The sequence below is a fragment of the Sciurus carolinensis genome, chromosome 8, assembly GCF_902686445.1.
Source record: "Sciurus carolinensis chromosome 8, mSciCar1.2, whole genome shotgun sequence".
In the NCBI taxonomy this organism is placed as follows: Eukaryota; Metazoa; Chordata; class Mammalia; order Rodentia; family Sciuridae; genus Sciurus; species Sciurus carolinensis.
Window position 1 is genome coordinate 45,016,530 of NC_062220.1, and position 72,089 is coordinate 45,088,618.

Sequence of the window (72,089 nt, forward strand, 5' to 3'; positions counted from 1 at the left end):
CATAGAAAAATAGATGAAGGAAGAGTAGAGTTATAAAGTCAAGAAGGTGTGTGTGTATGTTGTTGTTGTAACAGTGGGAGAAATAATAGCATGATCACACACTGAAGGGAAAGCTCCTAGAGAGAGCTACTTCAGATCTGTTAATGCTAATTCATCTCTTCCTGGTTTTTTTTTTTTTGTTAGCTAGATTACATTCCCCCTCTCTCTCTCTCTCTCTCTCTCTCTCTCTCTCTCTCAGAATTATATCTATTTTTAATAATTAAGCTTTCAGACTTCCAGGAAAGCTAAATGTTATCTCCAAGTCCTGCCTCTACCCATCTTTCTTCAAACTACTATTCAGTGGAACAAAGAGATCCTCACTGGCAGAGCTAATGGTTAATTTTCTCCATTATCTCTGCTTAATGGGATGATTTCTGACCCACACTTTTACTTCTTGAAACTCTTTCAGTTGGTTTCCAGGCCATCACCCTATCCTGAGTCTCCTTTTCCTGAGCCTTCTCAGTCTGTTTTGCCTGCTCCTGCTCTGCCTGCCCCTTAGGTCTTGGCAATCCCTCGGCCCTGTCTTGGTTCCTCTCTGTGTACTTCAGGGTTATCAATCTCCAGTCCTGTGGCTGCAATTTCTATGCTATTCATGGCTCAATAACTTATGGGAAGATGATGACATCTGCATCGACACGCAGATGCCTACTGCATGCAAGACACTTTGCTACCTTTGTATCTGCCTTGTCTCACTCAATCCTTACTGCTCTTCTGAGTATTACTGTCTTCATTTTCAAATAAGGAAGTTTATGCTCAGTAAGTCTCCAAATCTCGCCCAATCCCACAAGTTAGTAAAAAGCGAACTTTGAATGAACCCATTGTCTATTTGACTCTAAAGCCATTGTTATAACTACTGTACTTTATTCTTCTCTAAGCCTCTCAGATCACCTTAGTTTCAGATGGGGACATTCAACTACCTAATGTATGTAGCTTAGCATTTGTGCCTTAGTGGATGTTAAATAACACTCATATTGCTTTCCCCTTACTCCAATCCCCTTCCCTACCAGCCAAATGTCCCTATATCAATACCTCCTCCTCTGATATTCCTTATTTATTATCATGGTGTCTCTTTCAGTCCATTTCTTAAGTCCAGAACATTCTGGATTTTTCTTCTCCCTCACCCTTGAATTTGTTGGTTTCCAAGTCACCAGAGAGGTGCCTCTGCATGGCAGTGCAGGTGACATTTTCCTCTGCTTCCTAACTGACCTCTTGCCACCTGACTCCTCACCACAGTTGATTTGCCTCACAGTTATCAGGATTAGCTTTTGAGAAAGTCAATCTGATCATTCCTCTTCACTTAAAAATCTCTCATGGCCCTTGGTACCAACAGAAGCATTTCCATTCTCCTTAGGATATTAATCTAAAAATGGCTTTGCCCTCCTTTTCTATCAGAGACATCACGAACACATGCAAAAGCTTATATTTTCAATACTACATAAATACCTCTTTTGCTAAGGAAACAAAATTAATTTCAAAATCTTTACTAAAGTTTAAATAAATTTAGCAATTAAAAATAAATTACCACTTACTTTTCTCAATGGGTAACTAAATGCCCAACTACTGTCATGTGAGTCTGCTCAACTTTTATGTCAAAAAGACACTTTTATCCAAAATTACATACCAATAATAATTTCATGTAAAAACTCTCATTTTAAATAATATTCTCAAGTAGGTTTGTTCTCTGACTGTGGATCTTAAAACTAGGACTTACTAATTTTGCATAAAAATCTTTGGGAACATATAAGTGATAAAGTGGGAATGTTGAAGGTGGGGATACTGACACAAGCAATATGAATTTTTTTTTAATGTGCTTATTCACCTGAGAAATATTTACTCTAATTTGGATATATGCACAAATTTAAAAGATACAATTTTAACTTGATAATTAACGAAATATTGATTGTAGGATATTTCAAAATTCTTTTTTCATTAATATTCTTTTTTGGCTTTTATTGGTACATTATAGTTGTACATAATAGTTGGGTTCATTTTAACATAATCATACATTCATAGAATTTAATTTACTCCACTTTAAATTCATTCTTAATAACCTAATTAAGTTCCCCCTAAAAACTGGAACAAGACAGGGATGCCCTCTTCCACCACTTCTATTCAACATCGTCCTTGAGACTCTAGTCAGAGCAATTAGACAAACCAAAGAAATTAAAGGGATACGAATTGGAAAAGAAGAACTCAAACTATCCCTGTTCGCTGATGACATGATTATATATTTAGAGGAACTTGGAAATTCCACCAGAAAACTTTTAGATCTCATAAGTGAATTCAGTAAAGTAGCAGGTTACAAGATCAATGCTCATAAATCCAATGCATTTTTATACATAAGTGATGAATCTTCAGAAAGAGAAATTAGGAAAACTACCCCATTCACAATAGCATTGAAAAAAATAAAATACTTGGGAATCAATCTCACAAAAGAGGTGAAAGACCTCTACAATGAGAACTACAGAACACTAAAGAAAGAAATTCAAGAAAACCTTAGAAGATGGAAAGATCTCCCATGTTCTTGGATAGGAAGAATTAATATTGTCAAAATGGCCATACTACCTAAAGTGCTATACAGATTCAATGCAATTCCAATTAAAATCCCAATGATGTACCTTACAGAAATAGAGCAAGCAATTATGAAATTCATCTGGAAGAATAAAAAACCTAGAATAGCTAAAGCACTCCTCAGTAGCAAGAGCGAAGCAGGGGGTATTGCAATACCAGATCTTCAACTGTACTACAAAGCAATAGTAACAAAAATGGCATGGTATTGGTACCAAAATAGACTGGTAGATCAATGGTAAAGAATAGAGGACATGGACACAAACCCAAATAAATACAATTTTCTCATACTAGACAAAGGTTCCAAAAATATGCAATGGAGAAAAGATAGCCTCTTCAACAAATGGTGCTGGGAAAACTGGAAAACCACATGCAACAGAATGAAATTAAACCCCTATCTCTCACCCTACACAAAACTCAACTCAAAATGGATCAAGGACCTCGGAATCAGACCAGAGACCCTGCATCTTATAGAAGAAAAAGTAGGTCCAAATCTTCACCTTGTTGGCTTAGGATCAGACTTCCTTAACAGGACTCCCATAGTACAAGAAACAAAAGCAAGAATCAAGAACTGGGATAGATTCAAACTAAAAAGCTTTCTCTCAGCAAAGGAAACTATCAGCAATGTGAAGAGAGAGAGCCTACAGAGTGGGAGAATATCTTTGCCAACCATACTTCAGATAGAGCGCTAATTTCCAGAATCTATAAAGAACTCAAAAAACTCTACACCAAGAATATAAATAATCCAATCAACAAATGGGCTGAGGAAATGAACAGACACTTCACAGAAGAAGATGTACAAGCAATCAACAGATATATGAAAAAATGTTCAACATCCCTAGTAATAAGAGAAATGCAAATCAAAACTACCCTAAGATTTCGCCCAATTAGAATGGCGATTATCAAGAACACAAGCAACAATAGGTGTTGGCGAGGATGTGGTGAAAAAGGAACACTCATACATTGCTGGTGGGATTGCAAATTAGTGCAGCCACTCTGGAAAGCAGTATGGAGATTCCTCAGAAAGCTTGGAATGGAAACACCATTTGACCCAGCTATCCCACTCCTCAGCTATACCCAAAGGACTTAAAATCAGCATACTACAGAGATACAGCCACATCAATGTTCATTGCTGCTCAATTCACCATAGCCAGATTGTGGAACCAACCTAGATGTCCTTCAGTTGATGAATGGATAAAGAAACTGTGGCATATATATACAATGGAATATTACTCCTCCATGAAGAATGATAAAATTATGGCATTTGCAGGCAAATGGATGAAATTGGAGAATATCATGCTAAGTGAGATAAGGCAATCTCAAAAAACTAAAGGACGAATGATCTCGCTGATAAGCAGATGAGGACATATAATGGGGGGTAGGAGGGGTTAGCATTAGGTTTAGGGTTAGGTTTAGGGTTAGGGATAAGGAGTGTTTTAAGAATGAAGGAAAGAAGGACTGTATAGAGGGAAAAGAGGGGTGGGAGGGGTTGGGGGGAAGGGAAATAAAATAATGAATCAAACATCATTGCCCTATGTAAACGCATGATTACACAAATGGTATGCCTTGACTCCATGTACAAATAGAGAAACAACATGTATTCCATTTGTATACAATAATAATAATAAAAAAATAACCTAATTAAACTAACAAAGAATTCTTTATGGTCTTTTGTTAGGTCCCAAGAAAGGGATTCAGATAAAGCCTGAAAATAAAAGATTGTATCTGGTAACATACTAAACATATCTGGGACCAGACTTCAATATTCTAGTTTGCTGACCTAACATTACTAATGTGTTTTGATGAGGCTAGTAGGAGTTTAAAGTCTGATAGAAAATTTTTGTCTCAACTTAATTTCCAGTCATATAAGGCTGGGACATCAGCTGTATGAAGTGGGAGCCGGAGAAAGGAAAAATTCATTTTCTTAGGGACCACAAGAAAGCTTTGTCAAATCTGCTACAGTGAAAGGAAAACCTTCCATTCATTCTATTCTGTGTTAGTCAACTTTTCATTGCCATGACTAAAATACCTGACAAGAACAACTTGAGGAAAAGCTTATTTTGGTCAACTCCATTGCTCTGAGCCAAAGGTGAGAAAGAATATCATGGCAGAAGAGTGTGGCAGAGGTAAACATCTCAGCTTACGGCAGCCAGGAAGTAAAAGAGCATGAGCAGCCAGGGACAAGATATATAATAGCCAAATCATGCCCCAAGTGATCTTCCTTCAGCCACGTTCTACCTGCCTTACAGTTACCACCCAGAAATCCATTCAAACTATTAATAACCAAATGGATTAATCCACTGACGAGGTTACAGTTCTCATAATCTAATCATTTCACCTCTGAACACTCCTGCATTGTCTCACACATGAGCTTTTAGGGGATACCTTGTATCCAAACCATAGCATACTCCAACTCACTTATCCTGCTCCAACTCAATAGTTGGTAATTCAACAAGTTTTTATGCACAATAATCCTGCTAGGTAGTGTTAAAATTAATCTGAAAAGTTAAAGAATGTACAAATAAATGATGGTTGGGGTATAAAATATAGAAGAGAATAGTAATAACAAATAGTCAAGTACTATCCAAATGATGGAGTCACATCCCTAAAAAAAGTGCAAACAAAAGAAGCACATCTGTTACACAGCAGCATACCAGGCATCCTCCAAATAGCTAGGAATGAAGTTCTTTCCCTGACCCTGTGGAAAAAATTGAGTCCTGCTATAGTTGGGATCTGAATGTCCATGTGTTGACGACTTTTTCACTAGAGGTGCTATTAAGGAGGTGGTGGAGCCTTTACAATGTGGGGCCTAGTGAAAGGAAGTTAGGTCATGGGGGTATGCCCTTAATAGAAATATAAGGGCACTGGTCCCTTCCTGTGTCTCTCTGCTTCCTAGCCACCTTGAGGTGAATAGGTTTCCTCTGCCATGCCCTTCTTTCACAATGTACTGCCTTCCCATAGGCCCAAAAGCAACAAGGTCAAGTAACCATGGACTGAAAGGTCTCAAACCATGAGCCAAAATAAACCTTTTCTCCTTTTAAGCTGTTTATCTCAGGTATTTTGTCACAGTGATGGAGAGCTGACTAACGTAAACTTCATCAGTCTATAGTCTTTTGTCTAAGGCAAAATCTTCCTGGCAGCAGCAAATTATTTCAGAAATGAGGTCCTATACAGTCTGCATTCACATTCCAGACAAGCAGATAGAGAGAGAGAGAGAGAGAGAGAAAAGAAGAAGGAGGAGTAGGAGGAGGAGGAGAAGGAGAGAGCTAGATGAGGAAGGCTGATTGAGGAGAGATTAGAGGGAAAGGTGAGGACAGTCGTGGACAGCCAGCCCAGCATGGCCTGCAGGACCCTGGCTGCACCTCTGTACCCATTACTCCTCTAGACCTCATAGCACTCTGGTAAACTGAAGAAGCTCAATCACCTCAGAAATCACGTCTCTCCCATCCACCTCCCACAGGACATGTTTGACTGCTGGACTATACTTGATATTTTTTTGATAGATCCAGATGAAATCTAAAGGGTTTTATGGGGATCATGTTTTGAGTTTTTTTTTTTTTTTTTTTTTGCCTCTATCCTTGCTTCCTCCAAGATCACTAAGCAGACACTTCTTCCTAAAAATGAAATGAATGAAATCTCACAGAATTATGTGATCACATATTTAAGTGTATTATTCAAACTTTATTGTAACCCCAATATTAGAAAAAATAAAGAGATAAGAATGCCCTCAGAATCTCACCATCTGAGTCTGTTAACTGCCTTGTTTTTAAAGTGCATTTTCTAGTCTATTCATATTCATTGCCCAATTTTGAGGTATGTTTAAGTCATGAATTAACAGTTCTCACCTCTGGGTCATCTGAATCATGAGGGGAATTTTCAAAACTTGAGGATAACGTTGCTATACTATGACCTATAGAATCAGAATATTAGAAATCCGTGTTTATGAAATGATCCCGGGTCAACATTCCAATGCTGAATACAATAGCAGTTTCTGCATTAAAATAATACATAGGGCCAGGCATGATGGTGCACATCTGTCATCCCAGCTACCTGGGGATCTGAGGCAGGAGGATCACAGGTCAAGACCGGCCTGGGTAGCTGAGTGAGATCCTGTCTCAAAATAAAAAATGTAAGGGGCTGGTGAGGTAGTTTAGTGGTATTGCACCTCTGAGTTCAATTCCCATATTTCAGTCAGTAATTTTTAACCCTTATTTTATTAATTTATTTTATTTTGTGAAGTGCTGTGAACCCAGTGCCTCACATGTGCTAGGCAAGTGCTCTACCACTGAGCTATACCCTCAGCCCTTTAGTCAGCTTTTTGTCACTGGGACCAATGACCCAAAAGAACTAGGGGAGGAAAAGCTTATTTTGGTATATGGTTTCAGTTTCTAGTTCATGGTGGTCCTACTCCATAGTCTGGGCCTGAGATGATGCAGAACATCATGGTAGAGGGCACGTTAGAGGAAAGTCACTCAGTTCATGACAGTCATGAAGCAGAGAGAGAGAGGGAGAAAGAGAGAGAGAGAGAGATCTGTTCATCAGAAACAAAATATAAACCGCCAAAGCACACCTCCAGTGACCTACTTCTAGTCACATCCTACTTGCCTACAGTTACTGCCCAGTTAATCTTATGGATTAACTAATAACCTAACTTATTAGGTTATGACTCTCATAATCTAAACATTTCACCTCTGAAAATTCAGGCATTATCAGATACATAAGCTTTGGGGGTACACCTCATATCTAAACCATAGCAGGGGTACACTATTATTCTTTCACCTTCCATCTTCCCTCACTTGACTAGTTCCAGGTACTTCTGACCTACAGCTCAGAATATTCTCACTAACCTTTCCCAGTATGCTTTCATTCAGCCACACCGCCCATTTACTCCCTATCAGTGGATTAATCTACCAATTAGGTTATAGCTCTCATAACACAATCATTTCACCTCTGAATATTCTTGCATTGTCTCACACATGAACTTTTAGAGAGAGAAAGAGGAGAACTCATACAAGACGAAATTCTCCATTTTAATTATTTTCTAGCATACGATTCAGTGATATTTAGTATATTCACAGTGTTATGCTACTGATGTATTTTTGTAAAGCATATTGAATTATATTTGTTGATGCTGTGGAAAACTAGAAAGTTACATTTGCAAGAGACAAAATTAAAAGTCAAGAAAGTTATTTTTAAGTAGTAAATATTTTCGTATGGGCTGGGGTTGTGGCTCAGTGGTAGAGAGCTTGCCTAGCATGTGTGAGGCACTGAGTTCAATTCTCAGCACCACATAAAAATAAATGAATGAAATAAAGGTTCATCAACATCTAAAAAAATTATAAAAAATATTTTCTTATGGTTTTCATTATTTTTACCCCCAGTCCAGTGAGATAAAAATGTAGGAACATCTGGAAATAATTTAGAATATCCTGTTCACCTCTCCAGGTCTGAAAGGATGAGGAAACCTACCTAGGGTTCTGTAAGAACTCCATTCTGCAGAATGTGACATGAATCTGTGGGCCAAATATCAAGGTAGTTCAATAATGAGAATAGCTGACACATTGTGTTCCATCTACTCTGTTAATTTGCTAATCCTATCCTTATTTCTAAACCTCCCAAGAAATCTTCCAAGAAGGAACCAAGAATCTGAGGGTACTTGCTCAAGGTCACACATCTTGAAGATCATATAGCTGGGATACTACATTTGATCTGTGCCTAGTCTGGATTCTCTTTCCCTGAACTGCTTTTACTCACAACCTCAAATGTCTGGGGGTTTCCTCACATCAACCAGGTCTCCAACTGTTGGCCATCACCTGGTATCCTACAGCTCAATTCAATTCTGACACTTCTACCAGAGTTAGCATCAGACTCACAGCTCAAGGGCTCATTCCCACAAGACTACCCCCACTTCGGATGCCAATCATAAGTCCAGGATACCTGTTCCTCTGGCTGGCTGGGTATAAAGTAGGGGTCTCAGGACTCAGTCCTCATTTTTGTTCATTTCCTATTCTGCCCAAAGAATATTGGAATGCACTTTACTTATGGTTACCAATTTATTAAAAAGGATACAACTCAAGAATAGCTAATGAAATGAAGCCTGGGGCAAGGTATGAGGGAATAAGGAGCTTCCATTCCCTCTCTAGGAGTGCCATCCTATCAGAACCTTGGTGTGCTCACAAACATGGAAAAGAGTTCTGAATGCCATTGTCTGCGGGTTTTATGGTGGCTTCATTACAGAAGCATGATTGATTAAATCATTGGCCATTGCCAATTAACTAAATCTTTAGTCCCTCTTCTTCCCAGGAGTTCAGGGATAAGGGTGAGGTGGAATAGAAAGTTCCAATTCTCTAATCAGAAGGTTGGTTCCTTTGGCAACCATCTCCCGTCCTGTAGGAGTCACTCATTAGCATAATCTTGGATATAACTGCAAGGTACTTATCATAAAGAACTTAAAAATGCTTCTCTCATCCCTATCAGGAAATTCCAAGAGGTTTAGAAGCTCTGTATCAGGCACTGGAGACAAAGACCAAGTGTATATTGCTTTTTATCACACTCCTAAAACACTACATGAGAATTTGCGGGGGTAATGTTAGATGGAGAAGCTGGACCAAACCTTAAATAAAAACCAAAGGTTCCGAGTGTCTGAACCCAAGATAGGAAATTAGGAAGAAGAGGCAGGAGGCAGAATGCTGGCTAGAAGATAAGGGCTAAGCTTGAAGTTTTGCTTGTGCACTTCATAGAATTCTCTCCCCTGGGCAGGAAAGATTTGCTAGAAGTACTAATGTGCTCCTGTGCATCCACTGGGGAGGGTCAGGACAGGCTTCTGCAGTCATTAGGTGACAGGCATGGAGGTTAGGGCTGAGCTGAGGTTTATCAGGTCAAGTTTATCAGGAGGTCAGTAGCAGCAGAACCAGTGGGGAAATGTTTAGAGCACTCTTCGCCGCATCAGTGGATTTCTAGAACTCCTCCAAAGTGTTCCTCGGTTGACTGGCCTACATGTGGCCTCTCTCATGTAATTTTCATTCTTGGTCCTGGGTTGGTGGAGTTGCTCCAATCTGGAATGTTGGCAGAAGGAAAGGAAGAGGTGGTGAACCACTCAAGGGCTGCTCATAAGTAAAACCTGTCACTTCCCTCACATGCCATTGGCAAATCACATGGCTATACCAGGCCAGAAACAGGATACTTCTTCCCCAGGGAGGAGCACTGAATGTTTTGAGCAATTATAAAGTTTACTAAAAACTCTCCTGAGGTAAGCTTGCTGCACATTTGCTACAGAACCCTCTTATCTGCAGCCATACATGCTCTGCCAAACCAGAGCCTGGCTCTTTTTCTTCTGTCTTCTTGACTCCAGCGGTTAGATTGCCCCATGTGCCCCTCACATTCATGCTTGTGTTCTTCTCCTTTGCTGCACCACCATGCTGTCCAACCTCTTTTCCTTTTTCCCCATCAACTCTCTTTGACTTTTTTCTGCTGTTTCAAATTTCACCCTCACAATATCCCCATCCTTTTAGTACCTGCAGATGATGTACCTCCTGTTTTTCTTTTTTTTTTTTTTCAGCAGGAAATGGGCGTAATAAGTACAAATTCTTCTAAACATCCCTCTCCTCCATCCCTTTTCTGCCTTTTTTTTTTTTTTGCAGTGCTGGGAATTGAACCCAGGACCTTGTGCTTGTAAGGCAAGCACTCTACCAACTAAGCTACAGCCCCCTTTTCTCTCTGTGTAGTTTTTTGTTGTTGTTGTTTTTGTTTTTAACTATAGCACATAATCATTGGTAAAGTTAATACATTATATCTCCTGTTTATTTTCTCTCTGCTTCTCTTTACTTTTCTTTAGGTTAACCTATGCCCAAAACATTCCTTCCTCCCTCTTCTGTCTTAAAAAGTAGATGTTTTTTCCTCCAAATGCGTTCTTCCCATTTCCTCTAGTTTCCCCTCAGCCAAGCTCCATTTATTCTTCTTGCACTCTTAAAAGGGAATCTCTTCCTGGGCCCTTCCCACTTGCTCTGTGTACTGGCTCCAGCTGTCCTCAGGGATAGGTCAAGACCTTTTATGTCTCACTGACCTTTCTTGGAAGGGTTCTTTACCTGCTAAACCTGTCGTGCAGTTTCCTGGTGAGACATTACATTTGGGAGTCACTACTTGAGGTTTGAAACACTTGGCTCAGTTATTTAGTAGTTGTTTGGCATTGGTATTTTAATAAATATTCTTGAACAACTTATCACATCCTTAATTGTTAAAAGAGAAGAGTAATTATTATTTTCCATGCTTGATGTAACATAGAGATAACTTATACAAAATGTACTGCAGTCAGGAGGCCCTGGATAAATGGCTGTTAATGTTATTAATGTTATTATAACGGTCACTGCTCCAATATCATCAGTTCTGTGAGCTCTGCTCTGAACCATACATAATTGTTCTCTGTGTTCTTGGTGCTCTGGTCTTAAGTCCTCTAAAGCAATAATTACTCTGATTCTAATTAATGGTTCTTACTGGTAAATTTTCGATCTTTCAGAACAGACTATTTTTTCTGTTCCCCTCTTGCCCTCATCCAGCTCTATCAGCATTTTCTTATCTATGCCTCACTTCAGGCTCAGTCACCAGTCTTCTTTTATTTGGGACTAAATAGATATTTCGTTGAGAGAGTAAGTAGTTCCTAGTTCCATGAAATCTAGAGTTCCACAAAATGAATATGTACACCATCTATGTTAATAGTTCAACTTTTGTTCTACCAAGGCCAAACATCTGACTCTGGAGTGACAAAGCAAGTAGCATCATGATAATCTTTCTGGAATTCAAGGCTTCCTGAATTTTCCATATGATTGTTTAACCTGCTGATATGAACATAGGCATCAGGGAGAATTTCTATGAAAATTGGAAGAGAAGTATGGGATAGAGAAGGAAATATCAGAAGTTCAATTTCAAACCACACTTCAGTGTCAGATAAAAAGGATCATAAGTATTAGACCAAACAGGGGAGAAACAGAATCAAAGGCTGCTGAGGCATGTACCTAACATTCACAAGATGGGACAAGAATTCAAGTGGAGGCTCCAGATGCATTTCCATCTATCTCACTCTGGCTCCATCCTATATTGACAGCTCACCTATACAGGGAGTATTCGAATTCCTCTGAGTATATGCATGATCAGAGGAAAGCTCCACTGTGGATTCCAGGACAAGGGCTCTGGTTAGTGAGATCCAAAGAGATGATACAATTACTGATTTATAATCTAAGTGCTAGCCATGTGCTTGACTCTGAAAGCATTTTCTATTTGGGGAGAGGGGTAGAGTGGTGTGAGTAGACTTATAAACTAGTTAGAACTAATTTTGTGTTGTCTACTATGTGGATCATGGGCTGCAGAATGGCTTTGGTGTTATTGTAAGAACTTGAAAAATCTGAATACTTTTATAGCATTTCCTATAGGTTTAACAAATAAACTTATTCATCAACAAATACTAACTTTATAAAGGTAGATTGGGTAGAATAAAATGCACCTTTATTTTTATTTTAAGGTACTAATCTCAACAAAGCTTTTTATTATTTTGTGTATGTTTTTTAGTTAAAGGATACCAAAGGATAGCTATCACTAGGTGATTATTAATATTTTACTTTTTGAAAACAGATTCAACTGTAAAAGAACTATTGAGAAGAATTGATTTAATTGATATTTAAAAGAACTCTAAAGACTTTATTTTAATGAAAATGCTCAGGGCCAAACGAGTATCATTTTGCACTGTTGATTTCTTATAGAAGACAAACTCTCCTATGTTACTTTCATATTTTAAAGATTTATGTTGACTAGGATATAGAAAAGTCTGTTGGATGTTGAGAATTTTTAGGTGAGGAGGAACCTTAGAACTTAGTCATCTATCATCTTTGATCCTACCTGTCAAATTCTAAGTGTCTGTACATGTTCTGTGCTTAGGCATTTTATACTATTGGGAATTTTTCAACCAGTTGAGAATGCATTGTAAGGGGATATCAAACCTGTATGCTAAGTATTGACTGTGTCTGATCATAATAGGTTTTACACATGCAATTTTACAACTTCTTAATTTATTTTGGTACTAATGTGATTAGTAAAAAACAGATTTATTTAAGAGTATTACAAAATCATAAAATAATATCAAAGGGATATTAGAAGCACACTATCATCTTGTTAGAGGCATGATGACTAAACCTCTTTTGAGATCCTGACAGGAATTTTTGTACTTAAAATGTTTAAGGACCACTGATCTATCTTAACTTCATGTATGAACTTGATTTAGATTTTATAAAGAAATTTTAGGATTTACACATCATTTTCTTAGGGCAAGAGTTTCCCTTTACTGCATGATGAACTATAAGGCAGTGCTGATACTAGTTTTTTGAAAATGAAGAGTTCCCCTTTCAAATTCTCAGTGCAGATTATAAATCGAAAAACCATTTGATTTTAGGGTAATACTCCAATATGGGAATTGGAATAAAATATATTTAATCATAAATGGAAAATATTCATGTTTAGTAAAAATAACAGAAGTTATGCCAGTCCCTACTCCTTTATCAACATCTCTAGGACAACTTAGTTATTCTGATCATTTTTTTTCCATAGGCACAATGAGATGAAAATAGAAGGACCTGTGAATCCAGATATACCTGATTTCACATCCTGGGTCTTCAAGTGCCAGGTATGTGTATTTGGATAATTTACTTCTAACTGGCCCTAATGCAAAAAATATCCATATTGCAATGTTATTTTTACTTTTAAAGACTAGACTGATATTGTAGAGTAACAATGAATTAGTCTCCCTTCCTCAGTACCAGGGCTATAAAGAGCTCTCATTACTTCACGATTTAGAATTTCAGGGCTTGAAGGACCGCCTTCGGATTTTAATTTCCTTATTTTAAAAATGGAGAGCTAGGTTAGTATGCATAAGGTTCTGTGTTCAAGCCCTAGCATGGGGGGAGGGGGGGCAATTCTACAGAGTGGAAAAAAAGATAGAAACCTAAAGAGCTTGTAGAATATACTCATAGTCACCCAAGTAGTTGTTTGGAAGCTACTTAGCGGTATTTGCCGAGCTCCAAGGTACAGAGCTCAAAAGGTGAAGACCAACCCAACCAGGAAGGTCACAAGCTGGTTGTACTAGAATGCAACCACGCAATTTTTGTTGTTGTTGTTTTTTGCGACCCATCACAAAATCCAAATATAGTGAGTTGCATTATATTGAGAGGAAGGCAATTTTAACGCTGCCTGGAGGTAGACAGAACACAATTATCACCCTTTTAGCTATATCCTTCTCCACATTGTAATTTATTATTTTAGCAAATGATACGTATGCATATATGTATCAGCTTTCTCTTGGAAAGGGAGAACTGAAGACTTTAAAATTAAAGGTATGAGGAGATCTCCTGCAGAGGGGACACTGTAACCAAAATCGGTGATGATTTCCCTAGGAACAAACGAAGTCCAGAACGTCCTCTAATTGCCAGATGGTCGGGTAGCCCTAGGCACCTGGCCAGATCTCTGAAGCTATCCTTTCACAGGTACCCAACACCTCAAGGAAAAGGAAGCAGAATAGCTCCTCCTTCCTCCCTACCGCTCCGCCTCCTCCGCCCCGCCTCGCCCCGCCCCGCCTTCGGCCCCGCCCTCCGCGTCTGCGGGCCCGCACCGGAGGCCACGCCCCTGCGCGCGCTGGTTGGTCCTCGCGGGTATGATGAAACTTCCCGCACGCGTTACCAGAGCTAGGTGGCTCTGAGTCCGGAGAAGGCCAGCGGTCCCTCCAGCGTTCCACAGCTGTGGTCTCCTACCTGCCCGACCCACTCACAACTAGGTAAGCTGGGGCTGCTCAGGGCAGCGCCCTTCGTGTGCCCGAGAGGGCGAGGTTGATGTGTGGCAGCCTGGCACCCGGCACATGCGGTTCCCTGGCGCCCGGCTGATGCTGCAGCGCTGGCAGAGGACCGACCGAGGGCGGGGCTGATGCCCCGGCGCGATTATTGCGCACCTGGGAGCAAGTTGAGGAGGGAGGATCTCTGTCCGGGCCTTGAGAATTTGACTGAATCGCGACCTGGGGGACCGGGCCGCGTGAGAGAGAAGACAGCGGCAGCCGAAGTTTGGCCCCAGTAAATGTTATTATTTTTAACGGCGTTGAAGCCTGTGAAATGTTAGCAGTTCGAGGGTCCTGCTGCGAACCGGCTGGAACGTGCACGTGGCCGGTGCGCAGTCGGGTGTGGAGGGGCGATGCAGTGCCTAGGTCCTGGTTTAGGAGAGAAGGTCTTTGGCTTGGCAGTGATCGCCCAGATGCCTGTACGTGCCTGCTCACTTTTCTCCAACCCACCTTGCCTCCCCTTCCCCTTTCCCACCCCATGTTCCACCTAGACCGTAGAATGCAACACTCAACAAGTGACCTGCTGAGCAAACCCTGCCGAGAAGATATCTGTTTAGGGAAACAGACGGCTAAGTAACTGAAAAAGGCAAAAGAACTAGCATGCCTTTTCTTAATGGACAGCTGTTTTTCAGGCCTGGCTTCAGATTAATGTTACTTTTTTAAACAAAGGGCGTTTTCTTAGCCCGTGTCCTTGAGTGCTTGCTTAATAATTTGGAAGCCCTGAAAAACTATTTTTTCTTTGATCACATTACTTTAATTTAGAAGTTAGGTAGGTCTTGCACCTGCCTTCTAGTTGGTTACTGAGATCATAAGTAAAAACTAAGCGATCTGAGGAAGTTTAAGTAATTGGTAAGCATAGAAATTAAATTCACTGAAGTGGCTAATTTGGTAGCCGCTGTGTTATCTCATATTTTGAACATTTGAACTGCTGGCTAATTGAAATGTGCTGTACATATGAAATACACCAGATTTTGACGAATTGGGTAGGAAAAACAATGTAAAATATGTCATTAATTTTTTTTGATATTGATTGCATGTTGAATTCAATTACATGTTGATACTATTTTGAGTGTATTGTGTTAAATGTTTTAAATTTCACCTTTTTTATTTTTACTTTTTTAATGGAGCCACGTACGTGGCTTATATTGCTATTGCATAGCACAGCTATGTAAGTTTAGAAGGAAATATGGAAAATGACTGGAAACAGGCAACAGAAGTAAGGAAAAAGTATAGCAAATAGGACAACTTTGCTGTCTTTTATAAGGCTGATTCCAATAACAATAATGTTATGGTTTTAATTTGCTTTTTTCTTCTGGAGAAATAAGTGTTCTTCACAAACTTGTTCCTCTTCTTTCCACTTTAAGTTAGTGGTCAGGGTGTGTTTCCCCGTTATAGGCCTAATACTGGGATTCATTAGTTAGCATTAAGAAGTTTTAAGTAAATGATTCTGAAGATTATATTTGATTTTCAAAGCACTTTCCCACCCCATTTTTAACTTTTATAGATTGCTTATTAGTATTATTTCAAATCCTAGTGAATCTTCCACTAAATTATTAAGTCTTTCATTTTAGGCTATTTGACCAAGTACATGCAAGGTATGCAAGGACTTGTGGTACTTCATTTTCAAATTGCTTAAGTCAGTACCATTTCCCATTATTATTCTTATTTTTTTTAAATCAATGTTTTATTTTAATTTAGCAAAATGTTTTAGACTTTACTGTTTACTGTTTTAAAATTTTTTATTTTTTACAGACTGCATTTTGATTCATTGTACACAAATGGGGTTTTTAGACTTTACTGTTTTAAAATTATTTAATTTTTATTTTTTACAGACTGCATTTTGATTCATTGTACACAAATGGGGTACATCATTTCGTTTCTATGGTTGTGCACGATGTAGATTCATACCATTCATGTAATCATACATGTACATTTTCCATTATTTTTATCTGGTCTTCAAGGACAACCAAAACTTTGTTTCATTTAGATACAAATGAAATGTTCTCAGAGGATTGCTCAAAGTAAATGTTGTAATTTGAATATGTTTTTTCTTTAGTGTGCTTGTCCCAAGTTATCTGGACATTTGCTTCAGATTTGCATTTTTAAAAAATATAGTAGTTGTTTTCCAAGTTACAGATATTTGATTAAAATAACTTTTTTTTTTTAATTAAAATAATTGTTTTGAGCTGGTTATCCAAATGAAAAAGCCTTTTATTTCACAGTTGATAATTTGAAACTGGAAATTGAATTAACATTTGTAGGAATTATTTACTTCCTGGCCTACAAGGATGTGCCGTGTGTGTTTATTTGTTTGTTTGTTTTGCAGTGCTGGGGATTTGAACCCAGGGCCTTGTGTTTGTGAGGCAAGCACTCTACCAACTGAGCTATATCCCCAGCCCCTGTTTTTGTTTTGAGGGATGTTGCTTTCTTACTGATCAGTGCAGCTTTGAGACCAAAATATTTGAGAGCATTTTTGTTATTGAGGACATTATGATAGTGAAGATTTTGTATCTTGTGTCAGTGTTGAATGTTTCGTTAGAATAGTTGATTCAGATTATATTGCTTTCTCTTTCTCATTCTTCAATCACATTTGAATAAAGCACTTAGAGGTAAACTAGAAGATACGAAAAGCTTGCAAGAACTGTGTCTTAATATTATACTTAGTATATACCTTCTGCTATTATACCCTCCATATTCCACCTGCAGTTAGTGCAAATAAAGGGTATTTAATTGTCTAGGAGACCCAGGAGGAAAGTTTCCTGGATTGTTGAGGGCTTTTTTGATTCTGCAATGGAGAAAGTTGGGCTAGACTGGAACCAGCCTGTATGCTTATTTGTATCTTGGGAGGAAACCTAGGCTGCAAAGACTGAATGTAACCTGAATGCTGCTAGCTCTAGTTGACCACCACTTCATGAGGTGGGAAGAGATGCAGACTTTGCCTGGATGCCAAGCTGCTGTAGCTGATTAGGTGCAAAGGTCATTCATCCTTTTTGCATACTTTTAAGTAAATCAAATCTACTTCTGTGTGTTTGCCAACCTAATGGAAATTTGCTGTAGATAAGATCGTTTATGTTTCACCCTTTGAAGTGGTTAATGCAAGTTTCTAGAATGGAGGATTAATCAGACTTGGATTAGATGTTGAATATTTGATTGTTCTGCTTTTATCTTTGTAGAAAGTTGGTAGCCTCGTTGCACCATGTGTGGCATCTGGGCCCTCTTTGGCAGTGATGACTGCCTTTCTGTTCAGTGTCTGAGTGCTATGAAGATTGCGCACAGAGGTCCAGATGCATTTCGTTTTGAGAATGTCAATGGATATACCAACTGCTGCTTTGGATTTCACCGGTTGGCGGTGGTTGACCCACTGTTTGGAATGCAGCCAATTCGACTGAAGAAATACCCTTATTTGTGGCTCTGTTACAATGGTGAAATCTACAACCACAAGGCGGTAAGCGAAAACCTCAGAACTAGTTGGATGTTTTAACATATTTTGTATAATGCTTTTTACTTTTTTACTTTTCACATTTACTCTAGTCATATAGGTACACAAGACTCTGATGCACAAAGAGGTAAATTGACTTGGTCACAAAAACAACAACAACAATAACCAAAAAAACTTAAACTTCCCTGACTCTAACAATTTTTTTCTATTAACATTTTTAATATTAATTGTGCCTGTGCTAGTTTTTGTGTTAGAAACTGGAGTTACAGTGGTAAAGAAGAGAGTTAAGTCTGCCCTTAATGGAACTTATTAGGAAATATATAGAGGAAAAGTGTCATAATATCTGCAACACACTCTCAAATAATTCAGTTGAATAATGAATATGTGCATTCGTGTAAGAGATATTAAGCAAATATGGGCAAATATTAACAGTTATTCAATCTGGGTGCTCATTGCTTTAGTCTGTATATTTGAAATTTTTTTCAAAATTAAAAGTTAGGGAAGGAGTTAAGCAAAAATAACTTGCAAATGATATATGAATTTTATAGGAAACTCTAGCCAAATAATCCTAGATTAGAAGGGTCATATCAAATTCAGTATTTGGTCCTCTTTGACATTGATGACTGCCTTTCTGTTCAGTGTTTTGAGAGCTCTGAAGATTGTGCACAGGGGTCTATATACATTTCGTTTTGAGAATGTCAGTGGACATACCAGCTGCTGTTTTGGGTTTTACCAGTTGGTGATGGTTGACCAGCTGTTTGTAATTCAGCCATTTCGACTGAAGAAATATTAGGGAACAGAAAAAAATTGTTCATATAATAGTTTTTCTCAAAGAACACATACAGAGGTGATAAATATGGGACATCCACTTCCAGAAAGGGTAGTCAGAAAAGGGCTCTTAAAGCAGTACTTGAACTGAGACCCGATGGACAAGCAAGGCTGGGAAGATCACTTCCTTTACAGGGGAGTAGCATGTGGAGTAGAATTGTGGTGGGAAGCAGCCGTGGGACTGTAGTGAGTGAATGAGGGACAGGTAGGGAAGGTGGGGTTGGGAAGGTGGGCAGGTCCATGGAGCTGCACTTAATAGCCATGGTAAGAAGTAGGAATATCATTCAAAGGGCATCAGCAATTGAGGTTTTTAAGGAAGGTGTAGAATTTACTAGTTTGGAGATGATCGTACTTACGGTGTTTACATAATACTGCCACTGAGTCTTGTATGCGGTTGCATACTTAATCAGAATCAAAGGGCAGAAGGTGGCTGAATGCAGTCAAGTGCATTAAGACTTTTAGCAGCACTAAAATTGGAACAACTTTCTAATCCAGTGAAGCTTATTCTCAGGATAAGAGTGGGTGAGGGGATGGAAGTTTGGATCCTAGGAAGCTGAATTTGATAAGAATCTTCTAATACAAGATTATTTAGCTAATGTTTCATGAGTAATTTACATATGATTTACAAGTTGTTTTTCATCAACTCCCTCCCCAACTTTTGATCTTGAAAAAATTACAAACATAAAAAAAAGAACAACAAGCATCTTGATTTTAATATTTGTTTGCTTTATCTCTTAATCACATGTATATGTTCATTATTTGGCTGAATAATTTGAGAGTATGTTGCAGATAATAAGAAACTTACCATCTCTATGTATAAGCATTTACCACTTAAGGATGTGCACATTCTTCTACTTAACATCAATACAATTATTAAACCTAAGAATTCATAATGCTATCTAACATCCAGTTCATATTTAAACATCCCCAAGTGTCCCTAAGAGTATCTTTAGAACTGTTTGGGTTTTTTTTTTGTTGTTTTGTTTTGTTTTGTTTTGTATTGAGGCAGATTTTAGATAAGGTTTGAGCATTTAGTTGTGATTTTCCATGGTCTTTTTTGAGACTTCTTCATATATGCCATCATTCATTGGTAGGGTTTTATATTCTAGCCACCCTTTGGCTACCTTCATCTCTGAACAACAGCTTTTGCCTTGTTGTTTGCTTATAGGAATGTTCTTAATAATAGGCTTTCCATTTGCAAATTTTTTAATATTCAGCAAATTCCTTTCACAGATTTATTAAGGGCCCATATACATGGTCATCATTTTTCTAGGTACTTGGAGATGAAATGGTGAAGAGGAAAGGTAAGAATGGAGTTTCATACTAGTGGAAGGGAAAAGAGGGAAGCAGTTCAAACACCTTTGGAAGTCAAATCAGTATCTTATACATGAGAATACTACATGGTACTATGGGAATATTGGCCAGGTTTCTTCCTTAAATAAGGTAGGAAATACCTTGTTTTGCTTGAACAACTTGGCTACTTGTTAATTTTGTTAAAAAGTTGTAAGTGAAATATTGTGAAAATATTTCTTTTCTAAATTGGTTAAATATATTGTATTTGCAGAGTTCAGTTGTTTCTATCAAGTATCTGAGTCTGGGTTGCTAGAAACCTACCTAAAGAGTAAAATAAATGTTTTAGGCTTATATGGAGTATTCTATAACATAAGCTCCTTTTTTTTTCCAGGGTGAGGAGTGAAAATAAAGTATATTGATACTATAAAAATACAGATGGGGTGCTGGGATTGGAGGGAGACTGAATGAAGAAGTCTGAGGTCCACAACCAGCAAGTCAAATACCAGTATCATTTCAGCTTTATGGCCATATATGAGGCTTTTATTTAAGGAGAAACATTGACGTGTGTTTTCAGGAGGGTGGCAAATGGTACTTAACCCTTGAATTGTTAACCAAGGGACCCCTCTACTCTTTGAATAAACTGAGATTTAACTAACTAGAGGAAGTTGGAGATGGGGGAGATAGATTTGGAAAACTCTTACTTGCTATTATCACCAAATGCATTAGGATTGTTTGTCTTCAGGTATTTCATCCCAGAAGGGGCAGCAGGAGACTTTTCAGATCCCATCTGCTAATAATAGGACCATCCTGGTAGTCTCTCAGAGCAGGGAGGAGTGACTTGGCCATAGCTTTGTAGAAGTAGCCAGAACTCTTTTTTGGGCAGATTGTGAGTGCTTTTAGACAAAAGGTTCACGTGGAAGGAAATGAGCTAGACTATAAAGCATATTTATAGGTCATGTGTTAATACATATAGATTTACTTTTTGAAATTTGGAAACATGTTCTGAATGTTTAAGCTTATTCAAGCTTTTCACCTGATTTTTATTTCTGTTAACTTCTCTTGTCAGCCAAAAATGTGAGTATAAGTACAAAGCACACAACACTGAGGACTTTACACCCTTAGAAGTTTGTCAGTTGTAGTGGAATCACTGAATTAGGCACAATTTAATCAAGCATTCTGCATGTGGTGGCGGTGACCATCTCTTCTGTTCCTTTGGGGTGTGGGTCTGATAAAGCCCCACGTCATTTTCTCTATCAGTGAGAAGTAGTTTTAATGCTACTGCAGTGGTGGAAGGACTGGATGTTGTAGTTCACCCCTGGGGATAAGTAGCTTTGTTTTGGATCATGTGTTTGTCATTATGATGGAGTCATTTATTTGTCACAAAGTGGTGTCTTTTCTTTATATTTTCACAAGTAGGTCTTTGAGGCTGATCAGGAAGAACCTTAGCCAATACTTTATCCCCAGACCAAAAGTTCATAGTTGCTCAAAACACATTTTTAGTTTCATAGTGTCTTGGCAACTGAGTGAATGGTTTTCTTAACTTAGATGTTATATAGCCAGCCCTCCATATTCATGAATTCTGTATCCACAGATTCAGCTAACTATGGGTGAAAATATTGGTGGGGTGGGAATTGTCTCTGTACTGAGCATGTACAGTTTTTTTCTTATTGCTCCCTAAACAATACAGTCTAACAACCATTTACATAGCATGCATTTATATTGTATTAGATATTATAAATAATTAGAGGTGATTTAAACTATACCAAAGGATATTTCTAGGTTATATGTAAACATTACACAATATTTTATTTAAGGAATTTGTACATCTGCAGATGTTATCTGGGTGGGATCCTGGAACCAGTCCCCCACAGATACTGAGGGATGACTGTATACGTAAATTTGTATGTATTACATATATAGTATGTGTATAATATGCATTCTCAGTCCTCCATGCCTTAACTGTTCTGGTACAGTGCCACTGTACATCCAGTTTATAAGACAGCAACTAAAATTATTGAAGGATTCAACCTTATGTTATAAAGAACTAGCAGAATCGTGAATTGAAGTAAACTGTATTTTGATAATGCCACAATTCTTCTAGACCACTAAAGTGCTTGAAATTATTATAGAGCACAGAAATATTGAATCAACTTTGCAATAAAAAGTTGTTAGTGAACACAGATGCTGACATTTTTGTTTTGCTCTGTTTCTTAAGCTGCAACAGCGTTTTGAATTTGAATACCAGACAAAAGTGGATGGTGAGATAATCCTTCATCTGTATGACAAAGGAGGAATTGAACAGACCATTTGTCTGTTGGATGGGGTGTTTGCTTTTATTTTACTGGACACCGCCAATAAGAAACTGTTCCTGGGCAGAGATACCTATGGAGTCAGACCTTTGTTTAAAGCCATGACAGAAGATGGATTTCTGGCCGTATGTTCAGAAGCTAAAGGTAATGTGGGAATTTTTCTGTGAAGTTTTGTTCATGCCCTGGTTTTGTGTTTTCGTGTAGATCATATTTGATAAACCCCTGGGAGGAGCAATGAATATTTTACCAGTGACTAAGTCATGGATCCTTTGAGGTTTTTCTTCTTTATAAACAGAGGAGTGGGCCACCCCTTGTCAGTACTTAAATTCTGTAATACTTGAGGGATGAGTCTGTAGTACATTTATTTTTGTTATGCCAGTATACCCTGCATCTAGTTTGTTCCCTTAGGTGTGTGCAAGTTTTCCTGTGTCATATTGTAATCACAGGCTTGGCTCTGCAATTATTGCACTGTGGAACCTTACCATACAGTCACAGATATCTGTAACCAGCACTCCAGTCAATTTTAGAATATTTTTTATCACCTCAAAAAGAAACCCTGTACCCTTTATCTGTCATCTGCAACCTCCTTACCCCATTCCCCAGCCCCTGGCAACCACCAGTCTGCTTTCTATCTCTCTGTATTTCCCTATTCTAGACATTCCGTATAAATAAATTTGTATCATTACGTGGGATTTTGTGGATTTTTTTACTTGGTAGAAAATTTGAAGATTTGTCTGTGTTGTAAGTACTTCCTGTTTATTGCCAAATAATACTTCATCACATACCACATTTGTTTATCCGTTTATTAATCCATTTATTAACAATACTGCTATAAATATTTGTGTACAAGATTTTGTAGACTTATGTTTTTATTTCTGTTAGGTGTATATTTAAGAGGGGAATTGCTAGGTCATGTAGTCACCGTGTTTCATTGTTTGTGGAACTGCAGACTGTTTTCCAAAGTGGCTGTATCATTTTATGTTCTCCACAATGTGTGAAGGTTTCAGTTCTCCACCTCCTTACAGTGACTTACACCTGAGTCTTTTGAGTCTAGCCATCCTAGTGTGTGTGACTTGGTATCTTGCTGTGGTTTTAGTTTTATATTTTTCTGCTGACAATGGCATTAAGAATCTTTTCCTATACGTATAGGCTATTTGTATATCATTTTTGGAGAAATGTCTATTCAGAGTCTTTCCCATTTCTTTTTTCTTCCTTCTAAGGATTATTTCATTAAAAAAATTAATAGACTTTTTTAAAAGAGAAATTTATGGTCTCAAAAGAAGTGGTAAGTACAGAGTGCCCACATGTTCCCTCTCTCCCAGTTTCCTCCACTCTTACAAGTCATGAGCTACAATTGTTAGGATTGATGAATCGGTATTGATATATTTTATTAGCTGAAGTCCATTGTTTATATTAAGGTTCACTCTTTGTGTTTTACAGTTCTTCGTATTTGTTAAATGCATAATGCCATATATCTACCTTAAAGTACAATGCAGAATATTTTCATTGTCCTAAAAATCTGATATCTGTGATCAGCCATTCATCTTTCCTATTCCTCTGACTCCTGAATGCCTAGCAAAAACGATCTTTTTACTGTCTATAATTTTTTTTTTCAGAGAGTCTTAAAGTTATGCTCATACAATAGGTTGCCCCATCAGACTGGCTTCTTTCACTTAGCATGTGCATTTAAAGTTTGTAAATGTCATTTATTTGTTGGCTGTTTTTTTTTTTTTAATCACCAAATAATCCACTGTTTAACTGCAGCAGAATTTGTTTATTCATTTCTGAATTATCTATTTTTAATTGAGTCATCTGTCTTCTTATTTAGTTGTAATAGTTCCTTGTGTAGTATAGATACAAATTCCAGGAAGATGTTTTGCAGGTTTGCAGTATAAGATGCACTGAACACTATACACTTGCAATGAACATTCTGAAAATGAAAACAAGAAAAAACTTCATTTACAATGGCATCAAAAAATAAAATGCTTAGGAATAAATTTAACCAAAGTGGTGCTAAACTTGTACTTTGAAAATTATAAAACATGATTAAAAGAAATTAAGGAAATATAAATAAATGGAAAAGTATCCCATAATCATGGATCAAAGACTTGTTAAGATGACAGTACTCCTCAAATCGATTAACAGATTCAGTTCAATCTGTTAGAAACCCAGGTGACCTTTTTTTTTTTTTTTTTTTATCTTACTAATGGTATTTTATTGGTCAAGGAATCAAATGGTGAGGAGAAAAGCAAGAAAAATTCTTTATCACAGATCTGGACACATCCATCAATCTCAGCATAAACACAGCTATTGAGGATTCATGTGGATCCCTCTTGCTTCATTCCTTCCTCACACCCTCCAGAAGGCATCACCTCACTTTACTGAGTAGAGAATGAATTTTTTTTCTTCATTCCTGATCTGCCATATTGCATCAGGTTTCCTGTACCTTAAAAATCATATGTAGACTGAGTCAGGAATATCACAAGTTCTAATCCAGCCTTAACAACTTATTGAGAGACCCAAGCAACTTACTGAATCCCTGTCTCAAATTAAAATATAAAAAGGGCTGGAAATGTGACTCAGAGGATAAGCATACCTAGGTTTACTCCTTGGTACAAACAATTTATCATATGTCTTAATAATGTTTTCCCATTTTTACCTCATCTTGCAGTTTTCAGAGGCTGTATCTTATTTGATTTTCATTTTTGTCATCTTGTGAATGGTCAGATACATATTCAATGCTCTAAAATTTTTGGTAAATTCAAATGGGAGGATTGCATAACAGTAAAAAATTCCAAACTTCCTATAATGGTTAATTTGAATTGATAACTAGATTAGATTAAAAGATGCAGATGATTAAGAGGATTTGGGTGTGTCCATGAGGGCATATCTAAGAATGATTGGAATGTGGGATAGTTAACTGAAGTGGAGATGCTCCCATAGCATGAGAAGACCACCCACTAGGATGGTAGTTTGGATGGAATAAAAGTTGGAAGAACAAGGAAGCAGATAAAGATGCAAGTTTGACTCTTCCTGAGTCGTTGTGGAGTGGGTTGTGGAGGCGGGGCACAGTCTGTCCCTCCGAGGTTTTTGGTGAAGAGGTGCAGTTCCTGATTGCTGCTTCAGTTGTCTGAGGATATTGGACACTTGCTTCTTCACTTTTCCAAAGTGGACTCTGCCAGTGATTCTCCAGGTAGTTTCCAAAAGCCTTGGTCTCAGACTAGGGTAGCATTGTTGCTCCCTCATGTTCTGGGACTTCCACTTCTTGGACTGCACAGCTACAGGTTCTTCCAGCTCTCCAACCTGACAATGAGGTTCCAGTGTCCAGCAGGGAGTCTCAGGCTGGGATTTTCCCCCACCTAAAGATGGGAGCTACTGCTTCCAGGATGATCCAAGATGGCCATTCTGGCTTCCAAATCTGTTGCCAAATGGGGAGCTGTAGCACAGGGTGTGGGCATGGTCGACTGGAGGTTCCTGGAGGTGAGGTGTTTTTTGTTGGACAGAGGTCCTGAAGGCCGGGTGTGCTCCGTCTGGTGGAGGGGTTGTGGAGGCGGGGCACAGTCTGTCCCTCCGGGGTTTTTGGTGAAGAGGTGCAGTCTGTCTGTCTGGATGTCCCAGAAAGACCAGGTTTCTGTAGTTCTCCAACATCACATCTCTGTATAATTTCTGCTGAGCCAGGTCTAGGCTTCCCATTCCTCTTGAGAGAAATCAATGACCACATTCTGGAATGTCAGTGGTTCCATTTCCTGCTCTTCACTCTGTCCCGCATTCTCCCTCGGAGTCTTTCCTTCCCTGTGTTGCACAGAAACCTGGGACTCCTGAGCACAGGAGGAAAAGCCACAAGTCAGATGACCTTTTTATAGAAATTGACAGGGTGACTCTAAAATTCATATTGACTTATAAGGGACCCAGAATAGCCAAAACAATCATGTAGAAGAAGAAAGTAGGAAAACTTACTTTTTCTGATTTTAAAAGTTACTTGAAAAAAAGAAAAAAGAAAAAAAAAGATTCCTACTTTTACTGGGTTTCCTTTGAACTTAATGGTCACTTGATATGGAACTATAGTCTTATGTCCAATTTGTCCTCTGAAATTTCTTGATTTTTCTTGTCTGTATCCTTAACTCTGCCCTTTTACATACCCATTTGGATCTTGATACACTCTACTTAAAACCTTTCCATTATCCCCCAGCCCCTGCGGGCTAGTGAGAACATCTGGGTCTTTTGGTCTTTGTATTCAGTACTGCAGAGATTACTAGGTTAATAAGCTCAGATAGTAAATCATGCTGTGTATTCTATAGAGATAGGCAGTTACTAGTCACAGTAAAACATTGACTTTCTTGTCAAAGGTGATAGTGATGTCTGGTTAGTTACTGCCTATAGGAAATTACTGAAGAAATTTAAATTACCTGCCTCTATTCACACATGGTATATAAAGACGATTGTGGGATGGATGTCTGACTTCTAAATATATCTGACTTTGATATACCTGACAGTGAAGCATTTTGCTTGTTAAAGGATTGGGAACCATGGCTCTTTTTTTTTTTTTTTTTTTTAATAGTTTTATTTTTTCCTTCTTTTTAAGTTTTTATTTTTATAGACTGCATTTTGATACATTGTATACAAAAGGGGTACAACTTTTCATTTCTGTGGTTGTACACAAAGATTCACACCATTCATGTAATCATACATGTACATAGGGTAATAATATCTCAGTTCACTATCTTTTCTTCCCCCACCCCTTCCCGCCCCATTTCCCTCTACACAATACAAACTTCCTCTATTCTTCTGTTGCCCCTGTCCCCGCCACCCTCCCCTCATTATATATCACCATCCATTTATCAGAGAAAACATTTGGCCTTTGGTTTTTTGGGCTTGGCTTATTTCACTTAACATGATATTCTCCAACTCCATCCATTTAACCAGCAAATGTCATAATTTTATTCTTTATGGCTGAGTAATATTCTACTGTGTATATATACCACAGTTTCTTTATCCATTCATCAACTGAAAGGCATCTAGGTTGGTTCCACAATCTAGCTGTCGTGAATTGAGCAGCTATGAACATTGATGTGGCTGACTGCTTTACTGTAGTATGCTGATTTTAAGTCCTTTGGGTATAAACTGAGGAGCTGGGCCAAATGGTGGATCCATTCCAAGTTTTCTGAGGAATTTTCATACTGCTTTCCAGAGTGGCTGCACCAATGGCAACTCTACCAGCAATGTATAAGTGTGCCTTTGTCCCCATATCCACGCCAACACTTATTATTGCTTGTGTTCTTGATAATAGTCATTCTAATTGGAGTTAGATGAAATTTTAGGGTGGTTTTAATTTGCATTTCTCTAATTACTTTTTCGTATATTTCATATATTTGTTGATCACCTGTATATCTCTTTTGTGACGTGTCTGCCCAGTTCCTTAGCCCATTTATTGATTGGGTTCTTTGTATTTTTGGTGTAAAGTTTTTTGAGTTCTTTATAAACTTTGGAGATTAGTGCTCGGTCTGAAGTGTGTGTGTAGAAAAGATTTTCTCCCACTCTGTGATAGCAGTATGTAAATCACACTCTCTTTTCACATTATTGATTGTTTTCTGTGCTGAGAAAAAACTTTTTAGTTTGAATCTATCCCATGTATTGATTCCTGCTTTTATTTCTTGTGCTATGGGGGTCTTGGTAAGGAAGTCTGGTCCTAAGCCAATGTGATGGAGATTCAGGCCTACTTTTTCTTCTATTTGGTGCAAGTTCTCTAGTCTAATTCCTAGGTCTTTGATTCATTTTGAGTTGAGTTCTGTACAGGGTGAGAGATAGGATTTTAATTTCATTTTACTGCATGTGGAATTCCAGTTTTGCCAGCACCATTTGTCGAAGAGGCTGTCTTTTCTCCATTGTATGTTTTTGGCCCCTTTGTCTAGTATGAGATAACTGTACTTATGTGGGTTTGTCTCTGATGACAAAGAAATGACTGCCATTATATTGTAAAATTAACAATTAAATTTCTCTCTTTTTTTCTTTACTTGTATCTTTTCATTTTGTATTTGTTTGCTTTATTGTAGAAAATAACATTTTCTTTTTTTTTTTTTTTTTTTTTTTGCGGTGCTGGGGATTGAACCTAGGGCCTTGTGCATGCGAGGCAAGCACTCTACCAACTGAGCTATGTCCCCAGCCCAATAAAATTTTCTTGATCAGAAATTCCAGCTAGGGAGAGGGAATTGAATGCTGGAGGTTCTTCCGTTGTTTTGAATTACTACAAATTAGTGTAATTTTGCTGTTTATTACTGTGCCACTTTTATCTCCCTAGTGAGTAGATGGTAGAACTTTGGGTGATTAACACCCCGCACCCCGTTTTGCTTATATAATGGACATGGGTGTATATTAAAAAGGAAAAATAAACAGGAAATTCCTAGGATGTTAACTGTTGTGGAAGTTATGATGAGGTGTTCCCTTATTTGAAGATTATCTTTTTGAATCTGTAGGTCTTGTTACCTTGAAACATTCCACAGCTCCTTTTTTAAAAGTGGAGCCTTTTCTTCCGGGACACTATGAAGTTTTGGATTTAAAACCAAATGGCAAAGTTGCATCGGTGGAAATGGTTAAATATCATCACTGCAGGGACGAGCCACTGCATGTCCTCTATGACAGTGTGGAGAAACTCTTCCCAGGTAACAAAAACCCATCTATCCCTCCACCACCTCCTCCCTCCTAAAGGAAAATGGTCACATTCTCACATTATTGCTATACCTAATTCACTTGGAGGTGACACATTGGGATTTGGCAGGCTCCCCTTTTGAGAGATTGCCATGGTGGTGGAACTGGGTGATTGTGAACTTCACTTCAATAACTAACTCAGCCCCAGCCTTTCTGGAGCTGTTTCATTTACTTTGTGTGTTTATAGGTTTTGAGATAGAAACTGTGAAGAACAACCTCCGCATCCTTTTCGATAATGCTGTCAAGAAACGTTTGATGACAGACAGGCGTATTGGCTGCCTTTTATCAGGTGAAGTTAGTTAAAAAAAAAAATAGCTAAGAATATTTAGCGTGTGTTTGTTTAAGTGAAATGATTTGTACCCATCCCCGAGGTTTCCACTATAACATATTTGCTATAAGATTTCATCTTTCCTTTATTATAGGACATAAAATTTTTTTGTAAGCTATATTTAATATTCATATTAATACTGTGATTTAGTTATGCCATAGCTGTATTATTAGTGTAAAAGCTAGTTAATACATATTCCTGAGAATCCTGTGTAGTGATTTTAACCAATTCACATAGTTACCATTGTGATAGTATCCAGTAAAAACCATGTTGTATTTTTCTCTTGTCAAGGTTCGTTTCAGTTTATAAAACTTGGGGATCGTAAATGGTAAAACCATAATCCCGATGTTCAGCAGTATGTAAATCACACTGTCCCGTCTACTGCTAAGCACGTAACCAGCGTACTTGTTCTTTTGCTTGCAGGCGGTTTGGACTCCAGCCTGGTTGCTGCCACCCTGCTGAAGCAGCTAAAAGAGGCCCAAGTGCAATATGCTCTCCAGACATTTGCAATTGGCATGGAGGACAGCCCTGATTTACTGGCTGCTAGAAAGGTAAGATGCTGTCTCTGCCCATTATGTAGTTTTAGCAGACTTGTTATTAGAATGAAAATCAAGACAATCATTTATGATTCTATTTGTGCCACTCTTTTGACTCTAGTAATTGCTTTAAATTAAATATGTTAAAATAGATTGAAATGCCAATTGAATATCAACTGTGTCGTATACTGACCTCTGGGTATAAAAGTGTGATGGGATAATTTTGAAGTAAAAATATATAATTCATTTGAAATATGTGGGCTAGAACCTAGCATATGTAGTAAGGACTTCGTGAATATTAACTGTTTCTGTTTTTCGTTTTTTTTTTTTTTTTTATAAGGCATAATGCTTAGATCTGTGGGTAGAGGGAGCTTATAAATATTCAGTTGTAGGACATCTGGTTCTTGATCTGGAGGAACTTAGAATAGATAAGAAAGAACTAGAGTTCAATCTCAATGAGAGTTGATTGCTATTGGGGGAAGGCAAAACAGCCTAAGAAAGTAGAAGGAGCCAGGGGCCATTCTATGTAGGAATAACACCCAGGGTCTAAAATTAGGCATTTCAGGAGTACAAAAAGTTCAGAGTGGAAGCACTTAGAACTAGAGAAAGATAACAGATTAGATAAAATAGGTGGGGAGGGAGTGGTACTATTTGGGAGCTTCTTGTCTCTTAGGTTGCCGTCTTGGAATGGGAGGGGCTCATGGGAGATTTACATTTTGTGGTTGAAAGGAGGCCAGAAATGAATATGGTGGCCTGGGGAATTATTTCTTATTTTCCCTTGTTTATTTTTTACTACTAATTCATAATTTTTTGTGAGGTACTATTGTTTCATTTTCAAGGGTAGTTATTTTCTTTGAATAATGAGAATTTGAGTATTTCTTTAATCAGGTGGCAAATCATATTGGAAGTGAACATCACGAAGTCCTTTTTAACTCTGAGGAAGGCATTCAGGCCCTGGATGAAGTCATATTTTCTTTGGAAACTTATGACATTACAACAATTCGAGCATCAGTAGGTAAGATATTTTATGTTATTAAAAGGATTTCTTTTTAAATACTGAAGACAAATATGAGGTTTTAAAAATATTAAGCGGTTAGCTTTCCACCGCTGTGACAAAATACATGAAAAAATTAAGAGGACAAAAGGTTTATTTAGGCTCATGGTTTCAGAGGTTTCAGTCATAGTCAGTTTGCTCTATTATTTTTGAGGTGAGGCAAAACACTGCAATTGAGAGCACATGGTGGGGTAAAGCTATTCACCTTATGGTGATGGAGAAGCAAAAAGAGGGGAGGAGCTATAGTCCCAGTAACTCTTTCAAGGCACACCCCTCAATCATCTACTTCCTTCCTCTAGGTCCCACTTCCTAAAGGTCCCGCTGTCTCCCAGTAGCTCCTGTCTGGGAGCCAGGCCTTCAACACATGGGCCTTAAGTTTAAGAAATGTTATTTAAGAATGAATGAACTAGGTGTATATGTTGTAATTCATTTTCCTTAAGGAGTACTTACTTTAGATTAAGTATTTTGGTAAATATTCCATCACACAACTTGTCAATCACTAGCTGTTCTTTAGCTATACAAACAATTCTAGTTTTATCTGATGGACACATATTGATATAGGAAGTATACCCCAAATCAGAAAAAGCCAATGTTAAGCCTGTAAAATACCAGTAGCTTAGATATTCCTCTTTATTGAAACATTTGACTTGCACTGGGGTTGTGGCTCAGTAGTAGAGCACTTGCCTAGCATGTGTGAGGCACTGGGTTTAATCCTCAGCACCACATAAAAATAAATAAATAAAAATAAATATATTGCATTCATCTAAAACTAAAAATATTTTTAAAAAATGTGACTTGGAGGACAAAAAAATCCCTTAGGTAATACAATGGCTCATTGCCCTCTAAAGCATTACAGTGAGTAAATAGATACACAGTTTATTTGTGTTACTGAATTTAATGGGGTCGGTGGTGGATTTGCCAGGGAGAGTTTAAAAGTCTCCCCTGAGGAGAGGGATAATTTAAAAAAGGTTAAGAAGAGACACAGATTGAAAGGGATGTGGAGCAGGTACAAAGCAGACATGATTCAATTACTTATGCAGCTGCCTCAACTATCTGTGAAATTTGATAAATGGGGAGTGTTGGGAAGTCAGTCCAACAAAATTAAAACTAAACTACCTAGGTTAGTCTGTTTTATGTTGCTGGAACGAAATATCTAAGATCAGTTAACTTAAAAGGTGTTAACTTAAGTTTGGAGGCTGAAAGTTCAGCGTGGCAGCCTGGCAAAGCCCTCCTGGCTGAGCCACCTCATGGTGGCATCAGGTGGGAACACGCACCAGAGGGAGAGAAACAAGGAGAGACAGGAAACCAGCACTTAGGAACAGGCTCTTTTATAACAACTAGCTCCACCAAGAACTAAGAGTCTCATGAGAACTACCTTAATCCCTTCCCTTACAAGGGGATGTCTCCAGTGACCCACCCAACTCTCAGTATGCCCACCTTTTAAAGGTCCTACCACCTGTCACATGGCCACACTGCAGACCAAGCCTCCAACACATGAACTCTTGGGGGACACATTACAGCTAAGCCCTAGCACTCCCCAAACCCTTATTTTTGTGTATTAATACCAGCATGCAAGGCATGATTTTTAGGTATTTGAGTCATTGTTCAGTTTAGCCAAATTTTAAGGTAGATATTCTTGGTCTAAAAACATTAGAATTTTTTTAAACCTGTTTATGAAATTATAGAATGGTTTCTGGGCTATTTTATTGCAGTGGTACAACTTTTGAATTAAGTCCATATGAATGGCTTATTAGTGTAAGGTCATTATTTTAAAACTCTTATCTATTCATACAAAGTCCAGTGTGGTAGTAAAGCCTGCAGTTGTCTCTGAAAGTCAAATAAAAGGCATTTTTGGTGGAGGGTTATGTTGACATTAACATTAATTTCTCTTTTATTTAAGGTATGTATTTAATTTCCAAGTATATTCGGAAGAACACAGACAGTGTGGTGATCTTTTCTGGAGAGGGATCTGATGAACTTACACAGGGTTACATTTATTTCCACAAGGTGAGCACTCTGAAGCAGGGGACATTTGTGCTAGTAGGAAACATTTGACTGTTTTCTATCGTCTGTCATTTTTAATGTTAACAATGACTTTTCTGAGTACCTTCTGAGTTTATACATATGAGGAAATCAATAGTGTCTTATTTATTTCTTTGGGGGAGAAAGAAGTCTTAATATCAGATGATTTTCACTCTTTAAAATGAACAAAGCTAGAATTCCCTTTCTATTTCATCGTCCACTATATTTGTTGTCATGTTAGCAGTTGTGGTAAGTGACAGTGTGTTTTATAAGGCACTACCTGCCTCTGTCCAGGCCATTTACTTCTGTCCCTCCCCTTGTTTAGTGCTCTGTCTTGCCCACCTCCAGTGTTGGAATATGTGTAAAAGGGAGAAGTAAAAGCAGTTCTGTATGCCACAAGCAAAGCTATTGTTTGGCTCTTTCTTTGTAAAATAGGCTCCTTCTCCTGAAAAGGCTGAGGAGGAGAGTGAGAGGCTACTGAAGGAACTCTATTTGTTTGATGTTCTCCGTGCAGACCGGACTACTGCTGCCCATGGGTAACTTGATTTAAGAAATGATTTAAAACAAAACAAAACAACTCTCAAAAAATGAAAAGATCAGTGGCTGATTTTGTTTTTTTCTTTTCACTTGGCTATATGTTCTAAAGTGTGACTTTTATAGAGCAAATGAAGCTGATTTCTTTACTTAGCCCCGAAAGAATTGGGCTGAAGTCAAAGTGCTATTGTGGTAATGGGGAGAGGTCTTCTTTGAGTTGCTTCAGACAGTTTCCATCTTTAAAGTTTAATAACATTCTACATCTGACCCCCAAGGGAAGGCAGCTGCAGCTATTTTGAGGTCTTTTAAAAAGAAGCTAAGGTTATAAACTCCACATGACAAGTATTGAGCACCCACAATACCTCTTTGATGCTGTAGTGACTCTAAGGGGCACAAGATAAGGGAGGTTTGATTAGATTATAAACCAGGGTTCTTTGGTGTCATTCTCCCTTGGCTTAAGTTTTCATGTTTAATTGGTCATGTTGTAGAGTTGAAAAGACTCTTACTTGCTACATGTGATACACAACTGACGTTAAATGTTTTAGTTTCTTCTACTGAATCACACTTAGTTTAGGAAATAATTAAATGGGCGAAAGGGAATGGGCTTGACCCATGGTTAATATCCTATCTGCTTGCCCTAACCGGAATCATTAGGATTCATGGCATAGATGATGTGGCATTTGATGAAATATTGTGAAACATTGGTTTATTTTGCATACTGTATGTGAAATATTAATCAGGTTGTGTTAAAATACTGAACTGTCATTGCAGTTGTTAATAAGAGAAGAGATGATCTCACCTAGAAAAAACTTGGGAGTCAGAAAGGTCCAGGCCAGATACATTCTTAACAATCAGCTACTTATAATTCTTAACTTACTTTGCTTTTTGGGTTGTACATTTAACTTTTCATATAAGGAAAAGTAAAAGTAATACTCTCAAGCTGATAGTTACACTCAATAGATGAAATAATGTCTTTTATTTTAAATGAAGATGTCTGTATTCTTCCATTAGTGTAGAACAGTCAGTAGGAGGTTGTGAGATGGCTCTGTGATCCCAACATTACTCAATCTGGTTCCATTGCTAGGCAACTCTGAGCCTGAACCTAAATTGACAGGTACTAAATACCCATTTTGATTTAGATTTTTCAATTTTCTCCTTTAAGCCTTGAACTGAGAGTCCCATTTCTGGATCATCGTTTTTCTTCCTATTACTTGTCTCTGCCACCAGAAATGAGAATTCCAAAAGTAGGTAAAATCAGCTCAAGGTAAACACTACCATTGCTCTCAGGTTACATTTGTGAGTTTTGCTGATACTCCTTTTGTTTTCATGTCAGAATGGGATAGAGAAACATCTCCTGAGAGAGGCATTTGAGGACTCCAACCTGATACCTAACGAGATTCTCTGGCGACCCAAAGAGGCCTTCAGTGATGGGATAACCTCAGTTAAGAATTCCTGGTTTAAGATTTTACAGGAATATGTTGAACATCAGGTATGAGGTCTTTAAAAATGTTTTCTGCAATAGGATAATTTAGATGCAGAGCTGGAATCTCTGTTCTTTTTGTATTTAGTTTGAATGTTTGGTGTATATAGGAGAAGAGAGTCTTTATAAACAGCATCTCTTTTTAAATAAGAATGATATAAATTAAGGATCATGAAGGTTTATAAAGTTGTATTTAGAACTGAAAGGGGGAGAGGGGAGGCTTACTAATCATCACTGACCATTTAACCCATTTTGGGGTACTTTCAGACATTAGACACTAGCAAATAAAATAATCACTAAGTATTAGAAATAGCATGTGAATATTTTTTGAAAGTTAACTATAGCCGTGCACATTATGGATATCGTAGTATTTTCCAAGTGATGGGTGATCAAAGGGTTTTGTACAATTTATAGTCAAGCCTTCTCTTAACTTTATTTTCATTTTGTGGTAACAAATCAAATACAAGTATTTCCATGCCATTTGAAAAGCTGTTCTGCTCTTACACCCTTATTCTTATAGGTTGATGATGCGATGATGGCAACTGCAGCCCAAAAATTCCCTTTCAACACTCCTCAAACTAAAGAAGGCTATTATTACCGTCAAATCTTTGAACGCCACTATCCAGGCCGAGCTGACTGGCTGACCCATTACTGGATGCCCAAGTGGATCAATGCCACTGACCCTTCTGCCCGCACTCTGAGCCATTACAAGTCAGATGCCAAAGCATAGGCACTCTCCAAGTTATGGAGTGAAAGTAAATGTTTCTTCTAGGGGTGTAGGGGCATTGGGGATAGATAGGGGAGTAGTGAAAATCATCCACTCATGCCTACTTGGGCCTGAAAGAAATAAAAGTCATACCTAAAACTTTCTCCTTGTTTGTATTCATACAGTTCTGTGATTAGAGGTAACTGGAAATGGAATGGCTTTTGCCATATCATAGTAAGGAGGATATAGTGAGGAAGGGGCAGTGGTCAGATATCTGCAAGAACTGCTTTGAAAGATGTTTGGGCCTCATGCACATGTGGACTCCCAGTCCTTGTCTCATCCTAGTGTGGTCCTCTTGTGACTTCCCTCTTAGTTCTTTCCACATTCCTTACAGTTGGTTAGGCAGACCCTGTATATGTGAGTCCTCTGTAAGAGTTTGGGACCATTCTATTGTGTAAAATAGTGATTCATTGTTTTCTTTTTTATGTTGAGCTAGTGAACCTCCTGGAGACTATTTTTCCAGAACTGAGGTCAAACTTTTGAAAGGTTTTTAAAGGAATCTTTGGTGCAACTGTTCAGCTCTGCTGTTGTGCAAAAGCGGTTACATAAACCATAAGTAAACTAATGGGCATGACTGCATTCTATTAAAACTTTTTAAAAACAGACCTTGCAAGTTGAGCATTTCCAATTACAGGAAAAAGCATCCTATGCCTAGGTGGTTAAATAGGAAATACAGAAATACTTAATGAAAAGTAGATTTTTGTTTGAAATGCTCATTGGTTATTTCAAGGCAACATAATTGAACTACATAAGAAAGGTGAATTTAGCTATTAAAAAACTTTTGGAAAGGGAATGGTTGGTACACAGGTAAATAGGAGAATGTCTGATGGGAAAAGTGGGTAGACCAGAAATTTAGTAAGTTGGAAGATGGGGGATTGATGCTAGCTGTAGGCCTTCACCTATAATTTAGAAATGTCTCCAGGAAACTAAAGAAATGTCACTAGTACTGGATGACTTTTAGTGATAGTCTTGTATTTGTAGGTGCATGAATTGTTTAAATACAGTGTGATTTGGCTCTAGGTATATATTGCTGGTAAAGCCTCACCCAGTCATGCTAAGTGGTGTTAAGAATATTCTGGAAAGTTGGTTGATAATAATTACACAGTGTACATTTTAAGATTAAGTGTGACATAAACCATGAGCAGCCAGTTTTTAAGGGTGTGGGGTTTGACTTCAGATTTTTAACTTTAGTGACCATGAGATCTGGAATAATCGGAACCATCCAGAAATTTGATATTTAAGATACTTAGTTAAGCCAATTTCATATGATCAGACTGATAGCAACTTGCTAGATTATAAGCTATACTTAAGACCCATGTAAGTTTCTTTTTTATCGGGTAGGGAGTACTGGGGATTGAACTTAGTGGCATCCCAAGCCTATTTTGAATTTTATGTAGAGAACAGGATCTTACTAAGTTGCTTAGCACCTCGCTTTTGCTGAGGCTGACTTTGAACTTGTAGTCCTTCTGCCTCAGCCTCCTGAGCTGCTGGGATTACAGGCATGTGCCACCGCGTCCGGCCCATGTAAGGTTCTTGGCACACATAAAGTAGCTCTTTCCCTTGTGTGACTAGAAGTGGCAGCCTCTGGGGTATGTATTTGTGACTCAGCAGCTTATAGATTGGCCAAGTCTGTTTTCCTGGACCATTCTGGTATTGGTGATTCAGTGACAAGGAGGCACATGGCATCTAATCCACACAGCACCACCACCAACAGACAGTTCAGTCCTTTGAGACTCAATTGAGTCCCGAAAGAAGACCAGCTAATGTGATCCTGTCATTTCTGCCTCATGAGCACTTAATGGATAGCCTGCTGCTAGAACTTCATCTCACTTTGATCTAATATCTGCTTTAAAACAGGTGCCATATAGTTTGACAGTGCTTTTATACTTTTATCTTTTTGAAAAGTGAACATAGGCTGGGTGTGTAGCTCGGTGGAACACATGCTGAGCATGCCCAAGACCCTGCGTTCGACCCCCAGCACCAAGAAGAAACCCACAGAAAATCATACCACTGCTTTTAAAGAGTTTTAACATGTTCTTGCAGTTCTCTTACTAAAAAGACACTATCGTACATGTTATCTTGGCGAACCTAAAACTTGAAAGCTTCTTAAGTCTTTCAAAAGGAAAATATAAAAAGGAGCCAACCCTAGTCAACCCCGAGCCTATGAGAGTCCAGACTCAGAAGGATTATGCCCTCTTTGTGGGAAATTTCCTTGTGTCAGACTGTTGCATGAATAGGTCTTGTTGAAGCCACAGGGTCCAACCATACTCCTTAATTCCTCCTGTTTGGGGGTTGCATTAGTTTGTCTGTAGTCTGTGGTAAGAGGTCCTTGGAGCAGATCCTCATGGATGATAAAGCTGGCTGTGAGGAAGCAGAGTGAAAGCTGACAGGGAGGTGGTTACATAAAGTTCTAGCCTTGTGTAGTGGATGAAGCACTACCTCCCAGCACATACCCGCCCACTGTCCTAAGCAAATTATTGTTAATCTACTCATCTGTAAGTGTGGCAGCTTTGATTTTCTAAAAGTGGCCACTGCAGTATTCCTGGTCCCACATACTCTTCCCAGCCTCACTATACCTCTGAATAAGCAGTCTACTTCCCCTCTCTATGAGCCTGGCAGGATTTATGATTGCTTTGAGTAGCAGATTATGGTGGAAGTGATGCCCTGTGACAAAGTGATTTGGGGCAGGTGTAATGGCTCATGCCTGTAATACCAGCAACTCAGGAGGCTGAGACAGGAGAATCACAAGTTCAAAACCAGCCTCAGCAACTTAGCCAGGCCCTGTCTCCAAAAAAAAAAGAGCAGGGTCGGGGGTTGCTGGGTATGTGGCTCAGTGGTTAAATGCCCCCGGGTTCAATTCCTGATACAAGAAAAAAAAAAAAAAAAACAAACAAAAATGAACAACAACAACAAAAAACCCAAAAGTGACTTGGCTTCTGCTTTCTCTTGTGCATGTTGCAAGGAAACCCTGGCTTCATGGAGAGGCCAGGTACAAGAGTTTGGGCTGACAGCTCCAGCAAAGGTCAACTGTTAACAACCACCAGATGTGTGATAGAACCTCCAGAAGGTTCCAGCTTCTGGACTTTGACCTCCCATGTGAGCTCCCAACCATGGGAAGCAGAGAGAATCCATTCTTGTTTTCTTTCCAAGTTCCTCATACACAGATCTATGCACATAATAAGTGGTCATTGGAAGTGTTAAGTTTTGGGGTAGTTTCTTATATAGGTACAATAACTGGGACAGGTAAACACCATTATCTTTGTTTTACACAGGTTACATAAACTGCCAGACCCAAGACAGCTAATTACTAAGTGGTGTAGCCCCAAGTCAACCAGACAGATTGACTTCAGACACTTCATGTTGTTCCTGCATTGTCACCATGGAACTCCAGCCTGGATTTTTGCTGTGAATTGGAATACTAAAGGAAAAGGTTTCCTTTGGGCTTTTTAGTGATCAAGAACGGAGAGCAGGGTGCTGTTCAGGGAATCCACTGTGTGGCCATCATTTTCTGTGATAGCATAGGTTCAGTGATGCTGAGAAAACCCCAATATTTAGGTGCATTAGTATAACAAAAATTCGTTTTTGTTCAAACTATATGTCTGTGCTCATTGTTGAGCGGTCTGTACTCACTCTGGAGACCCAGACCATTGCAGGAAAAATCTTGACTTACACTTCCACCATCAGCAAGTGAGGGATGGAGGAAGTGGTGAATCATGTGCCAAAAAAGGCCTCTGCTCTGAAGGGACACATCCATTTTTGTTCAGATCCCATACTAGTCATGTGACCACACCTAACTCTTGGAGAGAAGCACCAATGACGCCTCAGATCCATTCTTTGGACAGCAAATAATCTGTTCACCCTCCTGTGTATGAAACATACCCCCTTTTCAAGAGCGGTAACCTGAGAATTCCTTTCTGCCATGGTTTCGGGTCCAGACTTCAGGCTCTGTGAGTCATGTACTGACGGAGGGGTCTGAGTTTCAGGACTGAGAAGGTGGCATTTCTTCATGAACTAAGAAACTGCGCTCCACCTGCCTGCTATGTAATAATGTTGCAGCGAACAAAACACCTATTCAAAAAGGAGAGAAACAGCAATTTTGATGTGCTGCTAGTTCACTGTTTGAAGGCTCCCATTTCCAGCAAAAAGTTGCCCTTCATTAGTAGCCAAGATGTCAGTTTGTTGACAGTAAGAAGCAGGAGTGAAAGGACTGGGGGAATTAGTACCTTTCACAGGTGGGAAATGGGAACACTTTGAAGAAGGAGGGCTGATTTCTAGCAAGATTATCAATATCAATTGCTGATTTCTAGCCGTACAGCTAATTTGGCTCATGCACCCTAATTTTGGCTACCCAGAAAAAGAGGTGTATCAGTTATTGATCATCTGTCCCGATTGCTGAGGATCACGAAGAGCTATCATCAATCATCACAGCAGCCTGTGTACTATGGAGCTCATCCCCATTTTATAGATAAGGGAAGCCATGTACAGAGGGATTATGTTGGTTGCTTAAGGTCACAAGGCTAAATATTAGGAATAGGATATTTGATGTCAGGTTCCTTTCAAAGGAACAGAAATATAAAGTGTAATTAAGGAAAAAGTAAAACTTTGTATTTTCTTCTAATTCTTTATTTTAAATATCGATTTAAATTTTATTTTATATCTCATGTTATTTAGCAAATCTAATTTAAGCTTAATTTTCTATTTCCATTTTAGTGGATAGTGAACATACATGTACTTTTGATTTAGATTTTTTATGGGTTCTTTTCTTGGTTTCGAGACCTACCTAACCAGTAAATGGGTGCCAAGAAATTAATTCATAGTTCTCTTTGCAACCTGGAGAATTTTTAATAATGCTCGGAAGGGAAAAGCCACAGTAAAAAATTGTCAGTATATTTTAAAAATTGCTGCAGTATTAAAATATATGATTGCTGAGAACTAATATATATAAAACCACAGGGTGGCAGTCATGGTATGTTTTTCTCTTCTGGCAATTTTGTGCATTTCTCAAAGATACTGGTGTGGAGAATCTATTTTATGCTAAATTGAAGAGAGGACATGTTCATTTCATTGGACAAATCCAAGTACAGATTCTCCATAAGTAATTATTGATCAGTTTTAACTCAATAGCAATATGGCTGTTGTACAGGTCGGTATGAACTTATATATGTTTTTTTTTTTTTTTCTGAAACTTTTTATTCCCCTGTCTTTGATTCCCTTGTCCTAAACATACCTGCAGAGAATGTGTCCTTATAAAAGTGAAATCCCTTATAATCTGGAAGGTAAGAAAGGATGTGGACAACCCCAGGTCTCTTTTTATTTGCTTTTTGAATGTGATAAAAATCTGCATCTGTCCTTTTCATAATCACCCATTCTACCTAGCCCTGACCATCACAGTTTATTTAAATACAGCCACTTTGCACATAATATCATCTAACAGGTACTGTGTGCCTAACACTGGCCTAAGCCTTTACTCAGTGTGAAACACCCTGGGAGGCACCTACTATTGTTGCCACCATAAAGAAACAATGCACAGTAGACTAAACACTGAAAAAGGTGGTTAACTTGCGGTCAGTGGAATTGCTGTTGATTATATTGGATAGCACAGAAAAGGGTACTATCCTGGCAAGGCAGTTTTCATATGTGGTTGGATGACTCAGAGAAACGTGGTGAGCCCAAGTTACAATGGCCATCCTCCTGTGCCATCTTTAGTTCTTACCAATAAAGCAGCAACTCCTCTCCATTAACCTTATACTTTATGGGTTTGAGTTCATGAGCTGTGGTTTTAGTGGGAATGCTAGAAGTTAAGGAGCAGGAGGTTTGAAAGTGAAGAGACAGGGAAGAACCCTGGATGTGTGTTGGTCTATTTCAAGGGTGAAATGAATGATTGATTAGCCAGTCAAGTAGCAGGTTTCTGGGGCCATGCATTAATTGATAAGAACTCAGATCAAATTCTCTAAATGACTAGCTTGGAATCTTTGCTAGAACACACTGAATGAAGCATTATATTAATCCTATTACATTTTCCTCTGACCATGCCACATTATATTGTATTTGGCATCAGGATTATCGAGGGTGTGTGGTTCTCGAATGACCACAAGGTGGGGCAAGATGATACTCAACTAAATATATTCCATAAGCTTTTGGGGAATTTTTTTTCCTGTCAGTTTTAACATATGAAGCTGTCTGTGTGTGTGCACATTTGCACTTTTTTATGGTCATAGGTTAAAACCATAACATCAGTAATAAGCTTGTAGCTGATGAAGCCCACTCAGGCTCCTCCCTCAGGGCTTGTGAATGGCTTCACAATGTTATGGAGTCTTTACACCCAACACTTTGAGGAAGGTGAAGCCTTATAGGAACTTTAATATGGGGCAACTTTGGAGAAGGCTGCAGCTGTGAGTTATTGGGGGCTAGCATTCACAGTAGCTGGGGGATTTGGTGTGCCAATCTGGTAAAGTGCTTGGGTTGGACAAAGGACCAACATCGTCCCTACATTTTGCCATTTTAATATCTACAAATGTGTAATGATCCTTACAGAATCGATAATTGGGTATGCAAATTGCTAGTGTTTTCTCCATCTGCACACTAATTTTAAGCTTATAACTTTTACAGTCTTTCACTCTAAACACCAGTTATTTTCGGTGAAGTAAACCTTCTAAAATATTTTTCTCCTAAATATTTTAGTCTCTAATTCTTTCTTTGCACCTAGAGGGTTTATTTTTTTTTTTGCTTGAAGTGCCACCTTAGATGCCAATTTCTCAATGCCTCCCCCAGTCTTTCTAAAACTGGATTGTTTTCTTGTTACCAAGTCCTCAAAACCTGCTGTATTCCTGTCATCATTATTAGCAATGCTGTAGAATGATCTGAGTCCCAGTTTTTCCAGGAAAACAGAAGGTACTTCATGTTTTGGGGGGCATAAAGGGTTTGCTATGAGAATTTAGAAACTTTCTAGATTCTGGGAAGATTTTGGGGTTGGGGGCATGCAACAAAGGCCAGGAAACCAAGGGGAGGGAGATGTTGCTGAATATCTCTGCCTGCAGTAATAGCACAGGTGGTTCTCTGAAGTTTACCAGGAAGTTGCTGCAAGTCTTAATCTCTGGGAGTCTCCTGCTGTTGCAGGGTGCAGCCGTGACCAGGAAGCCACTCTGAATCTCATTTGCTAAAGAGTCTGGCCGAATTTACTTATAGGAGGTCTAGCTTCTCTCTCTCTTCCCTCTTCCAAGTCCTCTATGGGCATCTCCACAGTTCAGGAAGAGGATGGTGGGAGATCCTAAAGGGGATGTTGGTTTTGCTCAGTTGATAACAGGCAATCTGTCACATGCTTCATGATAGATGTCAAAAGAAAAAAATGTTCAAAAATTTAGTTAAATAACCTAATTGGTTTTATTTGCCATTCGTGAATGAGGAAACATCTCATTTAAAAACAGAGAGGATCTCCCTCTGGCATGGAAGAAGAGTTGTAGGGTAGCTTGAACAGGAACAAGAAAGCAACATAATACGAAGAGCAGATTGGTTAACATCAGGTTACTTTAGGTTACATTCCCTATAAAGATTAAAGACTGGATTTCCTTAGCATGTTGGCTACAAAGGACCTGTGTGGGGTTTTGGGTTTTCTCTCTCACATTTCCCTGATTTCTCTGAAGTTCTGATAAACAACTTAGTTTCAGTTGGGTGATGTGGAACTTCAGCACAAGTGATTCCATTTTGGTTTGGTCTGTTGGAACTTAGTGCAGAAGTTCATTTCAAATAGGTGGTTTTCTATAAATTTTATTTAATATGGATTATGAGCTTCTCACCAGCTGGAGAATATAGCTTACCCATTGTTATGTTCTCAGGGCCTAAAACAGTTTCTGGAAAAGAGAGATACTCAATAAATATTATGCAGTGACTGAATAAGTGAATGAGAATAGGGCAATAACTCCTGGACACAAGATGATTTGAGTTGAATTGTAAGCAATGCTATGAGACATCAATTTCGTTCTCCAGAAGACCCTTATATTTGCTGATTTATGGCAGAAATAATGGTAATTCAGGATGATATCTGTTCCGGGCTGATCAGAACTGTCACATTTCCGAAATCTAAAATCCTCAGTAGGAGGGAAGCTTTGAGTCAGGACACTGAGGCTGGTGAGACACCTGGGGCTCCAGAGTGAATCTTTAATATCACCTCTTCAACTTTTTCTTGAGCTCCTTATGGAGCCCAGGAATCATTTACATATTAAGTGAGATGCCACTAGGTGGTGCTCTTGCTTGTTTGTGTAGCTGGCCACTGACAAATAAGCAGATTAACTAAAGGGAGTCACAAATGTTAAAATTCTTTTAAAGCAACTGAACTGTCCCTCAAATGAGAACTATAATATTGAATTAGTTGATATAAGATACTCACAATGGGGCTGGGGAGATAGCTCAGTCGATAGAGTGCTTTTGCCTTGTAAGCAGAAGGCCCTGGGTTCGATCCCCAGCACAGAAAAAAAAAAAAAAAAAAAAAAAGACTCACGATGTTTCAAGTAAGAATTAAAGCAGACCTAAAGATAAAAGAGCAAATTAGAGCATAACATTATTGTCTATAATGCTTTCACAATCTGAGAGTTACAGTACAACTGGCACTAGAATCTTGTTCTCTTAAGTGTCCCCAGGGGCTCTTATCCCCAATTACCCTGTCCCTTCTTCCCATGTGTGGGGGATGATTCAGAAGCTCACTGTCTTACTTTTGAAATCTGTGGCGGATTCACCCCACCCTCAGTCAGTGAGTAGGTTCTTAAATTAGCTCAAATTATGGTTAAGAGCTGAGCATGACAAATAGAGGTAAAATTGCTATAGCATGACTAAAATTCTTCCCTTTGAGGTCCATAAATTTCTTTTAAACCAAAGTAAAGCTTTCCCCGTGATATCTTACACTTCTTTTTAAAAAAATCACAAAGTCATATATACTCATTTCATAAAACCCAGATAATAAAGATAAATACAGAGAAAAAGAAAAAAATCATTACTATCAGCTTCAATAACCAATAAACATTTTAGTGAGTGTTTTTATTATTCTTTAGTGTTAAATTATTTATGCATCTGATTGACCTGGTACATTCTTGGTATATACTCTGTGTTCCAGGTACCATGCTAGGTTTGGGTTTACAAAGAGCAAGATAGGTAATCTTTCCCTATAGGATGGATAATCTCTCTCATATGGATGCATGTATACATATGTATATATATGTTTTATGAAAAAGTATAATATTTTACACACCATTTTGTATTCTTGCTTTTCCCCCCCTGAATGATTTGCTAAGAGCATTTTCCATGTCATTAAAGTCTTCAAAGACATCATTTTAAATTCATAATATTTTATTTTCTAGATCCACCATATTTTATTCATTTAATTTTCATATTCTTGAAAATGTAAGTTATCTCTGAAGGGTTATAGAAAATAATATTCCTACAAGACAGCTCCCCAAGAAAAATGGAGGGACAGTGTGGTTCCGGAGGAGGGAGGGGGAAATTGGCCAAACAGTAAACCTCTCCCTGTGCACCCTTTCCTAATAACAATGGGTCCTAAAGGAAAGGAGCAAATACTAAAAGCTGGACCCTACTCTTTGACCTTCCCCCATATAAAATTAGTCCTAAATGGAGGCACAGCAAATATTGAAACTCTGGGAAACAATGGATTCCAGAGAAAGAAAAGCAAAAGGTAAGATTTGAGTACTCATCCCTCAGGATCTGGACTCTTCTTTCCCCAGATAACCTTTTTACAACTACCTTCCCTAAGTTAGTTTTAACCTGTACAACTAGTCCCTGACTGTCCAAACTGCACGTCAGCAGTCTCCAATAAAACTATAAAACCCAGACTCCTTCTGTAACCTGGGGGGCTAGCTCCATACCCAGAAAATGGGTCCTCCCGTGCCTGATCGGTGGACCTCACTGCAGAATAAAGGAAAGCTTGCTGATTGGAGGTTTGCTTTCTGTCTCCATCATTTGTGAGCCATGAGCTTACAATCTCTAATTTTTTAATATAAAAGTAATAACTCAATGAACAACATTGAGGCCAAGTCTTTGCTTACAACTGCAATTATATTCCTAGTCTAAATTCCCGGGTTTTTGGACTAAGTAACTTATGAAAAGTTAAGGGTTTGATATCTCTGGCTAAATATCCTTCATAAGGGCTGCATCAATTTTTGTCTATTCTCTCACTTCTTTAAATTCTCACCATCACTATTTTCATTTAAGCATAGTTAATTTATATTTGAAAGTATTATTTCATTGCTTAAATTAATGTCACTTAAATTCTTTTCATTATTAATGACGTTGAATTTTTATTAACTATTTCTCATTTTTTAATTGCTCATTGATGTCCCTGGTCATTAGGCATTAGTTATTTTTTCTTATTGATATGTAAGGATTCTTTATATATTTTGGTTATTAACCTCTGCAAGATGTTTCTAGTTTGTTGTCTTCTATTTTTATTGTGTGTGTATATGTACATGTGTGTGTATATATATATATATATATATATTTTTTTTTTTTTTTAGTTATGTAGAATTTAACCTTTATTCAATTAAACCCTGTTTTCCTTTGAGGTTTCTAACTTTGGATCCTCCATTTGATATCATTTAACTAGAAGCAGAGGCAAGGATGAGCATTTTTATGGATCATTACAATTTGCATTCTAGAATCAGCTTTCTTTTCTACCTTTGGTTTAGAATTTCCCTAAAGAATCCTTGACCATACAATAAGGAAATTACTTATTTAATCCTTCCACTCCTAGGGGGAAAATTTTCCAAAGGTTCTCAATTGGGTGGGAGGGCAGCACTATTTCCCTAGGGGCAATTTTGAAGTCTATGGGAGCATACTTGATTGTCATAATTGAGAGAATCTACTGGCACTTAGTAGGTGGGGTACAGGAATGCTAAACATCTTGTAATATACAGAACAATGAGGAACTGTTCCCCCTGAATGCCAATAGCATTTCTGATTGAGAAACACTGAAGCAAACTATCTTCCACAGACATCTTTTAAAAATATCAGATCTTGCAACCTTATACCAATAACATTTCCAGTTAATTTATGTTTTCCACCAGTGTATGTATTTATATATGCAAACGTAATGGATTGGAACACACACACCTTTGTTTTAATAGCAGATTACATAGGCTTGCGTTTTGTATGGGCACTGGACAGCCTATGGTTGGTTATCAATTTCACTTATCAAGTACATTAAACTATGGATTTCCTCAGAAAGTGTTGCAGAGGGTGTTAAAAATAAATAAATTGAATCTGTCAGCTGAGAACAGTTAGTCTTAGTGATTCTCCAAAAATACAAAACAAAACTGTGTTCTGTTGGGGATGCATCCATTTCCCACCCTTATCATGCTTTCCATTTCATATTTTCTATTAAAGACTGCAACCTCAGTGTTGTCAGTGCAACTGCTTTTGCTCAATATTATTCTTCTGATTGCTGTGGGTGCTGTTTGTTCCAATGCAAATGTATGGAGGGCAGGAAATAACCAAGTCTGTTTTTATCTGTGAGTACATTGTTCCTGGAAATATAATTATTTTGTCCACTTGAAATTGCCTTTGATTGAACAACAAATCGTTATAAGCCAGAGGTGTTTTCTTGCCTGCAGATGGCAGTAGTTATTACTACTATTGTCATTCTAAATACAAGGTATTGGTTTTACCCAGTGATTCTAAGGTGCTATATTTAAGGCAGGGTTTATCGTGTTCTAATAGAAATTAATAAAATTCACACACTATCTTTGAAGGAGATACTGATTTTATATTCTTAACATGATGTCATTTAAAATATTAAGTAACCAGACATGAAACACAAAAACACTAAATTAACATTCTTCACCTGATTATGCAAAATATTGAGTAGTAACAAAAGAGATTAAGAACAGATTTGATTAGTGTGACTGAACCCAAGTAATGCACCTTGGAAAATAAGATTCCCAAATACACTTAAACTGTTATAAATTTTGTGCTCTTAAGTTTTAGGATTTAGCTGTAATGCTGATTGTTCTTTGAAGACATCAGCAAAACATTCTGGAATGCAGACAACAACAATGCCATCCAAATGGAAGGAGTTGTCTGAAAGGTAGTGCAAATCAAATCACAAACACCATCTTCCTCTTATATAAGCTCTTGGATAATGTGTGCAGTTCTAATGTTATGAGGAAGATATAGCAAAACTGTGGAAGCCTGGAAAGAGTCGTCTAAAATGTCAAGGGAAATGAATAAGAATTGTGTGAGGGTGAACTCAGGAGATGAGCCTTCCTCATAACAATGGAGAGTGGTAAGAAACCCCTGGACGCCATGGCCATTGGGCATTATTTTACCTTTAAATGGATTTAACACAGGGCCTATAAATAGGTTTCGTTTTTCAATACATAAGTTCTTGGAGTCTGCATATTGAGAAGGTATAGAAAATAAAAATGCAAGAATGTTAAGTAAAGTCCCCAAATATGGAATTTCCTAATAAGTTTCAAAAGGGAAAAAATACAAGTTTGTTGCCGCCTGCAGCAACAATCCTGCGGAAATTTATCAGAGGTGGACATGAACTACTTCTATTATCTTTATCTGAGATACTTCCTTGCTTGTTTGCTTGCTCACTAGTTTATAGAGGAAGAGAGGCTTTGCTTACTTTTAGGTTTAGAGGAAGAGAGGCTTTGCTTAGAGGAAGAGAGACTTTGCTTAGAGGAAGATAGACTTTGCTTAGAGGAAGAGAGACTGCTTAATTTTAGAGGTGCTACTTCTTAAGAGTTCTGCTGCTGCTTCTTAGAGGTCTGCTGCTTCTTCTTAGAGGTGTGTCCTGTATCCTGCATCCTAAAGGTGCCTGCTAGAGGTGCATGCTATCAGACGTGCTTTCTATCAGAGGTGCTTCTTAGTTAGTGGTGCGTCCTGTGACCTACAACTCGCAATCTAGAGGTGTGTTCTTAGTTCTGCAATTTTCATTCAGCAACCCACGACCTAGAGTTGTCTGCTCAGTCCTCTGTCCTTCGAACTGTGATCTGCGATCTGCAACCTAGAGGTGTGTGCTTAGTCCCGCATTCTGCGATCTCCTCCCAGGCAAAGAGAATGTCATATATACCCTAAGGTAGCCAATCAGCTTAGGATTAAGTAGCATGATTGGAGCATGTGCCATGGTACCAATTAAGAATGAGGAACATCTGTTGACCACTAGTGCAGAGGAGACATTAACTAATCAGGCAAAAGTAGATCACGCCGTGTTAACACTAATTATGCGCCACCTCTTGGCTCAATGCCAGCCGCCATCCTAGGGCTACCCAAACATGTCTCTGCAGAAGTTTTAAGGATGTATGCCTGGTCTTTTGAGGCTGAAATAACTGAGTGAAGATAGTTCTGCCTGTCTACAATCTACTCTGGGTTATGGAGACAGACTGCTTGAGCTGGAAGGACGTCAAGTTGAACTCCATGCCAATGCTTATATTCCTATTATCATCAGAAATACAAATCAATTTTGAAAGGTAAATATAAATTACTGTACCATTATGAATGTAGACAATTCACAGACTATCAGATAGCCTTATTAGAGGTGTTCAGTGGGACTGGACAACATCTTGTTTGAGATGCCAGAGGAGATTTATACATTAGATGTGGCCAGATTAGATTTGTGATCCTGTGTCTACTTTTGTGAAATGGCTGTTAAGAGAGGAAAAAGAGGATCAAGTGTATGAACAGGATGAACACGAATATACAACATTTTGATTTAGCAGTAGACAGAAGCTGCCAGCTTTCTTCATTTCCTTTATTTCCCTCTCTCCAAGTTGAAATTTCTTTATTTATTTATTCAGTAGATTTTTATGAAGCTCCTCCTCTGAACTGGCATTAGAGGCCAACATTACTCTCTCAAAACATGTTTATTTGGTGGGTAAATTATGAAAACTAGTAGTGTGTTAGTCATCTTTCCATCACTGTGACTAAATAACTGAGAAGAGGAATGATTGATTTTTGAATCACAGTATAAGAAGTTTCAGTCCATAGTCATCCAGCTCCAGTGCTCTGGGCCTGAGGAGAGGCAGAACATCATGACAGAAGGGTGTGGCAGAGCGAAGTTGCTCACTTAATGGCAACTGGGAAGGAGAGAGAGAGATCGAGATAAAGGATCCAGGGACAAGGTATGTCTTTATATCCTTCCTGGGTATGCCCCCCAGTGACCTACTTCCTCCCACGAGGTCCCACCTCCTGCAGGTTCCACTACCTCCCAATAATGCCATCACACTATGAGTCAATCAATGAATTAATCCATTGATGCTGTCAGGGTCCTCATGCTCTAATCACTTCCCCCAAACCCCACATCTGAACCTTGCTATATTGGGAACCAAACCTTCAACACGTGAGGCTTCCAGATCCAAACCATAACAAATAGCAAGACAAAGATCAGACAGGTTTCCCTCCTCATGTAGGTAAAAAGAAAGTCATGAGAAATAGAGGAACAGAACTGAAAAGAAGGGATGTAGATCTATTGAAGAAATAACCATAATGCAATGTGCTATAAGTTTCTCTTGTACTACTTTAGAACCATCATAAATTTTGAAATGCTGTGATTTCATTTTTGCCTGTTCAAAATTTCCTTCCTTCCTCCCTCCCTCCCTCCCTCCCTCCCTCCCTCCCTTCCTTCCTTCCTTCCTTCCTTCCTTCCTTCCTTCCTTCCTTCCTTCCTTCCTTTCTTTCCTTTCCTTTCTCTTGCCTGTGGATTTGTTAGGAGAGTATTATTTAGTGTTTTAGTATTTGGTGATTTTCAGCTTTCTTCCTGTTGTTCACTTCCTAATTTAATTATACTGTGGCAAGAAAGCATACTTTGTGTTATTTGAATCCTTTTACATTTCTTGAGTTTTTTTTTAATGACTGTATAGAATGCAACTCATTGGAATTAATAGTATATCATCAGCTTAAGTAAAACTACTTGCTGTAACAAACAACTCACAACTGCCAGTAGCTTACCTTAATAAATGTTACATTTCTCATAGCCCAAAGAGCATTTGGTGGGCAAATTTTCCGTGATAATTCAGTACACAGGTTTCTTCACTGAGTGACTCCATCATCCTCTAAATTCTCTTCAAATTTCTACACTGGAATCTCTGTATTTAACTGCCTGAAAGTACATGAAAGAGTACATAAGAAATTTTATAAATTGACTCTGAATATGCTTTAAATCATTTCTCACTTTCCATTAGTAGAAACCTGAGTGTGCATGCTAGGGGTGGAGGGTGCAGAAAGTAATGTTTAGGGGTATAAAGGTAAGTCCAGAATTATCTGAAACAGTCTGCCTTCAATGAAGGCTTGTGTTCCTTGATTTTTTTAAACTTTCTGAAATTACTGGTTACTTTCTTGTCTAAGGAAACCATCTCAAGCTTTCTTCCTGTAAAACTGCAGAGAATTGCAATGAAGCCATTGTAGGATTGTTTCTTGTCACCCATCATCAAATAGCTGTTCCTGGCTTTTGATATTTTCTCTCCACTACTGCAGTTTGTCCCAATCTACTATAAATATGCATGCTGATCCCTTTCTTAATTCTCGAAGACCACACTTCATTCTCTAACGAAGATGATGAATAGTAGTGATTATTAGCAAAGCTTTATTAAAGACCTAGATGGACAATCAAGGGTGAATTTCAACATGGAAAGCAAAGATACTTGACATTGCTGTTTCAAAACTCCAACAACCAAATACCACGACAGAAGGCTCCACATGGTCATTTCTCTCCAGATCTTAGGATTTGGCATGCTGGCATGAAACAAGGTCATTTTAGGGCCATCCCCACATTTCCCAGTTTCTTTATCCTCTCCCAAAGCCCTTCTCTAAACAAACAAGCCAGATAAACAAATGCACCAGCACCTGTTTCCCAGCTAGCAGAAGAAATCAGCAAAGCACTCACTTAAGAAAACCAAATCTGCCCCATTTGTGTACAATGAATCAAAATGCAGTCTGTATAAATAAAAAATTAAATTAAAAAAAAAAAACAAAAAACCCCAAACCTGTTGGATAACCTATCAACAAAACAACAACAAAAACCCAATAGGAAATAGTTTCTCTGCTAAAGGGAAAGATGTTTTACCTAATTATCCTGATTATTTCAACTCCTTCAAGACTCACCATTTCTTATATTAAGTAGTCTTTTTGCCCTTGCTTTGTCCAGCTAAAAAGCCTTTAAGTAATTTCCCTTTAAAATAATTCTTTTTCTATAAAGTGTTCTCTCAGTTCCTAGAAAAATTACTCTTTGCTCTTTGCTTGGTTTCTTTGTTTGATTCCCTCTGGCATTATTTCCTTTTACACCAGTGATCTATTTGAATAATGTTTTCATAACTTTACAAATTTGTTTAAAAAGTGAGAGGAAATCTGAGCTTTCTAACAATACTTAGGAAAATAGTGTAGACATTTTCTACCTTGTCTGCATATTAGGATTTTCTGGGGAGCTTTGAAAACTCTTGATCCTCAGACCACGTTCCAGATCATTAAATTAGAAGGGGGTCAGATGGGAGCTGGATATGGTATGCTTTTGCATGTTCTTCATGTGGTTCTAATGTGCACATAAGATTGAAAGATTCTGGATTAGAAAGAGAACCATCCTCAATTTCAAGAAGTTAACTTTTTGGATGATGGCTAAATTGCAACAAGATTTATGTGTTTTCAAAAGTAAAGAGCTAGGTGTACATTTTGAACCATTTTTCTGGGGAAATAGCCTACAATTCTCTTGGATTGTCACTGTTTGAAGATACTGACACTGGGATATGATATATTGGCTTCCAGATGGGATTAGATTGCTGAGTTTTCTGCAAGCAATAGCATCAACCATAGTAATAACTTGGCTGTCATATTTGTACATTTCAAATCTGGGAATGATTCCCATTACCAGTTGAATTTTATCTAAGGGTAATTAAAACATCTCACCATAATTATAATTTAAAGCAGAGGAAATTTTATTTAACCTCCCATTGCTAAGATTATTAAACAGCTGGCAAAGCTTTTAGAATCAGAGATATGAAGGAAATGCAAGAGTGATTAAATAACTTCACAGGTATCCTATATTCTCAGCCCACCCAGTGTATAATTCTGTGATATTAATAATTTCAACATTAACTTTCTGAGCTCAGAGTTATCTGCTCAAAATAGTGAAAATTGTCTGAATTATATCCCTTCTACAATTCAATAAATGTTCACAGAAGAATTTTGTACGTTTACATGTTAAGTGCAGGACATTGACTTCAAAATGTCTTTCTTACCATGAAAGTACTTCCAACTCCACTAATTAGGGAGTGATTGGGGAGCTCTCTTCCTTCTATTGTGGTCCCTATTTATATCTTTCCTCATCTTTTTGGGATATCAATTCATTGTAGTCTTCCAAATCAAAAACTTTCAAGTCATCTTTGACTTTTTATTCTGTTCCACCCCTAAACTGCAAGGCCATCATAATCAGTTATTTCTCACTTTGGGATATCTGTCAGATGTTCTGCATCCCTACAACTGCCGGTTTTTGTAGATCAGGTCTTTATTACTGAATTTCTTAGCTTGTGTCAGATTTTAACAGTCTCTCTGTCTTTTTAATTAATTCTGCTCTTCCGTGAATTTAACCTTCTTGATCACTACTTTAAGACACAGATTATAAACTCCTTAACCTTCTTCTTTAGACTCTCCAGAAGCAGAATCTTCCCTGATTCTCCATTCTACTGTTCCAACATCCGTCTGTGCTGGCAATGTAGCTTTCCCACAGGATTAAAAGATATGAACAAAACAGAAGGGAGATATTATTTAAAGGCAATTATAAGGTATCTTGAAAATTGCTTTCAATGCAACACAATTCCCAAAAGAGGCAGTCTGGTCAATTTTACAAAAATACAATTCATTTATTTCCCCTAGTACCAATTGCTTTGTGATTTGGGCAAAAATCACTTTGCTGCTTACCTGGCTATAAAAGGATCATAGCAACTTCTGATCCCCATTCATTTCTTGTAACAATAGGCAGTCAAAAAGATAGTAGGCAAATAGATGCAGGGCTCATGCCAAGTTCAAAAGGTACTGTTTTTGAAATACATGCAAAGCTGATTCATTAAAAAGCCAGTCTCTTCCACCTCAGAAAGCTGGAGATGCTTATTAGCCTGTCTGCTCCCTCAGCTGCTTCCACTCTATGCAAGTACTCAGTCTTCAGCACCCATGAAGGGACAGGTTCAGGTGGTCAGGATTTTCACTTTATTACTCAGTCTTCCTAGCTCTTTGGACCCACTAAGTTCTGTTGAGGCTGGTTTAACAAATTACTGAAGAATGGGTGACTTGTGAACAGAAACAGTTCTGGGGGCTAGAAATCCAAGAGCAAGTTACTCAACAACTTGGTGTCTGGTAAGGACCTGCTTTCTTATTCATAGAACCTTAAGCTGTGTCCTCATGGTGGACTGTGTGTGTGTGGAGGGGGTCGGGTGATTCTGATTTCTTCATCATCTCAGAAGGGCATTAATTCTAGACAGTCAGAGAAGACCTTACTTCTGAAAGGCCTTAAGAAGTAGGTCAAGAAGTTCAGAATTTGCCTCTTTGCTGAAAGTGATGATCAAGAAGGTAAAATTCACAGAAGAGCAGAGTCAACTCTAAGAGGTTCAATAATAAAGGTCTGATCTACAAAAAGTGGCAGCTGAAATGTAGGGATGCAAAACATCTGAAAGGTATTCCAAAGTGAGACATAACCTATTCTGATGGCCTTGGAGTTTGGGGGTGGAGCACAATAAAAATCAAAGATGACTTGAAAGTCATCTCTGGCCCTTCAGGGGCCATGGTGAAAGCAGGAAGTTCCTAGAGGCACTGAGTGTCCCAGAGGTGCCAGATTCCAAATTCAGGCACAATCCACCTGTATCCTTCAAAAATATTTCTTGAGATAACTTAAGGGTATTTCTGTTTCTCAGAACCAAGAGACTAAATAGAATAGTTACAGAGTTCAACTATATTGAAAAGTTTCTGTCATTAGTATTCTTAAAAAACATTTCTAGTTGTAAATGGACACAATACCTTTATTTTATTTATTTATTTTTATGTGGTGCTGAGAATTGAACCTAGTGTCTCACACTTGGCTACGCAAATGTTCTACCACTGATCTACAACCCTGGCTATCATTACTATTTTTATAAATTTCATCCATTCTCTAATATTTTATTATGAAATTTTTCAGATAGAAGAGTTGAAAGAATAGTGTAATAAACATCTCTATATTCATCACCAAAATTCCCCAGTTGTTAATATTTTTTATATATACATTTTTCTTCAGACTATTCCAAACTGAGTTCCAGATATGATACTTCTGTCTCCAAATACTTCAATATGTATTTTCTAAGATTAAGAACACATTCTCTTAAATAACCACAGTATTATCTTCAGAACTAAGAAAATTAGCAATAGTTTTCTAGTATTATCTAATATCTCATCCATATTCAAATTCCCCCATTATTTCTAGAATTTTATAGGTCATTTGATTGTTCAAGGCATATTCAACTAGGATACATGCACCAATTCATGCTAAAGAAGTATGTTTTATAGTTTATTAAGTTTTAGTAGAAAAGAATTTTAAATTTTCACTGAATGCATATTAGCATATATGGAGAAGAACAAATGATTTTCTTTCTCTTTCTTCTTAATGTAATAAATTTTATATTAATGGATTTTCTGATATTAATTCTTTTAATTAGAAAAAACTCACTTGATCATAATAGTCTTAGAAGCTTGCTGGTTGATTTTGTTTGCTCATATTCTATCTCAGGCATTGTATTGCTCAAAGTGTGCATGGTCCATGGCTTTCTTCTGTGTGCACATACATGCCCATTGTGCAGTGTTTACTAGGCTTTGCTATCAATGTGATGTTTACTTCAAACTCTTACAGTTTTCTTCTTTATCTTTATCTGTGCTTTAGAACATTTAAAATAGATTGGTGTCATCCAGTCTTTGAAATTTGATACTTTTCCTTAAGGTTGGTTTGTAGGACTGGCTTCCATGGGTATAGGGGCAGTTCTTTGACTATTTTTATTATTTTTTCTTAAAAGATTTTGAAAATCTTTTTCTGGGATTAGTTTTGATATATTAAATTTTCCTAGAAAAGTACCCATTTGATTGAGGTTTTTGATATGTTTGTTAATTTTTTGCCATTCATAAAAGTAATTTCCTATGACTTTTAATTGTCCTTTTTTGATGGCTACTTCTTTGTTGCAGTTTCTTATCTTCGATATGTGTGCTTGGAGTTCTATTTTATCCTGATGAAGTTAGCTAATGGATTTTCTACTTAAAAAAACTTTTCAAATAATTTTTTACATTTATAATTATTTTTATTAATATTAAATTATTCTTTTATGAATTTATTCCTTCTATTTTCCTAAGATGGTTCTTATTCTTTTTCTAATTTTAAAGTTAGATTTTAGTTTGTTTCATTATTTTATTTTATTTATGTTTATTATATTAAATTTCCAGCGAAGAGAATCTTTAAACTTTTATTATGAATGTATGGTTATTGCATTGTGATTAGATAGTATTTTGATTATATTTATTGGATGAGATGTATGAAGGTTTTCTTTGTGAGTTATATATGTTCATTTTTTATTTGTGTCCCATGATTGCCTGGAAAACAAGTGATAACATCTAAGTTTTTGTCTGTTCTTGCTTCTCCTGTACCTTATGAAGGTGGTTGTGTTACTTGGATGCATATGATATATTATGACATTTTGTAAATTGTGGCCTTTATCATTGAACCTTGTCCTTCTTTGTCTTGTTTAATACTTTTTGGGTTGAATTCTTCATTGCCAGATATTCAGATTTTCAGTTTTTGTTTTCATTTTTTTTTCTAATATGCCTTTGCTTATTCTTTTATCTTCACTCTTTTTTGAATCACTTTAAACATGTCTCATATTTTGCAATCATGATTTGCTTTTTACGTGAGTCAGTCTGAACATCTTATAGTCTTTTTCTGAACATAAAAGCAATATGTGCTTACAGTAAAACAATAGGAAATTACAAAGGTATAAAAAAAAAGCCCAAGCATTTCTAATCCTCTACTCCAAGGACAACAGCTATTTACATTGTGCTGCATTTGATCTGGTATTTTTCTACTTCTTATAAAATATTTGTTATGAAATATTTCTACTTGATATATTGCCTGCTTTTAAAAAAGCATTACTCTTCAGGACATGAATTGAACTTTCCACTTGTCAGAACTATCAAGTGCAATATATTCACTTTTTCTGTGTTCCCACATTCAATTATTCAGAATGCCCACTCATGTATTAATACTGAAATTCACATGTGGTTTAAAAAAACACTGCCATTAAGTTAAAAATTTGAATCTTACAAATTTTCTTAAGTGGAATATACTCTGTTCTGGTTTGACTAACCTCTTTAAATGGGCAGAATGTTAAAATAAAGGTTTTTGTACAGGGAAAAAAGGATATGTAGATGATCATGTAATTTGGTCTTCAAATTAAGACTTCTCTGAAGTGAAAGGGAGTGTATTAATATTTAGCTTAGGATAACAGGCATGAACCAAGGTGTCCAGGACAACCGAGGCTCCATAAGTACCACATAGATAAGGAACTCCACCTTGGGAAGACCTGCAGCCATTTCTGGAAAACTGTCTACCTTCTTGTATAACTGAGGAAGATGGATTTTCAGACCTTTTTTTGTCATTTTTTTTTGATACAAAAATTATCCCTTCTAGAAGTCTGATTGTTGTCTAACCAGTTGACATTTTCACTGTACTTGTCAAGAAGTTTTTATTTGTCATCATTATCTGATCCTGCCTTGATGCTTTTCACCTTCCATTTTGGTCTTTGTGATGAATACATAGGGTTTGGGTATTTGTGTGAATTCTTAAAATCAACTTGCTTCTCTCCTTCTCATCTTTAGGGTTGTATTTTTCTACTTCCTGAGACGATATACTCAATATCTTCCTTGCTTAATGGTATTTGTCATAATCTGGTTCTCTTTTTCTGTACTCGCTCATTCAGCAGGCATACTGAGAGTACTTGGAGGTATCAATGCAAGGTGTTTTCTAATTTGAGAAATACATGTGAGCCCAAACTTGCCAGACATTAGTACTCTTGGTTAGTGTGAATCCAACTTCATAGATCTGAAGGAGCATACTAGACTGGTTTTTTTTAAGAAGACAATGATGGTTTGTCCCTACTTGGCATAATAGTATAATACCAAGGGCTAGCAAGAGCTACAAAGAGCAGTGAAATCCTAGATGTGGCCAGAGTTTTCTCACCTAAGATGGTTGCTTTGGTATCTGTGCCATAAGCAGTAGCTTTAGCAATGCTGTAGTTTAATATCTTACCATTGAGGAAGTCCTGAGGGAGCTTCTGAATCTTGAGAAGACAAGGCAGAGCAACCAACCAGGATGATCAGGGACCTAAGATTTGTTTTTATTGAAATCATGAGGAGCTTTCTCCACTTGGCAGCATACCAACAAATATGTCATCATTCAGTTATTGAAATGGATGTGGGCAAGAGGGAAATTAATCTAAACTTTGTCCTGGATTCTGAGTGTGTGTGTGTGTGTGTGTGTGTGTGTTTAGCATCTCCAAATGCATCATAGAAGTGTCAGATAGACTTTTTAGTTCTCACTAATGTCCTTATTATCTTGATTGAACTTTGACTTCTGATTAAGTAAATTTTCTTCAATCAAGCAGATGTCCCTAACTGAAGAGTAGATATTAAGGATTTCACCCTCAAAAGTAAGAATGGATGCATGAAAGTGTTAACTCCTGTATCAGAGATCAACATGTTTCATTTGATAGCAGCCATCCTGTCCAAGGCATGAGTAGCAGCAGTGGCATTTGGTTTAGTGACAATATAGAGACATAAAATATTTCTAGCATTGTTTGTGCCCAGGCACTGGAATTCACTGAAGCTCTGGTACTGTGGCAACATTCTAGTTTGCAAAGTTAGCTTCTGTAATGTTCATCTTCTTCAAACCAAACCTGAGGTGGAAGTTGTTAATCTCCTCCTTGCACTCCTCCTAGAAATTTGGCTTGCCTATTTCATTGGAGAACTGAAGCATCAAATATATGTGCAATCATATATTTGGCACCAATATTTGGGGGATCAATTGGTAACATGATTATTTGCAGTATAAGTTATCGTTTTATTCTGTAAAGGTGATGTAGCAGGAGTGATCCCTTTTGCCTGAACTTTGGAAGTGATAGCCATTAATTCTGGAAGAAGCCCTCTAAGGAATGCCTAGTATAGGATCAATGTCAACTTCAAGTCTCTTCACAGTGGCTAAAGGGGAAGATGAATCTGGTTCCTTGGAAACAGACATATGTACCAGAACTGCTGCTGTATTCAATAAATTTATATTTCAATATACAAAAATAAGAAAACATACAAAGAGCTGTGTGATAAGCCTGACTTTGGAATTTAGTATTTTCTTCTTATATATTTCTTTGTACTTTACACTAAATCACTTTAAATGTTTTTAAAGTGTATGCATGCTTATATTACTTTTTGTCTTCTTTGATCTGTGTTCTCACTCAGTGTTTTGTTTGTGTCATTGATCTATGCTGATATGTGTCGCTCTAATTCCTTCACTATTGCATAGCATTCTATTGTTAGAATATGTCCCAACTTTATTTATTCACTTTTTCACTTTCCTGGTGATATATTTATTTGGTGTTTTGATTTTTATTATTAAAATGATGCTACTGATTATGAAAGAAAAGATCAATGGATTCAATTGTATTATAATATGCAGTATATCCAAAACATCTTAAGGAAGTGAAAAAGACAATCTGCTAAATATATTTTCAGTTCTTATAACTATCAAGGGCTTAGTATTCAGGATGCAGGAAGGATGTCTACAAATCAATAGGAAGACTACAAAAACTTCCCTGATAGCTAGAGATGTTGAACATTTTTTCATATATTTGTTAGTCAATTATATTTTTTCTTTTGAGATATCTGTTTAGTTCTTTTGCTCATTTATTAATTGAGCTATTTGTTTTTTTTTGTGTGTGTGTCAAGTTTTTTGAATTCTTTATATATTCTACATATTAATGCCCTATCTGAGGAGTAGGTGGCAAATACTTTCTCCCATTTCGTAGCCTCTCTCTTCACATTCTTAATCATTTTCTTTGCTGTGTACAAGTTTTCGAATTTGACGCTATCCCACTTATTGACTTTTTGTTTTATTTCACAGATAAAAGGATAAGGAAATGTGGTGTAGATACACTATGGAGTAGTACTCAGCCATGAAAAATAATGAAATTATGTCTTTTTCTGGTAATTGAATGAAAGTGGAGACTATCATGCTAAGTGAAGAGTCAGACTCAGAAAGTCAAAGGTTGAATGTTTACTCTGATATGTGGAATCTAGTCCAAAATATAGAAGGAAAAAAGGAAGAGTGAGAAAGAGAAAAGCAGGGGGGATTCCATCAAAAAAGAAAAAAGACCAGGGGTCTAGATGAAGGGGACTGAGGTGGAGGGAGAAGAGACAGTATGGGGAAGAACTGAGGAATGAATATTACCTAACTTTCCTTATGTACATACATGAATACACCCCAGTGAATCTCACTATAATACATATCCAGAAGTCAATAACCAAAGAGAAAAGAAAATCTAAAAGTAAATAGTAGAAAGATCAGTAGAGTAGAAGGAAGGAAATACGGAGAAGGAGGAGGGAAGGAAAAGAGGAAATGGGAACTGAATTTGAGTAATTTATATTCTATGCTCTTTTAATTATGTCAAAATGAATCCTATTGTTATAAGTAACCAAAAACAAACAATAAATAACTTTTAAAAAGAATATGAAAAAAATATGAAAACTTCAATAAAATAGGAAAAAGCTACGAGACAATTTACAGAAGAGCAAAAGAGAAACCCAAGTGACCAATAAAATATTAAACATATTTCTCACTATAACTAGAGAAAAATGACAAGAAAACCAATTACTGTACTACCATATGGTACAAATAAAAAACTGATGAGACCCAAAAGATGTGGATTGATGAAAGCCATCTTACCTGGCTTGAGGAATTTTAAATTGGTACAACCACAATTTTAGAGAGCAACTTGATAATATTCAGTAAAGTTAAAGATAGTTGAAGAATACCCTCTGGACTCATCCCTCTGCTGCTGTGAATATACTCTAGAGAAACTCTCACCTAGGTATCCAAGGAGATGTAGGCAAATGTTTTTTAGTCTTTTCCAATGAACATTTTTCTGCAAGAAAATAGATCGTGCAGGTCATACTAATTTTTAAATTAGAATGCTTTAGTTATTTGCATCTGTCACTCATCAGTGTGGGTTAATAAAAAGATAGTCCGCATGTGTTAATATAAAATAAATTTTGGTGTCCAGTAAAAATACCTAAGGGTTCCCATTGACTCATTTATCTTCTTTTTTATTTATTGTGTGCCTAGTACATGCTACGTACAGAGTGAGCCAGGTGCTGGGGCAAAGGAGATGTAGTAGCTATGGCTATTTGAAGTTTTAAAAAACTACTCACATATCCCCATCTGGGTCCTTATAAACTTCTCCATCTCAGAAGGCAGGTTACAGCTCTGCAGCAGTGCTACATTATCTGGATTAACCTACCCTTGTTTCCTGTCATCCATCTCTTGTCTTGACTGCAGAGGATGCTCAGTAATCATTGGCTGATGGTGATCAGAGATAAAGTTCTTGTCTTTCTATCTCCTGGGCTCTCATCTGGAAAGAGACATTAAAGACATCCATTTAGTCACTAGCAGGAAATGAATAAACATACAGAATGGCTTGTGAAATTACAAGGCATAGGCAAGAGTAATTCCCTGAAGTTCCATCTTTTAGAGCTGTTTCATTCTCAGCTTCTAAGATGCAGAGGAAATAAGAAAACAGATAAAGAAAGAAGAGCAGAGAAGGCATTTCTGCAATACTTTTAATGTACTATCTAAGCTTTGCTCTTAGAGCACTTCAAAGTGAAAATGAAATGCAATTTTTTCCCTTAAATCAGAGAATGTAGAAATCATTTGTTCCCTCTGTATCAAACACAAAATCCTATGTATTTCAGAAAAACTAATTTTTCTATTACACATACTCACCAAATGGATACACGTTTCTCAGTTAGCAAATTGGATTTCGTTCTGATGAGTTTGACTTCAGTCTTCAGTGTTCACCTCACCAAATCTGCCAATGGAATGAAAATGTGGCAGGCAAGCAATGTCACTTCTTTTATTTATATTCCACTATGATATGATTTATAAATAATTGTGTGAATTTTTACTTAAGATAACATCAGACTGTAGGTGACATGAAAAGTTTCTGCTGTGATAAAATGCTCCCCACCTGTAGCAACAATGCATCTTTGGATAGATTTGACCTGCCGTATGCAGGGGCAAAGAGGAACAGAGATACATTTTGCTTTTCCTTGACTTTCCTCCAAGCAAACTCTCCAGACTCAGGTGATAGTCTTCAGCATCTGGAGCAAAGCTTTGTTAATTTCATAGTAATTGTGCATGACAGAGTGGGTGTGCCACTTTACAAGCCACACCCTCGCAAGTCTTCCTAGCACACTTTGGGAGAATGTCTGCTATCCACTGTGACCTCTCTTGCTCTTCACATCTAAAGGGATCTACTCTTTGAGATCCTAGAGGGTATATTCTATTCCTGTAAACTATGTCATCACCCTTCTGCAGAAACACAATGGGTTCCTACCCAACATTCAATTCAGATGTCAAGATTACTGATGCTATACACATGTAGGAGGCATGGAATGTTTTATTACTTATATAATGAGTCTTTCTGGGAAGAGCAGGAGCGAGCCTCGCGAGGGGTTTTTATAGTGTTTAGTGGATGGGCTAGGGTAGAGGTTTCTGCACATAAGCAGAGGGTGTGTAGTTTGATTTCCCCCATGAGTCAAAGGATGGAGCACCCATAATCTTGTATCAGTAAAAATACTAGCCATGAGGCAGAAAGTAGGGCATAAATGTTGTCATCAACAAATTGAGTGAGACTCTACCACCCTGCGGGTGTCCTCTGTTTCTGTCAAGCAAATCTCCCACATCTTAGATAAGGAGGAAAATATGGGGAAATCGCTGTTTTTTTTCCTAAGACACTGATACTTAAAAATTACATTCACACTTACCAGCACATTGAATCATTATATCTTAAACTTGGACTATTTTTCTATTCTTACTTGTAACATCACACATTGAATTAAGCTTTCTTTAAATCCACCATTTACTTACATTTTAAAAATGTATTTATTTATTTATTATTATTATTTTTTATTTTTACAGACTGCATTTTGATTCATTGTACACAAATAGGGTATGTCTTTTTGTTTCTTTGGTTGTGCAAGATGTAGATTCATACCATTTGTGTAATCATATTTTTGATGGTTTAAACTTGTTAGTATTTAGTGTGTTCAAGTAAAATTAAAATAAAAGACAAATTTATAAATTCAATCTGAATATACTCTTAATTTTAGGCTAAACAATGACTCTGGTTCCAAGCAATACTATCCACAGAATCCTTGAGGAAACAGAGGGTGTACTCACAGGAAGAAAGCAGAGGGGTCACAGGGTTTTATTATCCTCTGTAGCTTTGTAAGGAAACTGAAATATGAAAAAAAAAATTCCATGACAAAGGACTCCTCCTCTTGTTAGAGGATGAGCATTTCTAGACAAGATGGAAGAAATCACTAAAAGAAGAAAACCAAAGAGATAAGGATTCCTGGGGTTTGTGGCAACTGTGGAGGAGAAGTCAGTGTACGGCAGAGTCAGGAATTCATGTCCAGACCCACTCTAGGAAAGGCTCTGCCCTGAAGCTGGACCACACCCTAGGAGATGCTCTTCTTTCTGGGAAAAGCATGGAGCAGTCCCAACACTAGGGTTGGAGAATAAGAGGCTTTTCTGGATCATGGCTTCAATACAAAGGTGAAAAGCTGGCAAGGGCTTTTATAAATTTTATGAGATTCAGGAAGAATTTGATAGATAACTCACAAATAAGTGTGTCACCTAGAAATGCAAGAGGAGAGGTATGAAATCAATACTTTGGAGTCATGTTTGATATCAGCTACCAGTAGATGTATGAAAGTGAAGAAGATGCCTGGTAATTCTTAGGAAAAAAATAGCACAATAAGTTGGAAACAAAGTTCCATATCGTATTCATCTGTGTTCAACTTTTTAACAATTCAACAAATCTTTATCAAGTGCTCATTAGGTGTCAGGATCTATTTTTAGGTATAAGGAACAAAAAGGTGGAGAAGATGGAGAATCTACCTTAAAGAAGTTTGTGGTCTAGTTCTGTGCTTAGAAAGATGGATGGATGAGGTCTTGACTAGTGGCAAATCCCAGGAAATACAGGAGACAGGATAAGGTCAAGAATATCCCCAAATCTACCTAGGCTTTTGAAAAAAAGGAGAATTTTTAAAAAATTGATAATGGAGCTGAGTATATATTCTTTTAGAAATAAAATATACTTAAAAAATATAGAAATGTAATATACATGTCAGCTGGTGACTTCCTTACCCCTCAAGACCTAGATGACATTAATGTAGAACCTCATTGTGAGTGTGTGTCTGTGTGTGTGTGTTCAGAGGTAGGAGTGAGGGTGGGGCTAACAATAGAGTGAAGCTCAGTTTATCTCTGGGCCTGTGGGCTGTCACCATGCCAACCTTCACATGAACCTCTGCCTTTGCTTTAGTTTCCATTCCTGTACACCAAGCCTTCTTCACACCAGGTCTGAGTCTCTGACTTAATCACTGGCAAGGAGAAATGATTGCCACCATTGGCTTAGAGTGGGGTTTCCCAACCTCGCTCTATGGACATTTTGACTGAACAATTCTCTGTTGTGGGCGATTGTCCTGTGCATTTTCAGGTGCTTAGTAACGCCTCTGGCCTCTACCCATGATGCGACCTTAGAAACCTTCCTTCATCTTGAGTTTTGTCAGCTAAGGCTGCCTTGGCATTGAAATTGCCGTGTTGAGAACCACTGGCTGAAATCAGTCATGTTTCGCTGTGTAGTGATGTTTTGTCAATGGTGGGGGATAGAGGTAGTTGTGCAATGGATGTCGAGGAGTAGGGCGAGTGCTGCTATTTGAGGTCCACCCTCTCACACAGCTCCAGAGGGCACCTTTCCATTGTGGTGGGTTTTTTAAATTACTTTTCTGCCTTTTATCTCTTCTTCTTTTTAGATAAACATGACAGTAGTGTATATTCTGACTTATTTATACAAGCATGGAGTGCATCTTATTCTAATTAGGATCCCAGTCTTGGGGTTGTACATGATGTTGAGATTCACTTTGGTGTATTCCTATATGAACAGAAGAAAGTTAAGTCAAACTCATTCCACTATCTTTCCCATTCCTGTCCCTCTTCCTTCCCTTCATTCCCCTTTGTCTAGTCCAACGAACTTCTATTTTCTCCACCCACTTGTTGTGCGTTAGCATCCACTTGTCAAAGAAAACCTTCAACCTTTGGTTTTGGGGGACTAACTTATTTTGCTGAGAGTAATAGTCTCCAGATCTATCCATTTACTGGAAAATGTCATAGTTATGTTTTTATGGCAGAGTGATATTCCATTGTGTATATATACCAAATTTTCTTTATCTGTTCACCTGTTGAAGGGCACCTAGGTTGGTTCCATAGTTTGACTATTGTGAGTTGAGCTGCTATAAACATTAATGTGGCTGTGTCACTGTAGGGTGCTGATGTTAAGTTCTTTGGGTATAAACCAAGGAGTGGGATAACTGGGTCAAATGGTGATTCCATTCCAAGTTTTCTGAGGAAACTCCACACTGCTTTCCAGAGTGGTTGCACCAATTTGCAGTCCCACCACCAATGTATGAGTGTATCCTCCCCCCCCACATCCTTGCCAACATTCATTGTTACTTGTATTCTTGATTGTTGCCATTCTGACTGGAATGGGATGAAATCTCAGTGTAGTTTTAACTTGCATTTCTCTAATTGCTCCATTATGTTTTATTTAATGGTGCTCCTAGCACATTTCCCCTATAACTCATGCTCCTAGAATTATTTAAGGCAGAAGTACTATGATCATGGCCTAACTAACATTCAGTCTCCCTTTTCACCCCGTAACAAACCCATGTCCTGACCTGTCAGGAAGGTCATTCTGACACAGCTGCAAATTAGACAAAATTCATCTTTAATGCTTCCAACCCTCTCTGTCTACTGGTCTTTGCTTTCTCCAACTTTTCCCATCCCCTTCCACTCTGAGGTTTCCTTGCACTTCCTGGTCTCCTGATAAGAACAAAGTCCTCTGTAAATTGGAGTGATGGGTCTGAGGAGCAGCTGATAAAGACCTAAATCTCTAATGGTGGAAGCACAGGTCCTCTAAAATCTGGTAATAGTAATTACGGCAGCATTAGACCATATATATTGACCCTTACCACATGCCGAAACTTTGCTAGGCGCAGAATTTTGTGTTTCATTTAATCTGAACTACCATGCCATGAGGTCAATGTAAATGTCTTTTCCACAAAGCAAGTCTTGGAGAGGTTGAGGAAGTTTCCCAGTGTTAAATGGCTAGTAGGTGAGGCATGTGGCTATTGAACCAGGAGAACCGCTGCAAGGTTTGGGCTCTGTCCTTTTCTGTATAATGGCCTCTCCAATTAGACCACACACGTGGCCACTGTGCACTCAACTGCTTTCTGAACCCCTGTGTGGGGCTGGCCTTGCCTGTCAGACCACTGAACAGAGACAGGAACTGAAGTTGGAGCTGTGCTCTGTCGGGCAGGGACTTGGAAAACCAGTGGACGTGCAGCCAGACAGGCTGAAACTAGAGCACTCTCAAGGCCAGACTGCAGTCATGTGGGCTGGGTGCCTGGGTAGCTAGAATTGTAGGAAGGTGGAAAGGATAGCAGAGCAGAGGTGCTCAAGTCTCAGATAGGAAGCCACACAAGTTCAGAGCGAGTGGACTGCAAAGAGGCACAGAAAGTAAAGTGCAAGGTGGCCTAATATGAGGACTCAGACTCCAGGACCTGGAGTGCTTGCAGCTGGCTGTCCTGGGAATCTGGGTCCCATGAGCAAAAGGCGGAGGACTGCACCCACTCTACCTGCTTGTTCCATTCTGCCCCATGGGAATGTGGAGCAAGCCAGTTATTATTATTATTATTATTATTATTATTTTAAATTTTTATCCCAGGGATTGAACCCAGGGTGTTCAACAATGAGTCACATCCCCAGCCCTTTTATATAGAGAGGGACTCACTAAGTTTCTTAGGGCCGCTCTAATTTGCTGAGGCTAGCTTTGAACCTGTGATCCTCCTCCTGCCTCAGCCTCCCAAGCCACTGGGGTTAAGGCATATACCACTGCACCTGGAAAGCCAGTTATTCTTGATGAGGAAATCACAAAAAATAAACAGAGAGATAGGGCTCTGTCTGCTCCTGTAAGGCCAACCTACCATACAGCTTCAGGGGATGATGGAGTTTTTAATTAGGGTGTGACTTAGGGAGACCAAAAGCACTACTAGCCTACAAAATGCCTTCGTTGCCTTTAATGGCTATGGCACGTAACATTTCACCATCAAGGATTCATTTGTTTGGATTAAAGCTCATGCAAATGTCTGTGGCAGGTATGATGGCAAGTCGTCATTTTTCATGCCTTAAAGAGAGGAAGAGTTTCCATCATAAAAGCTGAATGAGCCCTTGTTGAAAAGACATGGAGCAGGTGGTGAGTTTTGATGGTGACATAGAAGGAAAGGACAGATTCTGGGTATTAAAGAAATACTCAGTAACTGCCTGGCAAGTGGGCACAGCCATGGTAAATCAGTCCAGTAGAATGCAGAATGTCATCACAGGAACACATTGAGATGAAAGTTACTGAAAACGAGAAAAAGAAAAAGAAAAGGGAGGAGAGTGTGTGGTTGGAGTGGGATGGTTGGTGACACATTAGAATTTGAATTGTTACCTCAAAATTTCAGGTTCCCAACTCCATGATTTGTTGGGAAACTTTCTTTCTAAACTATGGTTCTCCTCTCTACATTTTTTTTTAGTATGTTAAATTCTTCTTTGTTATTTTAGGTTAACCTGTTTCTTTCTCTGTGCATTGGGTGTGGCAACATCAGTTTGAATAATTAGACCTAAAAATTTCTCTGTAAAATGTCCTTGCCAATATTCAGAGAATTCAACTTTTTCAAAGTCAACACATCTTTCAGTGGTAATGGAGGAGTATTATGCAGCAAAAAAACTTCTCAAAAATGATATAGCATCATTCCACCAAATGCTAGTTTAGCTTTGGGTATTGTGCACAAAGCAAATGAGGAAATAGTTCCAATGGTGACAATAAAAACTTGGAGAATTTTACACTTAACTATTAAACATAGAGTATTAAACATAAAGTTATAGATATTTAGGCAGAATACCAAATGGGAAAGCTAGCTGTGTACATGAACAAGTATTATGCAAGAAAACAAGTCACTCTGCAGACCTCATCTGAGGTTCATTCAGTTAATGAGAACATTCTGTAAATACTCATGCTGGGAGAGATGTTTTATTAATACCATGTCATTGGTAGTTTCCGAAATGCCTGAAAAATGTCTCCTGAAACATTTCATGAAATTGAATTGTACCAGTGAAAAGTGGAAATAGCTAACACAGGTCACATGAGGTCTCTTTTGTCAGGGACCTGGCTGAACAAGAAGATACTGTGGAGTGGGCAAGGCTGAGTAGGGGCCAGAGGGTATGGCACACTGGAAGGGGTCTTACTTGAAGGCAAATGAGGAAGAAGAAGCAGGACTCTAGGTCAAAGGAATAAACACTGCAATGGAAGGCCGGTGCATGGTCACACCAAAAGTGGTCTATACCCCAGGTGTGGAATATGCACTGTGAAAAGAGTAGAGACTTGCCCAGGTCTTCCAAGAGTAGTCTGTTTATTAAACAGACTGCCTTGATCATAGCTCTCTCTCTATTTTTGGCACTCTTTAAAAAAAATAGATTTTAAACTTTAAATTAAATATGAACTTTTTCAGGTATACAAATAGTGATTAAGAGACTAATAAACACCCATATCAACCTTTCTCAGCTTAAAAAGTAATAAAACAAATTTCAGGAGGTAGGTACAAGAATATCTCGAGAGTTAAGTACCATTCTGAATTTCTTCTTTTTTTTTAAGATTGATTTGGTGATTTATTGCAATCTCACCCTAACACTATAAGTAGGAGGACACAAAAGGAACACCCAAAAGTAGCAACTTGTCTTTGCTGTCCTCCTGGGACTCCCACAACCCAGGTGTCATAAATCAGCTCTTTCAAACAAAATCTTTAACATAAATGACTCTGGCCTTGCACAGACTTCTCAGACCTTGCTTAATAGAAGGAGAATTCTTACTAGCTGGGCTCACTAATGACACAGACACATGGAGCAGAGGAATACATCCTGCTGTAGGCCATCTTTTTATCATGGGCACTGCATTTGGAAATCTTAAAAAATTATTTATTTATTTATTTATTTTTACAGACTGCATTTTGATTCATTGTACACAAATGGGGTATAACTTTTCATTTCTATGGTTGTGCATGATGTAGATTCACAGCATTCGTGTAATTGTACATGTACATAGGGTAACTACTGTCTCAGTCCACTATCTTTCCATCCTCCTGCCCCCTCCCCACCCCTTATTTCCCTCTACTCAATCCAAAGTTCCTCCATTCTTCTCTTACCCCCTCCCGCCCCATTATGTATCATCATCCACCTATCAGAGAAAACATTCAGTCTTTGGGTTTTCTGGGATTGGCTTATTTCACCTAGCATGATATTCTCCAATTCCATCCATTTACCTGCAAATGCCCTAATTTTATTCTTCCATATTTATTGTTGCTACTTGTGTTATTTTGTTATATGCCTAGCAGTTGGTGGGTTTTCTTATTTAATGATGTCACTCAATAAACATTGCTTAAGGTCATTGAATTTATTTCTCTTTGCATTTAGATTGGACTTTTTGTACTTCAGAGTCACAGAGATATTCTTCCAAAGTTTCTTCTTAGGTTGTAAAGTTTTGATTTTCAAAGTTTAATTGAGTCCTCATCTGTTTAGAATTTATTTTTTTATATAAAGTGAAGTACCAATTAGCATTTTTTTTGTATGAATGACCAATTTTCCCAGCACAGTTGTTGGAATCCATTCTTCCCCCACTGATCTATGAAGGCAGGTTATTTCTGTACATCAGTAGGTTTGCTACCAGCATCTGGTTTCTGCACTGCTTACTTGCCTATAATGCCAATATTATGTTACTTACCATAGCTTTATAACAATATTGAAACAAGGATATTTTTATTTATTTATTTTTTGGGAATCAAACTCAGGCCCTTGTGCATACTAGGCAGGAGTTTTCCCTCTGAGCTCCACCCTCAGCCCCATATCAGCATATTTTTGAAATGAGGTTAAATTAAATTAAGCTGGACTGGAGAGTATTTTAACAAAAGTAAAGAAAGCATTAAATTATGTATAGGAATTTTCCTCCAAGAGCCTATTCTTTCATCACAAAATTATCTTGATTATTGTTATTGGCCCTTTGCTTTCCCATATAAATTTTATGAGCAGGTTTTAAAATTTCTTCATGAACCTTCTAGTCAAAAGTTTGGCAAAGGTTGTAGTTGGAGAATCCAATTATTTCTGAAACAAAAATGTTGCTGGGCTTAAAACAACAATGAGATACCATTTTATTAGAGTGGATAAAATCTAAGAAAAACACAACACCGAATACTGGTGAGGATGTGGAGCAACAGGAACTCTTGTTAATTGCTGGTGGGAATGCAAAAAGGGAGAGCCCCTTTAGAACAGTTTGCAGTTTCTTACAAAAATACTCTTACCACACAATTCAGAAACTGTGTACCTTGGAATTTATCCAAGTAAGTTGAAAAATTATGTCCATAGGAAAACTGTACATAGATATTCATAGCAACTTTGTTAATAACTGTCAAAATTTGGAAGCAACCAAGATGTCCTTTAGTGTGTGAATGGATATATAAATGGTACATTCAGACAGTAGAATATTATTCATCCATAAAAAGAAATGAGTCACCAAGTCACAAAAACACATGGAAGAAACTTACAAATATTGCTAAGTGAAAATAAAAATCTATAAAAGTTACGTGCTGTATGATTTTAACTACTGTGTATGCCTGGAAAAGAAAAAAATGTGACAGTATAAAAGGTCAGTGGTAGCTATAAAGCAGGGGAATGTTTAGAGGAATGAATAAAAATAAAAAGGTGTTACTGGAGAAGAAACTTTCAAAATAAGGCCATGAGATTGAACTAAATTGAATTGAATTTCCATGCATATTAATTTTTCATTACTATAACAAAATAATTGACATAGGCTACTTATGGAGAAATAGAGGTTTATTTAGCTTAGTTTGGGAGACTCAAGAGCATGGTTCCTGTATCAGCTCAGTTCTGATGAAGGTCCCCTGGTGGATGGTGGATGCCAATGGCAGGAGCCTGTGGTCACATGTTCAGCCAGGAAAGGGAAGGAGGCAGGATCTAGACTTGCTCCTTTTATAGCAACCCTTTCAGGAGATCTACCCAGTAGTCAGCAGTTGGAGCAGTTCCAGAACTACTTCCTGTCCCCAGGGGTCTAAAGACATCCCACAAGGCCCTACCTCTTAAAGTTTCTACCACCTTTCAAAAGTGCCATCCTGGAAACCAAGTCTCCAATCACATAAACCTTTGGAGGCATGCAATTAGACCATATCCAAAGCATAGCATCCCCCTATCAAGTGCTTCCATAACACTTGATAGGGTGATCCTTTTATCACCTTTATCACAATTTTATGCTGCCCTTCATCAAGGTGTGAGCTTCCTAAAGAGGACCGCCCAATTCTGCTTATTATTTTGTTACCAGTGTGATACGTGACTGGTGTTCACAGCTTATGTGAATTAGGGTATGACTCTAATCATGCAACTTAGAATTTATAAAGGAGTTAGGGGAAAGGCTAAAGACACAAAAAAGAAAATCCTTAATTCTTATTCGTTCATAAAACAATAAAAATGAAACAGTAAAACCCTAAATCACAGTGTTTTTGCCACCATCACATTTTATGTTTGGACATAAGATTTCTACTCTCATGGGGTCTACCTGCTCCCATAAAAATAAATCAGTTAGAGGATGCTACGATGTTTGTGAAACTAACTTCCCAAAAGTATCTGGGGTGGGTGGAGACAAACATGCTTTTATTCCTTAAAAAAAAAAAAAAAAAAAAAAAAAAACTACCTCTAATACAACTAACTTGAAAAAAAAATGTTAACAGGCTCTACTTTCAGAGGAAAGTAATGTGGATCAGGAGTTTGGAAGAAAACTCCAAGGTATGGTTTGGTGTCACCTTCACCTGGCTTATTCTAACCTTGTATCAGAAATTGATTCTA

At 37.8% G+C, this 72,089-nt stretch overlaps 1 protein-coding gene across 2 annotated transcripts; it reads left to right on the forward strand.

The window, feature by feature from the left end:
- Nucleotides 1-14,299: 14,299 nt before the first annotated feature.
- Nucleotides 14,300-35,853, forward strand: Asns (asparagine synthetase (glutamine-hydrolyzing)). 2 transcript variants are annotated; one of them, XM_047561422.1, is made up of 12 exons: nt 14,300-14,416; nt 17,644-17,915; nt 22,246-22,483; nt 28,810-28,995; nt 29,229-29,330; nt 29,793-29,920; nt 30,794-30,920; nt 32,860-32,966; nt 33,417-33,517; nt 34,678-34,759; nt 34,849-35,004; nt 35,516-35,853. In XM_047561422.1, exons 2-12 carry the CDS (start codon nt 17,667-17,669, stop codon nt 35,723-35,725), a joined length of 1,686 nt encoding a protein of 561 aa, XP_047417378.1. In that variant the 5' UTR covers nt 14,300-14,416; nt 17,644-17,666; the 3' UTR covers nt 35,726-35,853. The 2 variants fall into 2 exon arrangements, with proteins under 2 accessions (XP_047417378.1, XP_047417379.1); XM_047561423.1 differs by lacking the exon at nt 14,300-14,416 and adding an exon at nt 14,616-14,705.
- The last annotated feature ends 36,236 nt before the right edge of the window (nt 35,854-72,089 follow it).

Coding starts and splice junctions, on each gene's coding strand:
- Asns (XM_047561422.1), top strand. CDS start 17,667: ATGTGTGGCATCTGGGCCCTCTTTGGCAGTGATGACTGCCTTTCTGTT. Junction 17,916..22,245: donor AAATCTACAACCACAAGGCG/GTAAGCGAAAAC, acceptor CTGTTTCTTAAG/CTGCAACAGCGTTTTGAATT. Junction 32,967..33,416: donor GTTACATTTATTTCCACAAG/GTGAGCACTCTG, acceptor TTTGTAAAATAG/GCTCCTTCTCCTGAAAAGGC.